Consider the following 72,089-nt stretch of genomic DNA (forward strand, 5'->3'; position numbering starts at 1 on the left):
ATAAACACGCTTTAAACTCCCACGACTCTGAACCAACAGATATAAACACGCTTTAAACTCCCACGACTCTGAACCAACAGATATAACACGCTTTAAACTCCCACGACTCAGAACCAACAGATATAAACACGCAGAACGTAATGTAATCTGATATCACCTCCACCTGTACATTCAAGTCCGGACATTTAAAACCCTCCCATGAGGTACAGTCAAAGCACCCCTGGAGTGCCATAATGCTGTCTTCATTCCAGATCTCAACAGTCCTTTTCTGGGGCTTTTCCCTCTCCAGAACCTGTTGGTATACAGGCCGGAGATGTACCACATTGTGGTCGGATGCCCCCAGAGGGGGCAAGGAAGAAGCAGAGTAGGCACCTTTAATGCTGCCATAACACAAGTCCAAAGTCTTATTTTTCCTAGTGTTGCAGCTTACATATTGATGTGATTAACAGTGATGAGCCACCTGCAAGGGGGCGAAATTTGATAAAAGTCCTCCTGCCCTCAGCTGATTGCGGTTTGCAGCGAGCGCCATGAGAAGCAGCAGAACGTCTCTCGACTTTTTCTTTCCCCCTGGAGTTCGGTGCTATAAAGGGTTCACAAGGAGTAGCCTCTGTAACGGGCTGCTCTGCCAACAGTTATTTTCAGCTTACTGAACAATGAGGAAGCTTCACACAGTCCGGTAATCAAGCACTTTGCAACATGGTGTCAGGATGACTCTCTTGAACTCAATGCCTCCAACACTAAGGACATGTGTATTGACTTTAGGCGTAATGTCATTAACCAGGTAAAAACTAGTATAAATGGTCAGGAAATAGAGGTTGTCAAAGAGTACAAATATTTAGGATCCATTATTGACGACAAGTTGTGTTTTGAGTCAAATACCAGCATGCTTTGCAAGAAAGGCCAGCAGCGCCTGTATTGCCTTAGGAAGCTGGTCAAGATCAATGTGGACAAGACCCTGATGACCCTTTTATATAGGTGCTTTGTTGAGTCAGTTGTCATCTTCTCTATAATCTGCTGGTATGGGTCCATCACCGTAAAACAAAATAAACTCCCTTTCCAAGTTAATTAAGGTGAGCAGCCGTATCACAGGTTCTAAGCAGAAAGGCCTGGAGCAACTTTATCAGAAGCAGATGCTAAAAGGGTTGAATCTATCCTGTCAAATAGTTCTCATCCCCTACAGGTTGAATTTCAGTTGTTGCCATCCGGATCACGCTTTAAACTCCCACGACTCAGAACCAACAGATATAACACTCTTTAAACTCCCACGACTCTGAACCAACAGATATAAACACGCTTTAAACTCCCACGACTCTGAACCAACAGATATAAACACGCTTTAAACTCCCACGACTCAGAACCAACAGATATAAACACGCTTTAAACTCCCACGACTCTGAACCAACAGATATAAACACGCTTTAAACTCCCACGACTCAGAACCAACAGATATAAACACGCTTTAAACTCCCACGACTCTGAACCAACAGATATAAACACGCTTTAAACTCCCACGACTCTGAACCAACAGATATAAACACGCTTTAAACTCCCACGACTCAGAACCAACAGATATAAACACGCTTTAAACTCCCACGACTCTGAACCAACAGATATAAACACGCTTTAAACTCCCACGACTCAGAACCAACAGATATAAACAAGCTTTAAACTCCCACGACTCAGAACCAACAGATATAAACACGCTTTAAACTCCCACGACTCTGAACCAACAGATATAAACACGCTTTAAACTCCCACGACTCTGAACCAACAGATATAAACACTCTTTAAACTCCCACGACTCAGAACCAACAGATATAAACACTCTTTAAACTCCCACGACTCAGAACCAACAGATATAAACACGCTTTAAACTCCCACGACTCTGAACCAACAGATATAAACACGCTTTAAACTCCCACGACCTCTGAACCAACAGATATAAACACTCTTTAAACTCCCACGACTCAGAACCAACAGATATAAACACTCTTTAAACTCCCACGACTCAGAACCAACAGATATAAACACTCTTTAAACTCCCACGACTCAGAACCAACAGATATAAACACTCTTTAAACTCCCACGACTCAGAACCAACAGATATAAACACTCTTTAAACTCCCACGACTCTGAACCAACAGATATAAACACTCTTTAAACTCCCACGACTCAGAACCAACAGATATAAACACGCTTTAAACTCCCACGACTCAGAACCAACAGATATAAACACTCTTTAAACTCCCACGACTCAGAACCAACAGATATAAACACGCTTTAAACTCCCACGACTCTGAACCAACAGATATAAACACTCTTTAAACTCCCACGACTCAGAACCAACAGATATAAACACTCTTTAAACTCCCACGACTCAGAACCAACAGATATAAACACTCTTTAAACTCCCACGACTCAGAACCAACAGATATAAACACGCTTTAAACTCCCACGACTCAGAACCAACAGATATAAACACTCTTTAAACTCCCACGACTCAGAACCAACAGATATAAACACTCTTTAAACTCCCACGACTCAGAACCAACAGATATAAACACGCTTTAAACTCCCACGACTCAGAACCAACAGATATAAACACTCTTTAAACTCCCACGACTCAGAACCAACAGATATAAACACTCTTTAAACTCCCACGACTCAGAACCAACAGATATAAACACTCTTTAAACTCCCACGACTCAGAACCAACAGATATAAACACGCTTTAAACTCCCACGACTCAGAACCAACAGATATAAACACTCTTTAAACTCCCACGACTCAGAACCAACAGATATAAACACTCTTTAAACTCCCACGACTCTGAACCAACAGATATAAACACTCTTTAAACTCCCACGACTCAGAACCAACAGATATAAACACGCTTTAAACTCCCACGACTCAGAACCAACAGATATAAACACTCTTTAAACTCCCACGACTCAGAACCAACAGATATAAACACTCTTTTGTTCCCCAGCCACTCTACTCCTAAACTCTATAAAGAGCCGTAGCGCCTTGCCCCCGCCCCCCCAACTCACTTTGGGATATGCTGAGCCTCTGCCTTTCTATAAATATATATTTATATATACAGTGTATGTGCATTACCATAATATCTATACATACATTGACTACTATTTATTGATTACATTGTTTTTTATACTGTGTGTGACTTGGATTTGTATAATATCTACTGCACAACAAATTGCGGGACAATTTTGGGACAATAAAGTACGTTGAACTTTGAATATTCTCATTAAAGCCCGGAATACGACTTTGCATACTGTTTATGCCAGCAGTCAAATGAGGCAAGGCATTTGAACGAAACAGAAATCCCTACTGCTGATCCTGCTTGTGCCAGCCCTAAGAACGGACGCTCAAACAGGACCCAGTGTTCCCAGGAGAGTTGGAACTCACAGAAGAATAGAGAATTATTCTGTGAGCATTGGAGATGCTGTCCTCCTTGATGATCACCCTCCTCATCTTCGGACACTCACACTCACACTCACACTCACTCCTTCCCCAAAGAACACCAACACTGGAGTGGGGTTTAACTTTTTTTATGACATTGATTGCCGGACATCGAATTTGACATCCACGGCCATAATGTGTTAGTAGGTGGACATAATAAGTGACTCATCTTTGGACGGAATATTTTTTTGGTTGGATCAGTCTTTTGTTTAAGACAGTGAAATACGAGATATGTATCCCAGTCAGCAACATTTCCAAACACCTGACCTTAACTGTAGAATCCTAAATTGAGGGCAGGCTATATCTTTTTTTAAATGTTTACAGATACTGAATGAACAGGAAGAACAGATATGAATCAAATATGCAAATATGCTCAACAGTCCTTTTCTGGGGCTTTTCCCTCTCCAGAAGCTGGTGGTATACAGGCCGGAGATGTACCACATTGTGGTCGGATGCCCCCAGAGGGGGCAAGGAAGAAGCAGAGTAGGCACCTTTAATGCTGCCATAACACAAGTCCAAAGTCTTATTTTTCCTAGTGTTGCAGCTTACATATTGATGTGAATAACAGTGATGAGCCACCTGCAAGGGGGCGAAATTTGATAAAAGTCCTCCTGCCCTCAGCTGATTGCGGTTGCAGCGAGCGCCATGAGAAGCAGCAGAACGTCTCTCGACTTTTTCTTTCCCCCCTGAAGTTCGGTGCTATAAAGGCTTCACAAGGAGTAGCCTCTGTAACGGGCTGCTCTGCCAACAATTATTGTCAGCTTACTGAACAATGAGGAAGCTTCACACAGTCCGGTAATCAACCACTTTGCAACATGATGTCAGGATGACTCTCTTGAACTCAATGCCTCCAACACTAAGGACATGTGTATTGACTTTAGGCGTAATGTCATTAACCAGGTAAAAACTAGTATAAATGGTCAGGAAATAGAGGTTGTCAAAGAGTATAAACACTTTAAACTCCCACGACTCAGAACCAACAGATATAAACACTCTTTAAACTCCCACGACTCAGAACCAACAGATATAAACACGCTTTAAACTCCCACGACTCTGAACCAACAGATATAAACACGCTTTAAACTCCCACGACTCTGAACCAACAGATATAAACACGCTTTAAACTCCCAAGACTCAGAACCAACAGATATAAACACTCTTTAAACTCCCACGACTCTGAACCAACAGATATAAACACTCTTTAAACTCCCACGACTCAGAACCAACAGATATAAACACTCTTTAAACTCCCACGACTCAGAACCAACAGATATAAACACTCTTTAAACTCCCACGACTCAGAACCAACAGATATAAACACTCTTTAAACTCCCACGACTCAGAACCAACAGATATAAACACTCTTTAAACTCCCACGACTCTGAACCAACAGATATAAACACTCTTTAAACTCCCACGACTCAGAACCAACAGATATAAACACTCTTTAAACTCCCACGACTCTGAACCAACAGATATAAACACTCTTTAAACTCCCACGACTCAGAACCAACAGATATAAACACTCCTTTGTTCCCCAGCCACTCTACTCCTAAACTCTATAAAGAGCCGTAGCGCCTTGCCCCCGCCCCCCCAACTCACTTTGGGATATGCTGAGCCTCTGCCTTTCTATAAATATATATTATATATATTTATATATACAGTGTATGTGTATTACTATAATATCTATACATACATTGACTACTATTTATTGATTAAATTGTTTTTTATACTGTGTGTGACTTGGATTTGTATAATATCTACTGCACAACAAATTGCGGGACAATTTTGGGACAATAAAGTACGTTGAACTTTGAATATTCTCATTCCCAGGAGAGTTGGAACTCACAGAAGAATAGAGAATTATTCTGTGAGCATTGGAGATGCTGTCCTCCTTGATGATCACCCTCCTCATCTTCGGACACTCACACTCACACTCACACTCACTCCTTCCCCAAAGAACACCAACACTGGAGTGGGGTTTAACTTTTTTTATGACATTGATTGCCGGACATCGAATTTGACATCCACGGCCATAATGTGTTAATAGGTGGACATAATAAGTGACTCATCTTTGGACGGAATATTTTTTTGGTTGGATCAGTCTTTTGTTTAAGACAGTGAAATACGAGACATGTATCCCAGTCAGCAACATTTCCAAACACCTGACCTTAACTGTAGAATCCTAAATTGAGGGCAGGCTATATCTTTTTTTAAATGTTTACAGATACTGAATGAACAGGAAGAACAGATATGAATCAAATATGCAAATATTAAACTATTTGGTTTGGTGGGGGTAAGGCAGTGTGTTTGTTCGAGTGATAACCGAAAAGTATGAACAGGATTTATTTAAATAACGACATGGGAATATTATGCATGGTAAATCTTTGGCATGAGCCCCGTCACTGATCCAGGATGACGTGCGGACTCGGCGTATCCTGCCAGGACTAGCAGGGGCGGAGCCTTCCCCAAAAGAGAGGACGTAGGCCTACGCCGGAAGTAGGTGATAACTCGGCATGTCCTGCCGGGACTGGCAGGGGTGGAGCCGACCCCAAAAATAGAATAGCGATAGGGGGTAGTGATGAGACCATACATACCCGCCGTAGAAGAAGTAGGATCTATACTGCTTCTGGAAGATAAAAGGCATACCCAATATACAACATATTAAGAGTCAATCATAAATCCCGTAAAACGATAAGCTTAAAAACCGTCAGCGAGATCGATGAATCACGTAAAAGCAGTTGAGCTTAAAAATACCATCAGCGAGATCAATTGAAATTTAGAGCACTCTGCAGCTGTTACGCAGCGAGCCACGAGTGCTTTCGTGCTGTACCAACTGCCGTGGTCGATTCACTCTCCGGGGTCGCTGCGTGACCTGAGAGCTTTCGCGTTGAACCACCGATGTGGTCAATGAACTCACGAGTGCCCTTGATGTGCCACCGACGTGGTCACGCACTCACCGGTGTTGCTGCAGCAAATATTGTGTACTTCCGTGTTGAACACCGACGTGGTCAACGAAATCACGAGTGCCCTTGCTGTGCCACCGACGTGGTCACGCACTCACCGGTGTTGCTGCAGCAAATATTGTGTACTTCCGTGTTAAACACAGACGTGGTCAATGAACTCCGAGTGCCCTGCACTTGAGCGTTTGATATTATGCCACCGGCGTGGTTATTAAATTTGCATGTGCCTGAGTTGTGCCCAGCGACGTGGTCAACGCACTACCAGGGTTGCTGCAGCGAACGTGGAGTTCTGTGTTGTACCACACCGACGTGCGCAACGAACTCACGAGTGCTTGAGTTGTTCCCACCGGCGTGGGCAACGTACTCACCGGGGTTACTGCAGTCAAACCATGAGTATTAGATAACGTGCCACCGATGTGGTCATACTCACGAGGGCCCGAGTTGTTACCACCGACGTGGTCAACGCACTCACCGGGGTTGCCGCTGCAACCTTGAGTTTTATTTTTCCTATGTTACGCCACTGACGTGACAGCGAACTCAAGAGTGTTTTCTAGATGATCCACCGACGTGGTCACACTCGCCGGGGTTGCTGCAGGTTAACCTGAGTTATGAAACCGAATTTTGCTTCATGAGTTTAGTACCTGATAACCACCACCGCCAGTAGTTGCATATAGTGTTGCTTCTGGCAACGAAAATTATGACTAAGTGTCGTCGTCAACAAACCTTTATCGCGTGAGAAAAAACGAGACTGGACGCAACGTGGATGCTGGGCGTGTGACAATAACTGTGATTAAATACATAGTGCAATATAGTTAGCGAATAAAACAAGACAAAAAAGTGTTTTACGAAAATAAGACTGCTAAAATGTCACTTCATTTTCGTTGACCTGAACTAGGCGATAAGGACTTACAACGTTATTTTGTTCAACTGGAACTTCAACTGTTCCAGACATAACATCAATTTTCAACCGTTTACCTTATTTAACAAAACTACACACTTGTAACTTCAATAATATCTAAATGGAATTACGATAACACTGGAAAGAGTATGAATGTGACTAAAACTAAAATGACAGCTTTACACAAGACTAGACTAACACTAGAAAGGAAACAGGCCGCCAAAAACAGCTATGGTTGCAAACGTGTAAAACCTGTCTTAACCAACGTTAGAGAGCATCGTGTGCGCTTGAGAAAGAACCTTGAATTCGACCGGAAGTAGGACGTTGAGTTCTGTGTTGTACCGCATCTATGTGCGCAACGAACTCACGAGTGCCTGAGTTGTGCCCCAGTGGTGCGTTGACGTGGTCAACGCACTCACCGGGGTTACTGCAGTCAACCATGAGTATTAGATAACGTGCCACGACGGTCATAGTCACGAGTGCCCGAGTTGTTTTTTTTATTTTGCTTTATGAGTTTAGTACCTGATAACCACCACCACCAGTAGTTGCAAATAGTGTTGCTTTTGACACCGAAAATTATGACTAAACTGTTTGAGACATAACTACATCAATTTTCGACCGTTTACCTTATTTAACAAATCTACGCACTTGTATCTTCGATAATATCTAAACGGAATTTCGATATCAATGGAAAGAGTATGAACGTGACTAAAACTAATAAAAACAAAAATGACACCTTGACACTAACTGTCCGTCCACACCAGAAGCGAATTGAGCGACCAAATCGCCGGAAGTCATTCACTTTCTATGGGCAAGAGCGACCAAAGCGACCAAAGCGACCAACGCTACCAGCGGCCAAAGTTGAGCGACCAGAGCGTCAAAAAGAAGTTGAAAACTTTTTAACTTTATGCAAATGACTATTATTCGCTTCAGCGGCCAAACACTGACAGCCAATCGGAATGTAGACGCTCTTCGCTTGCGTGGATCCCAGGGAACATCGGCAGGCACTTTGGTTCCTACCTACCTTTATTCACTCACTGAACAAAATGTCGGCTGAAGTATTAATCGCGGCTGTAACTGGGCACCCGGTGTTGTACGAACCCACCCCTTTTCAGTTCAGAGATCGAAACGCCGTAGTGGTTTGGATATCAAGTGATGATAAGCGGGAGTATTTATAGGCTACATCTAGAACGTTCGTATTTAAGCGGGAATCATTTTAATTTGCTCTCCATGCCACCAATCTAACCAACCAATCGCGTGTAGCATGCTTTAAACAAAACCAAAAAAGTTTTTGAAATCGTCACATAAACAAACTAATCGACAAGACGAGGGATAAATGACAAGGGATATATCAAGTCTAGATAGATGGAAAGCCTAGTCAAGTCTTTATTAATACCAAACGACACAAATCGTCGGGAATCCATTTAGGTGGTTCGGCCCACACAGGACAGTAGCATACAAGACCACACAGAACAAGTCTGACTGGACATACACACAATACATCACATTAAAACTAGACACGCGTTGATAGATAGATAGACAGAAAAGCCTAGATAGATCGATATGTTCCATTATTTGCCTTGCGGAGCCAACCAGTCCTGTGCGCGTATGCAAATTAGCCATGTGCGCGAATGTCTATTTGTTTTGAATGCGACGAATGAGTGCAGATCATGATTTGCAGATCCAGATCAGTGAAACATATTTTAACTACTACAGCACGCAGGATTTTTTGTTCTCGGTTGTAATTAGCCTACATTTTAGGATTTTTTTTGTATTGGGGGGAATCACTGTCCTACTTGTTGTCGAAGCACTTTATCGAACAAGCAAAACCGTCTCGGCAATATGGCCAAGGTGTATGGGAGAGTTCACTATTTGATATGGCTGTCTGTAGGGCCTACTAAACGCATACGGCTCCTTTAAATGCGTCTGCATAATTGAATTGTACGTCATGAGCGACTTGAGCGACCAAAGCGAACAGAAAAATTCGCAGCGAAACTTTGTGAGCGACCAAAGCGTCTTTGACGCTTTGGTCGCTCCTGGTGTGGACGTACAGTAAGACTAAAAATAGAATGGAAACAGGCCGCCAAAAACAGCTGTAGTAGCAAACGTGTTAAACCTGCCTTAACCGACGTTAGAGAGCATCGTGGGCGCTTGAAGGAAGAACCATGAATTCGACCGGATGTAGGATTCGTAAGCTGTGGAAGACCGCCTTCCCAGCCGTTTGATAGACGCGACCGGTGTCTGAGATTAATCGAGATTTAAAACACTTAGACTAATTTAAGAGAGAGAGAGTAAAAGAAATCGAGGGGTCCGGAGCAAGAATTGAAAAAGACTTTATCGTGAAGAAAAACAACAACGACAACAGCCTGAGTGGGTCTGCAGAGTCACTGTCGTTCATAAACTGCGGCGTCTTTTTATACACACAAACAGAGCAGCTTCTCCTTGAGGTGTCTGCCTCCATTCAGTCATGAATCCACTTTAACCTGAATGGTCAGAAAATGGACAACAAATGGTCAGCAAAGATAGCCCAAGACACTAGGCTGAGGTCAGCATGCCTTAACCCCATTCCTGCTCCTTTTATGGGGGCTCCATCTGTTCTAAACCCAGACCCCCAGGCACCGTGTGTTTTCCACTATTAGACATAAAGACCTCATAATAATCACAGTTTACCATAGAATATAATCAGTAATTTCTACCACACCGGCAACCCTTGTTCAGCGCCTATCGCTTTTAGACCGTTTTAAGAAGATGGAAAAATGCCTTGCAAGAGAAGGTGACATCAGCGAAAGCCAGGCCCCGTGTAGGGGAAAAGGTCTGAGTAGGAGACGTGTACGCATGGGCGCAAGAACGCATGAACCCAAGAACGCATGAACCCAAGAACGCATGAACCCAAGAACGCATGGATGCATGAACGCATGAACCCGTAGAACGCTGTGAGAAACACTGACTCGAGTAATATGTTAAAAATAAGGATGGAATCTCCCAGCTCTGAGAGCGCACTTATCTATTTGAAATATCGAGAGTGAGTTGGAGTGGCCTACACGCATAAATAATTGTAATACACCAACATGTTAACTGTCATACATAGCTAAAAAAGCAAATGAAAAATTAAATACCCTGTGTAGGGGAAAAAGTCTGAGTAGGAGACGTGTACGCATGGACGCATGAACCCAAGAACGCATGAACGCATTAACCCGTAGAACGCTGTGAGAAACACTGTCTCGAGTAATATGTTAAAATAAGGAAGGAATCTCCCAGCTCTGAGAGAGCACACTGATCTATTCAAACTATCGAGTGTGAGTTGGAGTGGCCAACACAGATAAATAATTGTAATACACCAAAATTGTTAACTGTCATACATAGCTAAACAAGCAAATGAAAAATTAAATACCCCGTGTAGGGGAAAAAGTCTAAGTAGGAGACGTGTACGCATGAACGCAAGAACGCATGAACCCGAGAACGCATGAACGCATGAACCCGTAGAACGCTGTGAGAAAACACCGTCTCGAGTAATATGTTAAAATAAGGAAGGAATCTCCCAGCTCATAGAGAGCACACTAATCTATTCAAAATATCGAGAGTGAGTTGGAGTGGCCTACACGCATAAGTAATTGTAATACACCAACATTGTTAACTGTCATACATAGCTAAACGAGCAAATGAAAAATTAAATACCAATTTTATCTATTTATCTATTAACAATAATAGACTATAAATGAAATGATAAAATGATACCGTAATGTACCTGTTCTTTGTCTTTGGATCTTTTGAATAAATGGATCGATATGTGAAACGCATCGCGAGCAGAGGAACGTGAGAGTTAGTGATTAGCATCTAAAAGTCCCTTCGTCAATAAAAACCTTTTAGTGATAATCAGTTACCACAGTGCCTAAAACCCATCAACTTCATTCATGTTAAAGTGAAAGGAAAAACCATGGACACGAGAAGTTAACCGAACAGTGCACTAGGCCCTCTCGAATGCCAGGCCGAAACAACATGTCTCGCTACGACTCCTTTCAGCTTCCCACCCCTCCTTCTCCCGCAAAAAGTAATAACAGAAAACGGCTAATAAAACGCTTGAGGTGGCGTTTTGAAGAGAAAACTTACAAATTTTTTAGTACACGGTATAAAGATAATTATGAACCTTTGATTGAACCTTTGATTGCGAACGTAGAGTTCTGTGTTGTACCACACCGACGTGTGCAACAAACTCACCGAATTCGACCGGATGTAAAATCCGTATGCTGTGGAAGACCACCTTCCCAGTCGTTTTGACGCTGCTTTGTTATCGCAAAACATGGTTATTCGTTTACGCCGCCATGCTTGGCCCCAAAGAACGCTACCTGCTACAATAGGGTAAAGCTCGAACAGCGCAGACGACTCTGACCCGAGGGCGAACGTGCCAGCTTCGACTGGCCATCTCTCAGCAAACCATTGCCCTTGGAAGAAACCCCCGAACCCGACCGAGGGAGCCGCATCCTGAAGCTGGACTGGTAGAGCTGTGAGAGAGAATACGCTGGGGGGGCTAACGCGGGGACTGCAGTAGCCATGGTAGCAGGGCACGTGCCAGGTGCGTAGCCTGTGAAGGCGGAGGAAGCCGAGCCGGATGGTTGCTGGAAGTAGAAAGGCGCCGTGGCGACTGACGACTGCGGGTTGGGGGCCTGGACCCGTCCGGGAGTTCCGCATGGTGTTTCGACGGCGGCCATCCTGGCGCCAATGCTTTGCACCAACTCGGCGAGGGTTTGTAGAACCAGGCGGATGTCCGTGTTAGGGACTTGTTGGTGGTGTTGTTGAGGATACCGGGGACCAAAATGAACGGCTTTCTGCGCTCGCTTGCCCGGACCAGAAGTAGTAGGCCGACCAGCACAAATCCGAAGTTATGACCTCTTGGTGTGTATTAACCGACATAGCGGCGAGATAATCGGAAGCACAGTAAAGGCTCGATTCCACCGGACGCGTTACGGCAACGTTACGGCAGCGGCACGTCTTGGCCGCGGTCACCGCAGCAGATAGGTTCCACTCTAATCAATGAGACCATTTCCACAGGGCGTGGCTGCGGAACGTCTCAGCAGCGTCCCAGGAGCGGCTCGCCGTGCCGCAGCGCTATCATTCCGTAGCATTTCTATATTTGCCGCAAGCCGTTGCTGAACCGCGTCAATTTCAACAGAGCAGATCGATCAGGGCAGGAAGTGAAAAAGTAAAAGCCATAGAGCATTCCGGTCAATTTTCAAAATAAAACACAATAAATAAAACACCAACATTATTACGTCATGACCGGTGGCACCAGGTCAGCAGTCAATCAATCAAAGGGTCTCAAATCATCCTTTTTATAAGAACAATGTCAGAAAGACGAAAGGCGTGGCACGAACAGCCCATCCGGGCTGATGGGGCACTCCAGTAACTGCCGCCTCATCGGCTCAGGGATGCCCGGGGTCTGCTGCAGCCACAGGTTCCTCTGTATGAGGTGCTGCCATGCCGCCGTCCGGGCCGCTGCCACCGCGCCGGTGGAGCAGAGGCAGAGGATGACGCCGGCGGTTTTCGTCACGTCGACTGCCCGTTCGGCCAGACGATGAGGGTCAACCGCCATGGTGGAGATGTTATGCACCAGCAGGGCGATGTTATTCATAACAGCCTCTTGCTGCATCATGCACTGATGCGCCCTGTCCGTGAGCTTGGCTGTCAGCTGGTCTTTGGGAGTGGGGCAGCGGTCGCTGAGCCCCGGCTTCACTCCAAAGACAGCACACAGACCGGGATCCAGCGGCGGTATCGCCCTGTAACCCCGGTCTGTCAGGCCGGGGCTCCGAGCTTCCCGGGCTCCGCCGCAGCCCCACTGAAGTATGGTCTGAAGGCGGGAAACATCGACCAGATCGGGTCGAGACGGGCGGGGCGTGTCGCGGCCTCGAGCCCCCAGATGCCACGGAGCTGGTCTGGGCGTTGGGGGTCCTGAGGCATGGGCACCGCAAGGCCAAGGTTTGCGGCTGCCCTGGCGATAATGCCCGGTAGCTCTGCCACCAAAGCTCCAACCACTGGAAGTGAGGCGGCGGCAGAGACGGGCAATGCTGCTGCCCCGGGCTCCGACCCCTCCACTCGGAGAGGGGAAGCCGGGGGAGACGCCCCCTCCTCGTCGCGGTTGGAGTCGTCCGACTCCGAGTTCGCGAGGAGGTAGAGGGCATCGTTGAGCGGGACGGTGAAGTCGTCGGCACCTTCAGCGATGGCGTCGGCAGTGTCGGCTCTGCGCTGTCGGCATTTCACCGACAGCGTCGTACAATGCTGACACAGGCAGAGTGGCTAGAGCGCCAAGAGGGCATGTTCATGCCCCATGTTCATGCCCCAGGCAGCCCTCGCAAACTTCATGGCCGTCGTGAGGCAAGATGTAACCTGTGTTACATGACTTGCAGATGCAGACCGTCCTGGAACTTCTCCCACACCCGCTGCTTAGCCTCCGACACGGCAGCAGCTGCAGCCCTTCGAGCCTGTCGGTACCCTGCAACCGAGTCAGGAGTCCTCCAGGATATCATATCCTGGAAGGCCTCCTTCTTCAATCAGACGGCTTCCCTGACCACCGGTGTCCACCACGGTGTCCGAGGGTTTACAGCGCCTTGAGGAGCCCAAGACCCTGAGGCCACAGCTAGCCGTCGCAGCTTCAGCAATGGAGGCTTTGAACACCGCCCGCTCCGGCTCAATGCCCCCAACCTCCACATGAATGCCAGAAAAACTCAGCCGGAGGTGTGAGTCGAAGATACCTAGGACGGGGGTCGCCTCCAGACGTTCCCTATTCACCCGCACTACTCGTTTGGGCTTACCAGGTCTATCCGGAAATTTCCCCCATTCCCTGATCCAACTCACCACCAGATGGTGGTCGGTTGACAGTTCCGCCCCTCTCTTAACCCGAGTGTCCAAAACATGCGGCCTCAGATCAGATGACACGATTACGAAATCGATCATCGATCTTCGGCCTAGGGTACTCTGGTACCAGGTACACTTATGAGCACCCTTATGTTCGAACATGGTGTTCGTTATGGATAATCCATGACTAGCACAGAAGTCCAATAACAAACGACCGCTCGGTTTTAGATCAGGGAGGCCTTTCCTCCCCACCACGCCTCTCCAGGTGTCTCCATCGTTGACACGATGAAGTCTCCCAGCAGAACTACGGAGTCCCCTACTGGAGCCCCATACAGGACTCCATTCAGGGTCTCCAGGAAGGCCGAGTACTCTGAACTGCTGTTTGGTGCATACGCACAAACAACAGTCAGAGTTTTCCCCCCTACAACCCTTAGGCGCAGGGAGGCGACCCCCTCGTCTACCGGGGTAAACTCCAACACCGCGGCGCTCAGCCGGGGATTTATGAGTATCCCCACACCCGCCCGGCGCCTCACGCCCTCGGCAACTCCGGAGAAGAATAGAGTCCAATCCTTATCCAGGAGTACGGTACCAGAGCTGAGACTGTGCGTAGAGGTAAGCTCCACCAGATCTAACTGATAGCGCTCCACCTCCCTCACAAGCTGCGGTTCCTTTCCCCACAGCGAGGTGACGTTCCACGTCCCCAGAGCCAGCTTCTGCCGCCCGGGTCTGGTCCATCGAGACCCCTGACCTTCGCTGCCACCCATGTGGCTGCGCACCCGACCCCAACGGGTCTTCGCACAGGTGGTGGGCCCATGGGATGAAGAGAGGGGGGGTGCCACGTAGTTTGTTCGGGCTGTGCCCGACCGGGCTCCGTGGAAAACCCGGCCACCAGGCGCTCGCCATCGAGCCCTCCGTCTGGGCCTGGCTCCAGACGAGGGCCCCGGTCTTCCTCCGGGCCGGGTCACATCTCCTCTTCTTTTGTTATTCATTGGAGTTTTTGAACCGTTCTTTGTCCGGCCCCTCACCTGAGACCACTCTGCCATGAGAGACCCTACCAGGAGCACAAGGCTCCAGACAACACAGCCCTCAGGTTCACAGGGACACGCAAACCTCTCCACCACGATAAGGTGACGGTTCCAGGAGAGAGATTCTCATGCGTGTATGTGCACATGTATACATACATGTGCACATACACGTATATGAGAATGCATATCTATTTAGACCTGTAATTCATCACTTTTTCAAACAGCTATAGATAATATATATTTTTTCAATTCTCTATTTATGGTTTCATAATGACTGAGTCACCATTAAAACAAATTGGTTTCAGCTCTAATGCTGTTACTGTCTGTAATGTGTTTCTATTTAGATTATTTGTCAGGATATTTTGTTATTATTATCCGAGTCTGGTTTTAACTAATGCTGAGCTTACACCAAAAGATTTTCACTGTCACAGACTAAAAACTGCAAGAGAGAATTTAGCGTTGGATCAATTGTGATATTTAACAAGGCTTTTGTAGATATGTAGATATGGGGGCGGAGATGCAGCGACCACACGAGGTCTGTTAACTTCCTGTTCGGGTTTCACATCTGTCTTGTCAGCAGCACCAGAGACACAAAAAAAAGCAACAACTGATATTTACAGTGCTGTACTATTATTCGGATGTATGTACTTGATTAAATTGTTTTAATAAAGTACATACAGGGTTCTTCCCGTTCGTCTCGTCCCACCCCTAGTGCTGATAATGTAGTGGGCTGGTCTGGACAGACAATGCCAGGGATGAATTTCTGTACCAGTCCACCCCTGATTATCTGCAACCTTAAATGTTGTTGGACATCAACTCAACAATGCCCTCATGTGGAAACTCATTAAAGCCCGGAAGACGACTTTGCCCTCCTTATGCCAACAGTCAAATGAGGCACGGCAATCAAATTAAATCATCACTGATGATTCCGCCTGAGCTAGCCTTAAGAACGGACGCTCAAACAGGAACCAGTGTTCACAGGAGAGTTGGAACTCACAGAAGAATAGAGAAGAAAGAACGTAAGCATTGGAGATGCTGTCCTCCTTGAAGATGCTGTTCTCCTTGATGATCACTCTCCTCATCTTTGGAATCTTGTTTACTACCCTCATCTCGTAAGTAACAATCCCAGGTCAGACACACACACACACACACACACACACACACACACACACACACACACACACACACACACACACACACACACACACACACACACACACACACACTCTCTTTCCTCCAAGAACACCAACACTGGAGTGGGGTTTAACTTCTGTATGACATTGATTGCTGGAATCCACTTGGGCATCCACGGCCATAATGTGTTAACAATAGGTGGACATTATCAGGGATTCATCTTTGGACAGAATTAAATTTTTTTGGTTTGATCAGATAGGCCTACACCCATGAGAGATCTGTTCCCAGACATCCTGGGTTCATTGAGTCTATTTTGTTTAAGACAGTGAAATACGAGATATGTATTCCTGTCTGCAACGTTTCCAAACACCTCTGAATTTAACTGTGGAACCCTAAATGAAGGCTCTTTTTTATAGGGCTGAGCAATGATTCATTTTTTTAATCGTGATTCAGTTTAGTTTAGTCTATTTGTTTATAGTTTTGTGGACAGTCCCCTTTGAGAAGGAGCAGCTTTAGCCTATTTTGCTAATTTCAAGCTGTAGTCCCCAGCCAGTTGTCACTAGGCAACCTACAATACATAACAGTAAAACAAATTAAAGAAATACATTACATTTATAATTACAGCAGGCCTGAGCAAAAAGGGGAAACACACAGTTGGAGCAAGAACAAACAGGCACGCACAGATGATGGTAAAGATATCAAGGCAGTTCATGCAACAACAACACAAACATACAGGAGACAAGGTAAAATAGGCCACAAAGATCACATTGAAAGCACATAGGGCAGAGCATGCAGGCAGGTAGCGGTGGGTAGAGTACTAAAAATTTATACTCAAGTAAAAGTAAAATTACCTCCTTCAAAATCTACTTTAGTAAAAGTAAATATTCCAATTTGAAAACCTACTTGAGTAAGAGTAAAAAAGTACTTTGTTTTAAAGTTACTCAAATTACAAGTTACTTTACATTTTTGTATTGGAGTGCTTGGATCACTGAAAAAGACATAACGTGTTAGAATCAGTAGCGTGCGGTGCCCCTTCATTTCGGTGTGGCAGAAACTACTGGCGTATTACCACACCCACAATTTATATATATTTTTTACATATATATTTTGAGCGACATTAAAACATGTTAACTAAACTAATTGTGAGTAAGAATTAAAAATAAACTAATAGCCTAATGTTACTACACGCTTTTGAAGTGCCATCCGCAACACTGGTCATATGATGTCCCTTATAGGGAAGTTATTTCTTCCCTATTTTATATTTTAACAGACTTAGCGAGTGCATTGCAAATACATGAAAAGTAGAAATACAAGTCATCAATCAAGCAGACCTTCGATTTGGAACTTGGCCCGACGATTTGTGCAAATCTCTTAATAACAACACTTTTGAAATCAGATATTTCTCGAACGACTCCTTTTTTTCTTTTTCCTGCTTCATATCAAATTTCAAATGAGATGTAAAATTATACAAGTATGATTGCAAGATATGAATAAAAACGCATCGTATCGTATCATATCGTAATGCAGAGAGTTATTAAAACAAGAGATCTGTGAAATAAGATATTTTTTGCAAAATAATGTAAAGGAATTGTAAGTAGGACAAATATATTATTAAGTAAGCTTACAGTTTTAAAAATCAATGGGTGCAGGCAGACTAATGATTATTTTGGTTTTGTTAAGAAAAGCCTTCATCCAATGTCATGCGGTTCCTTTTCCTCTGGTTGCCCCCAGGGTTCATCATCCATTCCCTTTTTCACATCCATTATCCCGGGAGAATGTGGCCCGCTGTGATGAGAAACACAGATTTAACTGAAAAACGTAGTCGTAGTTGATTTCAAACAACTGAAAACTTGTAGCCTACACTATCACCAAATACATTATTTTGTGGTTGTGTTATTCTTGTTTGAGTAAATGTTTACATTACATTTCGCGCACACAAACAATAGATCCCATATCACATCTTTAAATATTCAAGGACTATTAATCTTGTTCTCTTTTCCTTACTCCCATAAATATGCAACTTACCATGATCATTGCACCCAACAATATAAACTGTAGACATTACAGAAGAATGGACATTTGTGTTAGCCTACAGTGGGGACGCATGGCTCTTGTTTCTTTTAATGTGCATTGCAGCACTTTGAGGTCATTAAGTTGAAGTAAAGTGCGTTATGAATAAATCGTATTTACTTTATTTATATTTATTTATTTGTAGCAATATTCGCAAACATAGTTGTCATCACAGAAACCCATCCTGTTTTCTATATAGTGATAGTGATTGTCACGTAGGTACAGCCATATTGTTTTTGGGTGTTGTTTAGGATACGTCTGAAACAATTCCAACTTATTGAAAGTAAAGATGAGACCCAAAGAATAGATATACATATAGATATACTAGAATATAGATAGGCCTATAAGGTTTTAATAGCTTACCACGGCTGGTCCCCCCCCCCCCCCCCCCCCCCCCCCCCTTTTGTTCAGATCACCAAGAGCTGGTTTTTTACTTATTCCTTGGAGACAACGTAGGCTATCCAACAGACCAATGATTCATTTTATCCCCATTGTCTACACAAAACTAATAATAATAATTATAATAGTGTGATAGCGATATATACATAATATTAATAATATTAGAGTGATAAAGTAACTGTTGTGAAATAAAGCATACATGGTGGATCACATCGATTCGCTCGATTCCACCGGACGCGTTACGGCAACGTTACGGCAGCGGCACGTCTTGGCCGCGGTCACCGCAGCAGATAGGTTCCACTTTAATCAATGAGACCATTTCCACAGGGCGCGGCTGCGGAACGTCTCAGCAGCGTCCCAGGAGCGGCTCGCCGCGGCGCAGCGCTATCATTCCGTAGCATTTCTATTTTTGCCGCAAGCCGTTGCTGAACCGCGTCAATTTCAACAGAGCAGATCGAGCCGGGCAGGAAGTGAAAAAGTAAAAGCCATAGAGTATCGGGTCAATTTTCAAAATAAAACACAATACTCAGCTCATGTAGCCTATCACAACGTCATTTATGTACCAAATCATCATTTTCATAAGGCCAATGGCCGGAAGGTCAAAGCGTGGCATTTAATTGCAGTAGTTTTGGGGGTGGAAGTTGAGTACATTAGGTTTAGGATTATCGCGTGATCTCGTGATCTCGCGTGAATACGGCTGGCTCGCAACGCACGTTGCGCTGCCGTAACGCGCCCGGTGGAAATGCAAGCAGGGCAGAGTCGCAGACGTTCCGTGCCGCAGCCGTAACGCTGCCGTAACGCGTCCGGTGGAATCCCCGGGTCAGCGCCTCTTGCATTCCCTAATAAGGCTGTGTTCACATCTAGCGTTTTTTTAAATCTGCCAGCACTTGTTTTACATTATATTCCTATGGAGCAGAGCGTTTCTGGAAAAAGTCACGGCCGTTTTTTTTAAACGCCTCTCCCTGCGTTTTTATCTGCCGGAGCGTTGAAAAAAGTTCAACTTTCAGGAAGAAAGCGGCCAATCACAAGCGGAACATTGACACTTCGTCACGAAGGCAACTCTCAACTGTCAAAACAAGAAACAATGGCAGACAAATCACTCGGGAAAGTGCAGGTGGAGCGAATAATAGTTTTAATTACAGAACATGTCGAGATCTACGACATGTCTAATGGGCTCTACCCTGGATACGTAGTATGCGAGTAACATCTGGTCTAGAATGGGTTCGTTGCTAGGTGATAGAAAAAAACGCTCTGCGATTTTATTTTTTTGGAAAAAAGGGTCGGCTCAACTTTTCCCTATTACAAGAAACGCTAGATGTCAACACGGCCTAACAGACATCTCATCTATCAGATATAAACCAGTTAGCCTACGCATTGTCATAGTCCTGATTTATCAGAAATATAACAGAGTTCTAGGAAATACTTACAGCAGATCAGCACCTTTGTCTTTGGTCAACACAGTCTCACTCCGAGAACGTCAAATACCGACTGTTGGCAAGGGCACTTCAGTGACGGGAAAGGTACCCTTCGGCGTCGGTCGCTGACGGAATAGGTACTCTTCAGCATCGTCTGCAGACGGAGAGGGGGTTCAATTCACAACAATGTAATGCCATCCCGTCGATGTTTGACGTTCAGAGCGGGTGTTCCAGCAGCTCATTCACTCCTGTAAACCCAGTCGCCAAGAAAAAACGTTGACGGTGTACGTTTCCATGAACACTGGATACGTAGCATTTCAACGTAAAAAATAGCATGTTATACCTACAGTATCCACGCGTGCCGCTGTGGAGGCGGGTTTTGGGGTTTGGGTTTCACGGCTTTCGCGGCAAATTGTGGACACGATTGTTTAGGGGGGGGGGGGGGGGGGGGGGCGACACGTTTGTTGAGGGGGGGGGGGGGGGAGACACGTTTGTAGGGGGGGGGCACGCTCGACAACGAGAGTTGGTTTTTATTGAACGCTCGACAACGAGAGTTGGTTTTTATTGAACGAGACTTTAACACGGAACAGCTGCACGAAACGATGGTCACGTCACTCTCGGTGACGGTGTCGACAACAATGAACACACGAACAATGTTAATAGAACAACACACAACCAGATAACATCCCGAACCAATTAAGCCCACTTAATCCTAACAACAAAACAAGTTAACAAAAGCCCCTTTTGTCAACTGACAACCCCAATTCCCAGAATCCACCGCGGCTCCGGAACACGGCGTAGCCGATATTAATCTTTATTATCTGAATGGGAAATGCAATATTTTAGGAGAGATACACCATTAAACGCGTTTCTAATGACATTTCTATCGAGAAATGTACATTTTCCTTACATAATCTTCAGTCAGTGAATGTGTATGATCTTTATTAATCTTTATTATCTGAATGGGAAATGCAATATTTTAGGACCGATTCACCGTTAAACGTGTTTCTAATAACATTTCTAGCGAGAAATATACTTTTTACTTGCATAATCTTCAGTCAGTGATTGTGTCTGATCTTTAGTTTTATAGTTATTAGGATTTGATCGGCTCGCTCGCATGTTTCAACGACGTCAGGTTGTTAGGAATAGGGACACTGCTTTCGCTAAACTAGCAGCTCACGTGCTTCCTGCGTTTGTGTTATTAAACTGTTACTTTATGTAACTTTTAATGATATCATCTTGTTAGAAACACGTATATCTGAGAGACAACCCAGTCGCCAAAAGCATACGTTGACAGTGTACGTTTCGTGAACACTGGATTACGTCGCATTTCAACATAAAATAGCGTGTTATACACACACACGCACGCACACGCACGCACGCACAGACACACACACACACACACACACACACGCACACGGTGCATTTCGCTGCTAAAACAACAACAAAAAAATATTCCCTCAAATATTATTACTAAAGAACCGTTTTCCAAAGAACGAAATGTAAACCAATGCATTCTGAATGGGAGTGTTTCTCCGATTTTTCCATGCTACACAGAACGAAATGTAAACCCATGCAAATAAAGACTTCATGGTCATAATAATTTAAATATCATTAATCTCCTGAGTGGTATTCTATTTTTTTCAACGGGGCTGGTGCCGTCTCCTTTTGACCTTTTGACCCCAGACTTCTGGGGGAATAGCTGAATCAATTCATTAGTCAATCAGAAGCATGTAAATATCTTCCCGGTGGCGTAAAAGGACGAACAAGGTGTCCTTCAACATCTACGCTTCCAGGCGATTGCAACGGTGCCACACATGAGCATATTCGAACATGTTTAATGGTAGTAATTAGCTGTCGAAATTGGAGGCCTTAATCAATAATGAGCAGCTATTGATTTGCTTCCCGATAAAAATTTGTGACAAATGACATGTTATTTAGCATCTACACATTGAGCTGAGTCCAATGACACCAAGCATGACACTTTAGCTAATGGTAACATGTATTTTACATGGTACACCTAGGTCTAGGACATGATCTCGGTGTAGCAAGAGGGCGAGCTTGATCTCATTGGACTCAGCTTAACGTGTAGATGCTAATTAACATGTAATTTGTCAAAAATCTCCATCGGGAAGCAAATCTATAGCTGGTCATTATTGATAAAGGCCTTCAAAAACGACAGCTAATTACTACCCCGAAACATATTCAAATATGATCATGTGTGGCACTGTTGCAATCGTCTCGAAACGTAGATGTCAAAGGACACCTTGTTTGCCCTGTTGCACGACCGGGAAGATATTTTCATACTTCTAATGGATTGATTCATATTTTAAGGCTCTCGGAGTGAGACTTTAAGCGGCTGCAGCAGAAGTGTTGAGACGAAAGATGATATCAAGACATTAATAGAATATTCCCATTCACATTATGATTCTTCGTCATAACATCCGACCAAACATCCTTCACCGAGCGAAGATTATGAAAGTCCAGGCCCCCCCTTCCTGCACTCGGGGTCCGACCGGGCCAAGTTTCGGTGCGGGGGTCCCAGTTAGGCCCTAGAATATGGTATTCAAATTTCAGGGCGGTAGGACCTTCTCAAAAACTGTTTTTCCACCACATTCTGAACCATTAGGTCTCGCAGGCAACACTTCTGAAGGGGCTTTGTCCAAATGACAGTCCATTTGGGAAAACTTTTTTTCTCTATGGGCTAGAACTACAAATCTTGGATATGTCGTTCTCGGGGCCCCGGGAAATGTGTGTAAACATTTTAGCATCCCTGGCTATCTCGAAAAGGCCGGAAAAGGGGCGTGACCTCCAACAGTACAGTCACTGTACATAAGACAGAGGTTAGTTTCTAGGCCCCATTTTTTGCGGGATGGAGGTGTACATTTGTGGCTTAATGTGTGTAGACACAGCTGGCCTGTGGCCACGTCTTTGAAGTCTGGGGTCAAAAGGTCAAAAGGAGCCGGCACCACGCCGCTTATGAGATAACAAAAAATGAATCTGTATTTCTCTCATAACATTTTGTCATTATTGAAGAGAGGCCTGATTCTCAGATATGCATGTTGGACTGTTAGGGTATAGGTCTGGGAAGAACTTCAGGCCAAAATCTTGCAAGCGAGCCGCTGGGTGCAGGTGCAACGAGATGGAGCACTTGCTGAGTCATTTCCTGTAGGGCTGGAGCCACAGGTTGAAGCGTATATGCGTCCTTTGAAACCCCCTTTGATATATAAGAGACCCCAAGGTACAGTTTACTTAAATGTTCTCGCCTCAGTCACCTATTGCATCACTTCCTTTAGGGCTTCGGCCTCCTAATTGATCATTGTAGTATAATTGAATGCCCTCTTTCATATTATATGATACTTCCACCACTGGGACGTGGCAACAACTCTCCAAATCCATATGGGGAGGGGGGGGGGGGGGGGGGGATGCTTTTGGACAGTAGGGGTGTACACTAGACATAAATAGGAAGCAAACTCAGGAGAAGGAATGACCTCTCACAAATATTTATTGAATAAATTGTTTCAAATAACCCTGCCTCGTTAAATCAATGAACTTGGTGTTTTTCTTTCAAAAATAGGTTATAGAAGAAGTCTAAACTGCAGAAAATAAAAACATCCAAGCTGCCTTTTAAGGATACCTCGGAATATCTGTCTATTTTTTAACCGTCGGACCCCAGTTTACGACAAAAACAACACAATTTACGGCAGCTCCTTTGCCGCGTGGTTTTTAGAGCCGGATTAGAGGGGGCGGTCGATAGCAACCACCATAGCAACCATGACGGTCAAGTGACTGGATGCAGCCCCGTTGAAAAAAATAGAATACCACCCAACACACTCAGGAGATTAATGATATTTAAATTATTATGACCATGAAGTCTTTATTTGCATGGGTTTACATTTCGTTCTGTGTAGCATGGAAAAATCGGAGAAACACTCCCATTCAGAATGCATTGGTTTACATTTCGTTCTTTGGAAAACGGTTCTTTAGTAATAATATTTTAGGGAATTTTGTTGTTGTTTTAGCAGCGAAATGCACCGTGTGTGTGTGTGTGTGTGTGTGTGTGTGTGTGTGTGTGTGTGTGTGTGTGTGTGTGTGTGTGTGTGTGTGTGTGTCTGTGCGTGCGTGTGTGCGTGCTTGTGTGTGTGTGCGTGCGTGTGTGTGTGTATAACACGCTATTTTATGTTGAAATGCGACGTAATCCAGTGTTCACGAAACGTACACTGTCAACGTATGCTTTTGGCGACTGGGTTGGCTCTCAGATATACGTGTTTCTAACAAGATGATATCATTAAAAGTTACATAAAGCAACAGTTTAATAACACAAACGCAGGAAGCACGTGAGCTGCTAGTTTAGCGAAAGCAGCGTCCCTATTCCTAACAACCTGACGTCGTTGAAACATGCGAGCGAGCCGATCAAATCCTAATAACTATAAAACTAAAGATCAGACACAATCACTGACTGAAGATTATGCAAGTAAAAAGTATATTTCTCGCTAGAAATGTTATTAGAAACACGTTTAACGGTGAATCGATCCTAAAATATTGCATTTCCCATTCAGATAATAAAGATTAATAAAGATCATACACATTCACTGACTGAAGATTATGTAAGGAAAATGTACATTTCTCGCTAGAAATGTCATTAGAAACGCGTTTAATGGTGTATCTGTCCTAAAATATTGCATTTCCCATTCAGATAATAAAGATTAATATCGGCTACGCCGTGTTCCGGAGCCGCGGGGGATTCTGGGAATTGGGGTTGTCAGTTGACAAATGGGGCTTTTTTTAACTTGTTTTGTTGTTAGGATTAAGTGGGGTTAATGGGTTCGGGATGTTATGTGGTTGTGTGTTGTTCTATTAACATTGTTCGTGTGTTCATTGTTGTCGACACCGTCACCGAGAGTGACGTGACCATCGTTTCGTGCAGCTGTTCCGTGTTGAAGTCTCGTTCAATAAAAAACAACTCTCGTTGTCGAGCGTTCAATAAAAACCAACTCTCGTTGTCGAGCGTGCCCCCCCCTACAAACGTGTCCCCCCCCCCCCCCCCCCCCCCCCCCCCTCAACAAACGTGTCGTCGTCGTCCCCCTCATCAAACGTGTCTCCCCCCCCCCCTCCCCGGTCAACAACAGTCTACCTCCACCCCCCCCCTAAACAATCGTGTCCACAATTTGCCGCGAAAGCCGTGAAACCCAAACCCCGAAACCCGCCTCCACAGCGGCACGCGTGGATACTGTAGGTATAACACGCTATTTTTTACGTTGAAATGCTACGTATCCAGTGTTCATGGAAACGTACACCGTCAACGTTTTTTCTTGGCGACTGGGTTGCCTGTATTAACCCGACTACGGCTCTAATAGACGCTGTGAGCATGTTTTTACTTTTGAGGATATTTCTCTGTGAAAATGGCGGACATGCTTTTTATTCTGGTTGGAAAATATGGTATTTTAGTATGCCACTAAATGTGTTTACATGAAAAAATTTGTGAGAAATTTGCATTTCATAATCATCGCTCGGTGAATTCGAAGGATGTTTGGTTTGACAGTTATGAGGAAGAATATTTCAGGTCTCGACAGAAATATAATAACATGGTTGCTATGATGGTGGGTATGGACGCTGAAATCAGCAGCTCGCATGCAGTTGCTGATTATGTTATTTTGTGTTACTGTGTAATGATGTTATTTTATTTAAGAACTTAAAAAAAAAAAAAGCCCTGAACGAAAAAATAATTCACCGCCAGAAGTCGGGAAGGCCGATGCAAGTGAACGGAGCGTTCCACACCATTGAGAAGAGCTGTGTAATAAATAAATATATATATTTATTTATTTATAATAGACGGAGACCACCAGACTTATTCGAAGCAACGAGAATGGTCGATTAAATTCAAGATGGGAGTATAGGGATATAGTGCCATACGACAATAAGAATTTCATAGTTTCCGAGAGGATGGTCAATGGACATTGTAGGGAGTTGAACCCCCTCTCTGCTGATGATGGGGTTTGGTGGGGGTTAGACAATGTGTGTGTTTATGTGTGTGTGTGTGTGTGTGTGTGTGTGTGTGTGTGTGTGTGTGTGTGTGTGTGTGTGTGTGTGTGTGTGTGTGTGTGTGTGTGTGTGTTTGCCATCCAACAATGTAGCTCTGAAAATGAAAGCTTTTCCTCATTATAACTTTTTCACTCAATGCCGAGCCCCCCCCCCCCTAAAGGATGTAAAGGATGCAGGTGAGAGCCTACATATCATAACAGCCTCATTCAGAGCCATCAGGGCCAGAAAATGTAAAGCTCTACTCCCTCCGTCCGTATGTCTACGTTATTTAGAGTCTGTTATATGCCCTAAATTTGAATGCGATGTATATCCACCATGAAGAAACTGTATTTCACAGACCTGTGAAAGGCAAGATTTATACCCAAACCAATCAGGGAAGAGATTCTTCAATTTGTCAGTAAATGAGCTTACTGCGGTCTAAAATCCAAATACATACAGAGGCTGGGGCAGTCAACCCAAAACTAATATTATCACAGCACATTTACTCACAAGCTACAGCACATTCATGAATGGGAATTCAATTCAATGGGAACCACTGATAGTCACATTGGATTTGATACAATTATTCATTTGTTAAATGTGCCAAATATAAGTCAATATAATCTTGGTGTCACTGACTCTTGGAAGGATGCAGCATGGAAAACATTTCTTATTTAATGTTGTTCATGCCTAATTCTCCTTTAGCTGAAGTCTTTATTAAATGTTGTTTTTATTTTGGTTGATTTTGTTTAAGACAGTGAAATACGAGATATATATTCCAGTCAGCAACGTTTCCATACACCTCTGACCTCAACTGTAGAACCCTAAATTAAGTCTATTAACATGTTAACAGATACTAACTATACCGGTAGAACGGTTATGAATAAAAAATGCAAATATGAAAAATTGTGGTTTGGTGATGGTTAGTTAATGTGTGTGTTTATTTATTTATGTGTGTGTGTGTGTGTGTGTCTGTGTGTGTGTGCGTGTTTGTGTGTTTGTTTGTCATCCAACCATGTTACTATATAAAGCACTGAAAATGAAAGCTTTTCCTGATTATTACTGTTTCACTCCATAGCGATGTGAGACCTTCACCTCCACCTGTTCCTTTACCTCCCGCTCTGAAAGTCCCGAGCCCCCCTAAAGGATGTAAAGGATGCAGGTGAGAGCCCACATATCATAACAGCCTCATTGAGAGCTATCAGGGCCAGAAATTGTAAAGCTCTACTCCCTCCGTATGTCCAAGCACCATTTAGAGGCTGCAATCCACAGACCTGTGATTGAAAGGCAAGATCAATACCCAAACCAAGCAGGGAAGAGATTCTCTAATTTGTCAGTAAATGAGCTTGCTGCAGTCTAAAATCCAAATACATACAGAGGCTGGGGCAGTCATCCCAAAACTAATATTCTCACAGCACATTTACTCACAGGCTACAGCACATTCATGGATGGGAATTCAATTTAATGGGAACCACTGATAGTCACATTTGATTTGTGGATCAAATGTGCCAAATTTGGATCAGCATGGAATACACTTCTTATTTAATGGTGTTCATGCCTAATTCTCCTTTAGCTGAAGTCTTTATTCAATGTTGTTTTTATTATAGTTTATTTTGATATTTGCTGTGTTTTGTTAACAGGGGATCTCTTATCGAGAAAGTGATGGCACGACATTCTCAGACATGGAAAAAGCAGCAAGAAAACTCTTCAAATTTCAGGTACTAAAAACTATTGTGTTTACGTTTGTGTAATGAAAGAAACATTGTAAAACAGCCATAAATGTGTCCTTTATGTTTGCGTAAAACACATGCAAAATACATTCACCGCAAACTTTTTCAGGTAGTGTTCTAGTAGTATTAAAAGGTACAACCTTCTTGGCATTATGTAACTTCTCTGATGTCCATAACGTGTGAACAATAGGTGGACATATTCAGTGGCTTGACTTCGGCAGGATCATTTTCAATATGATTGTCCTTCGTCCGTGACAGACCGACTCCCATGCGTCCTGTGTCAGTCTTGAGGACGTACCCTCAACAGGACCCTCTTCTCACGGGCAGAAAGAGGGCGTTTATCAGCATTATATCTTCCATCTGATGCCCATAATGTGTAAAAATTAAAAAAAAAATAGGTAGACATAATCAGTGACTCATTTTTGGATGGAACAAGCGGCAACTTTTCCAAAATAAAGATAAAAATGCATGTCCTTAAAAAGGGGGGAAACTAAGTAAATAACAGTCAATGCCCTATGCATAATCCAGAGTCCAAATAAAAATGTAAAAATAAAAATTGTAAAATATGACAAATAGAGACACAAAAACTGTCAAGGGAGGCATAATCCAAAAAGGAAATATTAAGCAACAACAAACTTGACTTTAGTGAACGTGGCGGTTTCTAGATGGTCAAGAACAGAACAAAACACACCTGCCTCCCTTCGTCCATTTCCTCTTGTTTGAATTTCCCTCCATGGCGATCCCCTGACTGTAGCTCTGCTCACAACCACTTTACCCCCAGCCTGCGCTCCGGTGCCTCTACAGGTTATGTGTTGTATGACAGGAATACTGAAATGTGCCTGTATCAGGAAATGGACTTAACCATGCATGGATTATTGTTTAAACCTTGTTGACATTTGTGTGCCACTTTTTGGAGTGTCCCAACTTGGCAGGATACAGCATGAAAAAACGAATAGTATTTAATGTGTTCATGCTTCCATCTCCTTTGGCAGAACTCAGATGTGGAAAAAGCAGCAAGAAAGTGTTTGTGTTTGTGCAATGAAAAGTACATTCACAATCAACCTTTCCACGAACGGTTTCTGTGTTCTAAATTCAAAGAAGAACCCCTGTAGACAGTGGGGTCCAGGTCCAGACGCAGTGGACCTGGACCCCACTGTAGACAGCGGGGTCCAGGTCCAGACGCAGTGGACCTGGACCCCACTGTAGACAGCGGGGTCCAGGTCCAAACACTGTGGACCTTTTCAACCCCTCTCAGTTTAAAACAGTAACTGAGTGCTGTTGCCCTTAGTGAGGGAACCACCCGGACAGAGCTCCCCTCCGCACACGTACAATCCTTGAAGAGAACATGAGGATATCTGCAGTTGGTTCCATTGCTTTCTATTGTCAGGGTCTGAAAGCTAAATAAAAAATGGATGTTTGTCATCAATTGATTTAATTGAGTGAAATGGGAATAACAAATATGTACGATTCCATCTGTCCAGCTTGGCAGCAGTTGACGCCCTTGTTTGTGTGTACATTTGAATGGATGCTCTACTGTATACGGTGAAGCTCAATTATGTTGTTTTTTTCTACTCCTCAGAGATCTGCTGAGAAGCACATGTCATGGTTTTACCAAGGCCGTCGTTTCACAAGATAATACCCCGGTGGGAGCCCAGATTGTGTACGATGGCGAGAAGAGAAAACCATTGTCAGTGACATCAGCCATTTTCCAAACATTTGCAAAGGTATGTACTAGGTATTTTGTTTATTTATACCTATTGTCTCTATAAACCTGAATACTTTAAGTGTACTTTTTATAGCATGTCATGTATTCATGTCAGTAAAGGACGTGGCATTCGTCATGACCTATTTTCCCACTTTGTGCCAGTATAAGTGCCACTTGGGTATAAGGATGAACGAAATCCTTCAATGCATTAGGCTTTATAGAAGAGATACCATTTCTAAACAAACCCATTGAATCCCCATGAAACGGTTGTGTCCATTAGGTAGGCATATTTACCCCTTGGATTTTTAATCCTTTGTTAATGGGAACTTCCCAGGTGCTTTGTTCATTGCGTTATGGGTTGAAAGAGTTACCTTTTTAGAGGAAACCTAATGAATCCCCATGAAACGGGTGTGTTCATAAGGTAGGTATTCTTTCCCCTTGAATGATTCACCATAGCCCATAGCATCTATAAGAAGGAGAGCATTTCTAATTACCTTAAGATAAGATAAAATAAGATAATCCTTTATTAGTCCCACAGTGGGGAAATTTGTATGGTTACAGCAGCAAAGAGGTTAAACATGCTGCAAAACAGTGGTGCAAAATACAATAAGAAAACACAAATACAAATACAAATATAGGACTTAGGTGGAGGGCTCGGAATCAAGGGCTTCCTGATTCCTGAAGCAGTCCTGTCTCCGGGCACAGCGGTTGCAGCCCTAGGGGCGGTACTTTCCCTCAGCCTTGAGCCTGGGCTGGGGGAACGCCTTCCTCACTTTCTGAGCTTAACCTGTCAGGACTTCATACACCCCTTTGGTAACAGGAGAGCCTGTGTTCGTTTCCTGGTTTGTCCACTAGAACAATCAGGGTAGTGTCCCCGCCTAGTTTAGGCATTGTTTCCAAGGCGAGACCAAACAGTAGTGAGCTCTCTCTAAGACTGTTCTGTGCTCGTTGAAATCTCCAACAGAGAGTTATAACATTTCTACGTTGGTCACCAGCTGGTTGGCCTGTTAGGTAATATCAATAAATAGCTTTTCGGCTAGTTGGGTGACTAGAGGATTCATATCGTCCATTTCTAAACTTTCAAGTTAGATCGATAATTCAACCCAAGAGGATAATTTCTAGGACATTGTTTTTTCAGGGGCAACCAGAATTCAACATGGGAACTCTTTTTCTGCAGTCAAATGCTCTGCCACTGAGCTACAAACCCTTTGCAAATCAGTGACTTTAACATGTGCTCTTAATATAAAGAAATCATTGTTATTGGTTAGACTTTTTAGTCAGATACATTAAATCGATTCAAATCTTTGGGGCACCGATACACAGCTTTATCTGCAGTAAATGCTCTGCAACTGAGATATGCCCCCTTTACACTTCAACCACTTTACTCTAGACCTGTATTCCTGTCTTTATATGATAAACCACACTGCCTGTTCTTTGCCGCAAAGAAAACAAATTTCATTGGGCAGATTTTCAAGTTGGATAGATAGTTTATAATGCAACCCTAGATGTTACTTTCCAGGACATTCTTTTTAGGGACTACCCAGAGTGGAAGTGGGGAATTCTTGAGCTGCCGTGAAATGCTGTTCTACTGAGCTACTCCTAGCCAAAAGATTGACTAATTCTTTCAGAATCTGAACCTTTGAGTAACACTTCTAGGATGTCACTTTCTCTGCCGCTGAGCTATATTTTCTGCCCTCATTTCTCAATATTTAAATTTCACTTTGCAACTTTTATTTAATTACTTCATCAAAATAGCTTTGAACAGGAACAAACACTTTTTCAATGATGTGATATTATGCCAAAATGGAGTTCATACATTAAATCCATGACGTATATTTAAAAGTAGTTATTTTTGTAATGTCTGTTTGTGAGTAGAGGAATCCATTCTCAAACAAAACCTGGGATACCTGCTCTGTGGTTGGCAATGGAGGGATTTTGTCCAACAGCACCTGTGGAGAGATGATAGATTCAGCCCAGTTCGTCATCAGGTACCAGCTACCAGACTAACTCCTTCCACATTGTGAAGTTGTTATTGTGCTGAATCCCTCAGAATGCACAATGTTCCTTATGCCTTATGAGAGTGTGGAGTTTCTCCCGATGCAGGTGTAACCTACCTCCTGTGGAGAACAGCTTCCTCAAGGATGTAGGCAAGAAGACAAACCTTGTGACGGCTAATCCAAGCATCTTGCATGAGAAGTAATGGCTACTGCATTGTGTACCAACAACAATATGACTTTGACCCAGTGAGGGCTGATATATTTCATTTATTTCTCTAACAACCAACCCTCTCCTCACCCTCAGATTTAGGGATCTACAGGAGCGCAGACGTCCCTTCATGGAGAGCATGCGTCGCTACAATGACTCTCTGATGCTCCTGCCGGCGTTCTCATATTCCGTGAACACTGCAGTGTCCCTGCGTGCGCTCTACACCATCGAGGACTTTGAGAGCCCAATCAGGCCGGTGTTCCTCAACCCAGAGTACCTTCTGAACCTGCACAGCTTCTGGCGTTCCAAGGGCCTGAATAAGCGTCTGAGCTCTGGCTTGATGGTGGCCAGCCTGGCGCTGGAACTTTGCACCAATGTACACCTGTATGGGTTCTGGCCCTTTGACCAACACCCGCTATTACAGCAGCCCCTCAACAACCACTACTATGACAACGTACCGAGTAAGAAGAATGTTCATGCAATGCCTGCCGAGTTTGACCATTTGTTGAGGTTACATGAGCAGGGTGTACTGAAAATACACCTGGGGGAGTGTCGGCCATCCAGCCGGTAGGCAGCCCTGCAACTTCTCAAAGATGTCAATATGTGTTTTGACAACAGTGAGGCATGATGTTTGTTTTTATTTATTTGTTCTTTATCTCCACAAATTACAGTTAAATAATAAGCTCAACTGAGAATGCACTGTACTGAACATGCACTGTTTGAACTGAGGATGTCATGCAAAATGAGCTTTCTGTCTTTTAGTATTATGCATAATAATATATTTTTTTAAACTACAACTGCATTCATATTTTTTCTTGAATTGAGATTGTTTAGATTTAGATTTGGTAAATGGGCCTCATCTACACAATGTCGTTTTCTTAACTGAATTTTTTATGAGTATCTCAACAAAGCCAATTGGTCAATCACCTAGAAAAATAGAAAATGTAATAAATGTATATGTTCAAAACACAAATGTTTCATGCATTTTTTATGTCAAACATTCCGTTTTATGTCTTGAATGAAAGGTAACATTTTGGTTAACTATTATTATTAGAAATTATGAAAAAAATATTATGGGAAAAATCTTATTTTCTGAAGTTCATCTTGACGGGTCATCAATTTCCACAGTTACACCGCCGACTAGACATACCCAAACTGTTTAACCCGTCTCAATGTCTCCGCCTCAAAGGATCTACGACGCCAAAGGCTGCTACAATATTTAGCATTTTGCAAGAACATTTTGCAACTGCCAGTATCTATATTCAGTGAAATAACAATGTCACAATGTGGAAGGAAGTAGTCTGGGAGTTCCTTCTTGATGACAAACTGGGCTGAATCTATCCTCTCTCCACAGGTGCTGTTGGACAAAATCCCTCCTATGCCAACAACACAGCAGGTATCCCAGGTTTTGTTTGAGAATGGATTATTCTACTCACAAACAGACATTACAAAAATAACTACTTTTAAATATACATAAACAGCAGATGGCATAAAGATAATGCGATGGTCATAATTTAGCCTAGGATTTTCTTTATTTTCCATTTTCTTGCAATGTATTGCGGGAGCAAGTGGCGTTGCAAGGGTGCCCATCGGAAATCTTAACTTCAAGGGGATGTTAGCCCTCCCCTCACCCCTTACCCTAACTTCAAATGGCTTTTGGGACATGAATTCACTGTGCGTGAAACGCGAAACAGCGAGGCGTAGGGTTGAGATTTTGGTTTGAGCAAAGAATTGAGACTGACCCTAGCTCTGTTAAAGCACATTCCTTGATCAGTTCATTTGTCTAGTATACAGGGGTCATCACAAGAAGGGTTATCATCTAAAGCAGTCGGTACATGGTGGTGGTAATTAGATGGACCAGATATTTATAGTTCCAGGCAAGGCAACTTTATTTATAGAGCACCTTTCATACACAAGGCAGACTCAAAGTGCTTCACATATAAACAATGTCATACAATAAAATAAAAGATAAGTAAAAGAAAACATATGCAAAGAAATGGGTAAAATAGAAAGTTAAAGCATTTTAGTATTAAAATATAAAATATAGGCAAAATTAAAAAACGTTTTAGAAAGTGCAATGTATTTAAGATTTAGCAGAAAGCTAAAGCAAACAAAAGTCTTCAGTCTTGTTTTAAAGGTGCTCAGAGTTGGGGCAAGTCTTAAATCCTCTGGGAGTTTATTCCAGCTATTTGTTGCATAGTAACTAAATCCTGCTTTCCCATGTTTCGTGTTTACTCTGGGGATAATTAACAGATTGGTCTCAGAGGATCGTAGTGGTCTAGAAGGCTTATATAGTGGAAGCATATCAGTTAAATGTTTTGGGCCAAAACCATGTAGGGATTTATAGGTTAGCAACATGATTTTAAAATCAACTCTCTGACCTACAGGAAGCCAATGTAACGATTTGAGAATTGGTGTAATATGTTCAAGTTTTTTGGTCTTTGTTAGAACTCTAGCAGCAGCATTCTGAACAAGCTGAAGCTTCCTCAGAGTTTCTTTGGGAGACCTGTAAGGAGACCATTGCAGTAATCAAGCTTCAATTCTTGCTACATTTTTAAGGTGATAATATGCCGATTTCGTAACTGATTTGGTGTGACTGTCGAAATGTAAATCTGAATCCATGATAACCCCTAGATTTCTGGCTTTGATTGAGGTTTTCAGGGACAGAGATTGAAGGTGTTGGGTTACTTTAAGCCTTTCCGTTTTAGAACCAAATACAATTATCTCTGTTTTGTCCTCATTTAGTTGAAGGAAATTTCGGCACATCCATTCTTTCACTTGCTCAATGCACTGTTACAGCTGATCTATGGGGCGATAGTAATTTGGTGATGGCGATACTGTTTCAGCTGATCTATGGGCCGATAGTCATTTGCTGATAGCGATACTGTTACAGCTGATCTATGGGGCGATAGTCATTTGGTGATAGCGATACTGTTACAGCTGATCTATGGGCCGATAGTCATTTGGTGATAGCGATACTGTTACAGTTGATCTATGGGCCGATAGTCATTTGGTGATAGCGATACTGTTACAGCTGATCTATGGGCCGATAGTCATTTGGTGTTAGCGATACTGTTACAGCTGATCTATGGGCCGATAGTCATTTGGTGATAGCGATACTGTTACGGTTGCGGACTGACGCCCCGCCCTCATGGGTAAAAACCTCAGTTTGTCGACCGCTATGCTAATGACCATGTGTTTTTCCCCGCGTGTGATTTGTTTACCATTATGTTAATTTTGATGTGCCTTTCCCCGGACGTTATTGGTTGCTGCATCGGAAGTCCGAGGATCCAGGAGAATAAAAGACGGGCGAGCTCAACATTCACGGCAGCTTGTCTTGGATTTGCAGCTTGCCATATTGGGTCTTCGAAGGGTTATTTGTTGTTTGATTGAGGCTCTTGTTGACTACCTGGGAACTGGGCAAGGGTTTGTTAGGGGTTATCGAACACCGACACGCAGCTATACCTCTGTTAAAAACATTAGTCGCAGGGGTGCTGTTCCACTCATGTATTTTGGGAGCTTCTCATTTGGTTATATTAATTTCTTTGATTTGGACAGCACCCAATGGTCCTTATCCTTTTTGTAGTTTTGCCTCCTCTGTTTGTGTTACATTGATTACCCCAAGCTCCGGGCTAAATAAACTACTTCCACTTAACCAAAGACATCTGGTTTTGATGTTGCCACCCCTTCCCCTAGCGGGGGACGTAACAGATACATAGATTTGCGTGTCATCAGCATAGCAATGATGGTCAATATTGTTATTTTGCATGATTTGCCCTAGTGGGAGCATGTAGATGTTGAATAAAGAGGGTCCTAAGATCGAACCTTGTGGGACTCCACATGTCACGTTGGTTGATTCTGATACAAAGTCGCCAATGGAAACAAAGTAGTTCCTATTTTGTAGGTAGGACCTGAACCAATTTAAGACTGTGCCTGAAAGCCCCACCCAGTTTTCTAACCTGTCCAGAAGTAATGTATGGTCTACAGTGTCGAATGCAGCACTGAGGTCAAGTAGCATTAGTATTGAGGTTTTGCCAGAGTCTGTGTTAAGACTGATGTCGTTTACAACTTTAATAAGGTCTCAGTGCTGTGCAGGGGTCGAAATCCTGATTGGAAGGTGTCATAGCAACCAGTTGATGCCAGGAAGTGAATAAGTTGCTGGAGGACAACTTTCTCAAAGATTTTACTCATGAAGGGGAGATTTGATATTGGTCTGTAGTTGTTAATAATAGAGGCATCTAGGCTCCGCTTTTTTAAAAGGGGTTTAATAACTGCAGTTTTCAAAGCTTTTGGGAAATTGCCTGACTGGAGGGAGTTGTTAACTATCGGCAATATGTCTACTGCTAGGCAGTCGAAAACATTCTTAAAGAGGTTGGAAGGTAAAGTATCAAGGCAACAGGTGGATGTCACAGTTTTCACAAGATTTTGAGAGTCTATAATATTAAAGCATGCCATCCTTGCCAGGTTACTGTTGCCTGAACAGGGTGGTAGTCCAACATTTTTGTTTGAAGTGGAGATATTGATAGCGCATCTGATGCCTTCAATTTTATCAGTATAAAAAGCTGCAAACTCATTGCGTTTCTGCTTGGAATGGAGATCAGGTGGAATTTGTGTTGGGGGGTTGGTCAGTCTGTCAACAGCTTTAAACAGGGTTTTTGCATTATTAGTGTTGGTTTTTAATGATATTGGAGAAAAATGTTTCTCTAGCATTTTTTAAGTCTAAATTGTAGGCACTCTCTTTATAGATATCATGGTGATTATGAAGTTTTGTTTTACGCCAGATGCGTTCAACCTTCCTGCATTCTTTTTTCTGTGCTGTTACAGAAGCAGCTTTTCTCCAGAGTGCCTTTTGCTTTCCAGAAATCGTTTTAACCTTATATGGTGCAATGACATCTATGACTTTTAAAATTTAAAATTAAAAATATATTAAAGTTTTCTACAAGATCATCAGCAGAACATGGGTTGAGAGGTGGTAGCAAGGAGATAGCCTTTTTAAAAAGTACATTAGAATCTTCATTGATATACCGTTTTTGGACAGTATTTGAATTTGTCTGTATGTCGGGAATAAAAGATATGTTGAAGAAAACACAAAAGTGGTCAGACAAGGAAGGATCAGTCACAGAGAGATCAGAAACATTGAGGCCCTTTGTGATAACCAGGTCTAGAGTGTGCCCCTTACAATTAGTAGCCTCTTTCACATGTTGAGACAGTTCAAATGTGTCAAACGGTTAAAAGTTTTTTTTTTTTCATTTAAATCATCAGTATGAAAATTGAGGTCACCAGTTATAACTAGACAGTCAAATTCTGTGGAGATGCTAGACAATAATTCTGTGAAGTCATAGAAAAAAATTGCAGAATGTGTGGATGGCCTGTAAATAATTAATAGGAGAACTCTGGGGGAGCATTTCAATACAGCACTAAGGTATTCGAATGATGGAAAATCACCAAATAACATCTGTTTCCCCTGAAATACATTTTTAAATACAGCAGCAACCCCTCCACCTCTTTTTCCAGATCTACATGCATCAAAAAAGTTATAGTTGGGAGGAGCTGTCTCTATCAGAACGGTTGCAATGTTATTTTGTTCCAGCCATGTTTCAGTTAAAAACATAAAATGCAGTTTAGAAGTGGTAATAAAATCATTAACTAAAAATTATTTGTTATTAAGAGACCTCACATTAAGTAGAGCCATCCTGATGGTGTTGTTGATAGGCTTTAAGGTTGTTTTTGGTTTGGAGGCAATAGATATGAGATTTGTGAGGTTAGCAGTGTGTCTGAGTTTCCCTTTGTTTACTCTCTTAGTGGTTACAGCGTGAATGCAAAAGTTGCCCTGTTTTGACGTAGGCAATCTTGGGTTCACGGGATTATGTGAAACTTCCTTTATACTGTGTCTACGGCTGAACCCTTTTTTGTCTCAGTAATACTCAGGACTACTATCAGTACAGGGGGGGGGCTGGGGCGCCATCCTCTTGGGTGTTATCAGCCTGTGGCCATGATGTGGCGATGCTATCATTGACACAGATGCAAGTTTGATGCCAACATATTCCAGTTTCTTAAATTCAGCTGGAAAATCGCAAAGGGAGGAGACATTGGGGCTGGAGTTGTTGTTGTGGCTATGGGAGAGATGAGGCTGGACGTCATCGTCGATGGGGGAATGCAGAGGAGGGGGGTGGCCGTTCCTCGCCAAGCCAGCATCAGCGATTGGGGAAGGCACAGTGTTGATGGCGTCGGGCGGGCTGTTGTCTCTCTTCAAGGTCTGTGGGCTGTCTGCTATCTGTGTGTCAGATAGTGGCAGAGTAGATGTGTGGGGGAGGCTGTAGTCTCGCTTCTTCTCAACCTGTGCTCTGACTGTGGCCTGTGCGTCAGACCATGGAGATTTGTGGGAAAGCGAGAAGAGAAGATTGTCCCTTAACAGTTTTGAGCCTAACCTGTTTGGGTGTAGGCCATCTGCTCTGAAAAGATATTTGCACCCCCAGAATAAGTTGAAATTGTCAATAAAGCCCCTTCCTCTTTCATTGCAGACTCTGGAAAGCCATGTATTCAGTGCAAGTAGATGACTGAATCGGTTTATTCCCCTGTCAACTGCTGGTATGGGTCCACTGATGAATGACTTGATGTGTATTTTGTCCAGTGTATCCAATAGATCAGTGTAATCCCTCTTCAGAAGTTCTGACTGTTCTCTTTGAATATCATTAAATCCTGCATGCACAATAATCTGTGAGATTTTGGGGTTTTCCAATATGATTGTGGCTTGTTTCTGGTTGATATCACTAACTATTCCATATGGGAAGTTGCATGTTTTGATCTTCTTACCGGTTATATCCTTGATGGTTGAGTCTCCTAGAATCAAAGTGTCCGGTTCATCTGCTTTCTGTGAGATGGGCCCTTGTTGGCTTGAGGTGACGGTGGCAGACGCATACGCAGCCCGCCTCCGTGGCGACTGGTTCTTGTTCCGTCTCTGTCCGCAATGTCCGTCCGGACGCATCTCGGGGCTCAAGGGTGCATGGGTGGCAGGCAAGTTCGTGGACTCTTGAAGTGGCAGGAACCGGTTCTTCAGTGGCAGGGTTAATTTCAGTGACGGGCTAATCCGGCTGATACATGCAACTTTAGCTTTGGGTAGCTTAGCATTTGGTGTTGAGTGAACTTGTTGATTCACTTTGGTATGTTGTTTTGGCTTAGCGCCGACTCTGTGCTAGTCAGACGCAGCTGGAACTGTCTCTCTCTTGTCCAGCTTCGGGAAGGATACAGTGTAGCTCTGATCATCTTGTTGTGTATTTGTCTGAGTTAGCTCAGCAAACTCACCCATCGGCACTGTATCCTGGAGGAGTCCTTTGCTGCTAGTCTCGTTTCAAATAAAGCCACTGTCTGTTGCAGTTTGGTGCAGTCTATGCATTTCCTAGTCTCCGTGCCTGAGATATACAGAGGCATGTTGGCGATAGGAAAGTCCAAGGCTTTTTCTGCGGTCTGATCCGGGAGTCAGAAAAAGTGCCAAAATGTATTGTTGAATCGAGCGATGGAGGACGACGGAAACAAACTATATATTGTTAAGTATTATGATCATGAAATAGAATAAAATAAAGTAGATCTGAACGATGAATTAAGTAGTTTTTTCCAATTTCTAGCGGAGCTTCGGGAAACATGACCTCTCTCTCTGCTGCCTCTTATCTCCAGCTCTGTAGCGGCAGAGCTGGTAGGCCTACGCTATGGCAGCTAAGTACCACGGAGCGCTCCCTCCGCGCTCCCAACATTCCAGCAGTACGTTGACATTCCAACCAGAGGAACCAACATATTGGTTCCAGAACAACCAATGTATTGTTGTTCTGTCTTGTCCCTTTGTTCTGTTCTATGTTCTATTTGTTATGCTCCAGCCTGCATGGAGAATACCATTCAAAATTCCTAGTACCTGTGTACATGGCGAAATAAAGAAATTGAATTGAATTGAATTGAATTGGAATTATGCTACGGAAACATCACCGACGCCTTCAGGACAAATTCATATCCACCGCCCGGACTCGCAGACCACAACGTCATCTGTTTATTTCCGCTGTACAAACAAGTACTGAAACGTCTCTAACCACAGTCCTACAGCGCCCCACAATGGTCAGAGGACTCCATCGCACAACTCCAAGGTTCCCTGGCATGCACTTACTGGAACGTACGTTCAACAGAGATTTGAACACCAAAGTGACAGCCATATCCGACTACATCCACTTCTGCATACATACCACCATACCTGTGAAAGCAATAAAAAAATACCCAAACTCCAAATTACCTCTGAATTAAAAAAAAGCCTGAGAGAAGCACACAGCCTTCAGGGTTAGCCTCAAGGACACAGCTGGTCTCAGATCTGCAAACCGCAACATAAAAAATAAAATCTGCATGGCCAAAATTCAGTTCAAACACAAACTTGAGCACAAGTTTAGCAACATGAACACTAAAGACGCCTTTCAGATTGTAAAAACACTCGCTGGATACAAACCCTCTCACAGCACACACCACAGATGCTCTCCCCACTGATCTAAACACATTTTTCAACCGGTTTGACTCACAGGATTACACAGACGAATGCATTAAGGCACAGCAGGCTCTCCCCCCAATAGATCCCAATGAGCCTGTCCCCTTCACAGTGGAGGAAGTCTGCCACCAGCTCAGCCGATGTAACCCATCCAAGGCCCCAGGACCCGACGGCATCCCAGCAAGGGTGCTGAAGACCTGTGCCACTGAGCTGGCTCCAATTGCCCACTCCCTCTTCTGTGAATCCTACCTGCCTGCCACAATACCCCTCCTCTGGAAGAGCACAACTATAATCCCGGTACCCAAGAAACCACGACCCACCGAACTAAATCATTACCGCCCCATTGCCCTCACACCCATAATCATCATAATTTTGAATTTCCCTGAAGGAGCATTCCCAAGGGATCAATAAAGTGTCTATCTATCTATCTATCTATCTATCTATCTATCTATCTATCTATCTATCTATCTATCTATCTATCTATCTATCTATCTATCATGAAATGCCTGGAAAAACTGCTGCTCAAAACCATCCTTCCATTTGTCAAACCTCATCTGGACCCCCTTCAATTTGCATACAGGGAAAAAAGGGGCACAGAGGACGCTGTCGCCTGCCTGCTGCATCTTGTCCTCCAGCACCTAGACTCCCCAGGCAATTTCGCCAGGATCCTATTTGTCCTGGCGACAAATAGGATCAAAATTGTCCTCCGCCTTCAACACCATCCAAAGAGACCTGCTCATCCAGAAGCTTCATCACCTCAACACTCCACCCATCCTGATCCACCTCCTGCACAAATTCCTCAGTGACAGACAGCAACCTGTTCGGGTAGGCACAACCACATCCCCTTCACTCACCACCAACACCGGAGCCTCTCAGGGCTCTGTGCTTAGCCCATTCTCTTACAATGACTGCACCAGCCCCTCCCACACCACCACCTGCCTCAAATACTCAGACGACACTGCCATCCTAGCTCTTCTGTCAGACACTAACTCCGTATTGGATTACCACAACACTGTCACACACTTCTCTAAATGGTGCACACATAACCACCTGCATCTCAATATATCCAAAACAAAAGAATAACAATAGGTACTCCATCATCCCAGCCTCCCATTCTCATCATCAACGACACAGTAGAAACAGTTGACAGCTTTAAATACCTCGGACTCACAATAGACAATAAACTCTCTTTCAACCAGCACACAACGGACATTAAAAAAAGGAGCCATCAAAGACTGTATGCCAACCGTAAACTTAAAGGACTCTATGTTCCACCCCATCTCCTCCTACTGTTGTACCAATGCATTGTCCAGCCCATCCTGCTCTACTGTTCCACCTGCTTCTTCAACATGCTCACTGTCAAAAACAGGGTCATACTCACATGTGTCATGTCCGCCGAGACCAAGGCTTTGCACACACATTCAATCACAAGATATCTCCCTTCAATAACATTTTTCCTCACCCCTTCCTGCCGTCTGCCACAATGTCTCTCAGGGAGAGATCTCCTTTATGGCAACATGGAGCACCATTGTCATGTATCATTATCTGCTAACTTAAATGTCGTGGAACATCATCTCAACAATGCCCTCATATGGATATTCTCATTAAATCCCTGAAGACAACTTTACATATTCTTTAAGGCAGCGGTCAAATGAGGCAAGGCATTCAAATGAAACAGAAATCATCACTGATGATCCTGCCTGGGCCAGCCCTAAGAACGAATGCTCAAACAGGACCCAGTGTTCACAGGAGAGTTGGAACTCACAGAAGAATAGAGAAGAAGGAGAACGCAAGCATTGGAGATGCTGTCCTCCTTGAAGAAGCTGTTCTCCTTGATGATCACCCTCCTCATCTTCGGAATCTTGCTTACTACCCTCATCTCGTAAGTAACAATGCCAGGACACACACACACACACACACACACACACACACACACACACACACACACACACACACACACACACACACACACACACACACACACACACACACACACACACACACACACACACACACACTCTCTTTCCTCCAAGAACACCAACACTGGAGTGGGGTTTAACTTTTTATGACATTAATTGCCGGAATCCATGTTGACATCCACGACCATAATGTGTTAACAATAGGTGGACATAATCAGGGACTCATCTTTGGACAGAATTTTTCCTTTTTGGTTTGATAGATTAGGCCTACGCCCGTGACAGATTCTATTTTAAATCCACTCCAATTGAAGTTAAATGAGATTAAGAAATGGAATGACATTATCATTCATACCAAATGTACTTAATAAGCAAAAACTAAGCCAAGTGATCTTGACAGAGTCTTATTGACTCACTCAGTGTGGGTTGAATATGACCTTCGCACACCGCCGCCGCCGCATAGCGGCGCGCATTTCACGCGCGTCAAAAGCCGCCCCTAGCACCAACTCGAAGCGGCGCGACGGTCGCGCTGCAGTATAAAATCAGGAAGTCACCTGTCAATCAACCGCAACAAAGAGACGAAACGCCATGGGTGAGTAGCCTATGGTATTCTAGTTTATTCATTTTCCATCTTTTTGGCTGAATAATTTGAAAAATGTATAATCTGCGCAGTGAAAGTATGTTTTCAAGCAGCAGATCTACCAACTTTGTTTGTAGGGCACTTTATCGTCTTATTTACTCTCATTTCTTATTTATTCTATATCGTGCAATTATTCATCTACTGCATCAACCATCTCCATAAATGTAGGTCCTTCTATTAAGCCTTTTAGTATATAGTGCAGTCACCTTTTAAGGCCAATTGTTATTGTGTGTAATTATTGTATTGAGCTACTGGATGGCTTTATTGGTCCCATTCATTGGGACCCATAAAGTATCTATCCAACTATCCATCTATATAGCCTTAACATAGCCACACATTTACATGTATGCAGCCAGTAGTTATCCATTTTAATTGAACACAAGCTCTTTTACATTTTATTGAGTTTTTTTATTTCAACAGAACAATTGTTGCCAGACAGAGGGTGGCTGCCCTTCTTCTGCTGCGCCGTAGGCGGCCAAGGAGAAGACGAAGGGTTTGGGTGCACCTCATCAATGAACGGAGACAAGAACAGGGGGTATACCACAATCTGGTCCAGGAGCTCCGTCCAGATCCTGAGAGGCACCGCCAATATTTCAATTCGCCACTAGGAAGTGTGCAATGGCAGAACCGTATGTTGTAGCCTTGTAGTCATGATGACCTAAAATGTAGTTATTATCCCTCTCTGGTATAAATACTCTCTTGCACATATATATATATATATATACACACTAACCCTAACCCGGTGAGTTTAGGCCCTTATGCTACCATACACCAACAGTGCAAACAGGCCAATGGCAACCAAGCGCGCAGTCCTTCCTCCCTCACTTTAAAAGCCACCAGCCTCCACTGACACATACTGACTGAACCGGAAAAACATGTATATATGAAATTATGACTTGAAAGTGACTTGACTGTCATTCTCCAAGTATTGGCCGGCTAGACAGCAGTAACTGTTCACAGGAGAGTTGGAACTCACAGAAGAAAGAGAACGTAAGCATTGGAGATGCTGTCCTCCTTGAAGAAGCTGTTCTCCTTGATGATCACCCTCCTCATCTGCGGAACTGTGTTTACTACCCTCATCTCGTACGTCTACAACGCCAGGTCAGACACTTTGAAACACAGAGACACACACAAAAAAAAGAAGTAGTATTTATATATATATATATATATAGATAATTTTTATTTTTTTATTTCCCCCCCCCCCGTTTTTGGCGCCCCCCGCGGGTGACAGCGCCCCTAGCATTTGCCAGGGGCCGGCACTGGCTTCCAAACACCTCTGAATTTAACTGTAGAACCCTAAATTAAGGCTACCTTTTGTGTAAGCATATGCAATTATAGGGTTATGGTTAGGGTTAGTCAAATACTGCAAGTGTAATTATAGTGTCTTAATTGCGTTAAAATAAGAATGAGTTAGCATGTAATTGACGCGCTAATGTATCAAATATGCAATGATGGAAAAAAATCGTTTTTGTGGGGGTGAGGCAATGTGTGTGTGTGTGTGTATTTATGTGTGTGTGTGTGTGTGTGTGTATTTATGTGTGTGTGTGTGTGTGTTTGCCATCCAACCATGTTACTATATAAAGCTCTGAAAATTAAAGCTTTTCCTCATTATTACTGTTTCACTCCATAGCGATGTTAGACCTCCACCTCCACCTGTTCCTTTACCTCCCGCTCTGAAAATCACGAGCCCCCCTAAAGGATGTAAAGGATGCAGGTGAGAGCCCACATATCATAACAGCCTCATGCAGATATTAATCATGTAAAGAAAAGAATGCGTCAACGTGTAATTAACGCGTTAACTTACCCAGTCCTACCTTTTAAGATGTTCAAACAGATACGGGTAAAAGAGACACCATCAAATATGCCGAAAATCTGGTTTGGTCGAGGATAGGCAATGTGCAATGTGTTTGCTTATTTATGTGTGTGTGTGTGCGTGTGCGTGTGCGTGTGTTTTTCATCCCACAATGTAGCTCTGAAAATGAAAGCTTTTCCTCATTATTACTGTTTCACTCCATAGCGATGTGAGACCTTCACCTCCACCTGTTCCTTTACCTCCTGCTCTGAAAGTCCCGAGCCCCCCTAAAGGATGTAAAGGATGCAGGTGAGAGCCCACATATCATAACAGCCTCATCAGAGCCATCAGGGCCAGAAAGTGTAAAGCTCTACTCCCTCCCTCCCTATGTCCAAGCAACATTTAGAGGCTGCAATCCACAGACCTGTGATTGAAAGGCAAGATCAATACCCAAACCAAGCAGGGAAGAGATTCTTTAATTTGTCAGTAAATGAGCTTGCTGCAGTCTAAAATCCAAATGCATACAGAGGCTGGGGCAGTCAACCCAAAACTAATATTATCACAGCACCTTTACTCACAAGCTACAGCACATTCAGGAATGGGAATTCAATTAAATGGTAACCACTGATAGTTGGATACATTGGATTTGATACAATTATTAATTTGTTAAAGATCCCATGCCATGCTATTTATGGATGCTTTAATATAGGTATTAGTTGGCTACAAACACAGTATTCAAAGACGTCCCCGAAATTCAGCCGTGGTGCAGAGTTACAGCCACTCCAAACCAGTCGCACATTGAGCTTCCCCCAAACGCGCTGTTTCGGTGGGCGTGTCAAGGCAGGTCAAGGAGGGGGGTGGGGGTGTGGCCCTGAGCAGCTTGTAGCCACAGTACAATGCGCTCTGGTTACGGTGGGCGTGTCAAGGCAGGTCAAGGAGGGGGGTGGGGGTGTGGCCCTGAGCAGCTTGTAGCCACAGTACCATGCGCTCGCCGCTCTGTTGACGGCGGATGTATCGCAATGGCTCGTAGAAACCCATATTATACATAGATATCTATATAATATAATATAATATATGATGTATATTATCACCTGGCCCTGCATGCGCTCTGTTTACGGTGGATGTATCGCAATGGCTCTTATAAACCCATATTATACATATCTATATCATATAATATATATTATCACCTGGCCCTGAGCAACTTGTAGCCACGGTACCATGCGCTCTGTTTACGGTGGATGTATCGCAATGGCTCTTAGAAACCCATTTTATACATAGATATCTATATCATAATATATATTATCACGGCCAAAAGCTGTGTGACGATCAAACGACCGCGTCTTCTTCAGATTGATGTGGAAGTGGAAGAACCAGAGACGTCGGAGAACCCGACGAAGTCCTTTGCGATTCATTATCGTCTGCACACAGGTTTTGGCCGTGATAATATGTATTATTTGATATAGATATCTATGTATTATATGATATTATTTAGATGTAGAGCCCCAGGACTGTAACGCTGCTGGAGTTGTTATTAGGATCTAAACAACACGTCGGACTCTCGTCTCTGGTATTTCTACAACGAGACTCGTAGTGGGGGTTATCTCAGCCATGGTTGAGAATGAATTGGGGGAAAGGAACTTTGGCTTTGACTCCCTGAAGTACACGAACCACGACATGGAGGAGAAGGGGATTGTTGGCCGCGAATGTATCCCGCTTGAGCCCTGCTTCCCGCCGCCTCGGCAGCGGTCAGCGCTAATCACCGCCTCCTGAAGCGGTGGTCCATCGGCAGCGAGGCTCCGGCGGGAGACGACCGCGGTCAACAATCCCTTTCTCCTCCATGTTGTGGTTCATGCCTACTTCAGGGAGTCAAAGCCATTGTTCCTTTCCCCCAATTCATTCTCAACCATGGCTGAGATAACCCCCACTACGAGTCTCGTTGTAGAAATACCAGAGACGAGAGTCCGACGTGTTATGCGCCATCACACCAACAGCAGAACGGTTATCCAAATAACAAGGAAGTGTACAACACTTGCGTTACAGTCCTGGAGCTCTATATCTAAATAATATCATATAATACATAGATATCTATATCAAATAATACATATTATCACGGCCAAAAGCTGTGTGCACGTCCAGACGATATAATGAATCACAAAGGACTTCGTCGGGTTCTCCGACGTCTCTGGTTCTTCCACTTCCACATCAATCTGTAGTAGACAGAACCGCGCGCTGCCTGCTGCCTGCTGCCGGCGCAAGGCACCACCGCCCGGCTGCCCGCTGCCGGGCGGTGGTGCTTCGCGGCGGTGGTGCCTCGCGCCGCGGCAACCGGTGGCAGGCAGCATGTCGCAGTTCATGTACTTCGATGTTGTTCTGCCATTGCATTCAAAATTCTGTAACTAGCCTGTTGCTACGAACTAAGCAACTACCATACACGTATTAGCATTTAGCACTAGCTCAATCACGACTCCTTCAGAATTCTTGTGGGTGGTTACGAACCAACCAAGTGGGCAGGGCCATGAATAATAGTTTGACAACGCTACGTCACAGTGTCACCTTATCCAGATTGGCTCATTTCTTCTGCCTTTTTCCTTTCATTGCCTATTGCATTCAGCAGACACACTGCATAGATTTCAAACTTACCACAGCTCACAAACTTATTCAGACCTATGTTATTTAACAAACAACAGGAAAAATGTGATTTTAATGGCATGGGCTCTTTAAAGATCCCATGCCATGCTATTTATGGATGCTTTAATATAGGTATTAGTTGGCTACAAACACAGTATTCAAAGACGTCCCCGAAATTCAGCCGTGGTGCAGAGTTACAGCCACTCCAAACCAGTCGCACATTGAGCTTCCCCCAAACGCGCTGTTTCGGTGGGTGTGTCAAGGCAGGTCAAGGAGGGAGGTGGGGGTGTGGCCCTGAGCAGCTTGTAGCCACAGTACAATGCGCTCTGGTTACGGTGGGCGTGTCAAGGCAGGTCAAGGAGGGGGGTGGGGGTGTGGCCCTGAGCAGCTTGTAGCCACAGTACCATGCGCTCGCCGCTCTGTTGACGGTGGATGTATCGCAATGGCTCGTAGAAACCCATATTATACATAGATATCTATATAATATAATATAATATATGATGTATATTATCACCTGGCCCTGCATGCGCTCTGTTTACGGTGGATGTATCCCAATGGCTCTTATAAACCCATATTATACATATCTATATCATATAATATATATTATCACCTGGCCCTGAGCAGCTTGTAGCCACGGTACCATGCGCTCTGTTTACGGTGGATGTATCGCAATGGCTCTTAGAAACCCATTTTAGACATAGATATCTACATCATAATATATATTATCACGGCCAAAAGCTGTGTGAGCCTCCAGACGATCAAACGACCGCGTCTTCTTCAGATTGATGTGGAAGTGGAAGAACCAGAGACGTCGGAGAACCCGACGAAGTCCTTTGCGATTCATTATCGTCTGCACAAAGGTTTTGGCCGTGATAATATGTATTATTTGATATAGATATCTATGTATTATATGATATTATTTAGATGTAGAGCCCCAGGACTGTAACACTGCTGGAGTTGTTATTAGGATCTAAACAACACGTCGGACTCTTGTCTCTGGTATTTCTACAACGAGACTCGTAGTGGGGGTTATCTCAGCCATGGTTGAGAATGAATTGGGGGAAAGGAACTTTGGCTTTGACTCCCTGAAGTACATGAACCACGACATGGAGGAGAAGGGGATTGTTGGCCGCGAATGTATCCCGCTTGAGCCCTGCTTCCCGCCGCCTCGGCAGCGGTCAGCGCTAATCACCGCCTCCTGAAGCGGTGGTCCATCGGCAGCGAGGCTCCGGCGGGAGACGACCGCGGTCAACAATCCCTTTCTCCTCCATGTTGTGGTTCATGCCTACTTCAGGGAGTCAAAGCCATTGTTCCTTTCCCCCAATTCATTCTCAACCATGGCTGAGATAACCCCCACTACGAGTCTCGTTGTAGAAATACCAGAGACGAGAGTCCGACGTGTTATGCGCCATCACACCAACAGCAGAACGGTTATCCAAATAACAAGGAAGTGTACAACACTTGCGTTACAGTCCTGGAGCTCTATATCTAAATAATATCATATAATACATAGATATCTATATCAAATAATACATATTATCACGGCCAAAAGCTGTGTGCACGTCCAGACGATATAATGAATCACAAAGGACTTCGTCGGGTTCTCCGACGTCTCTGGTTCTTCCACTTCCACATCAATCTGTAGTAGACAGAACCGCGCGCTGCCTGCTGCCTGCTGCCGGCGCAAGGCACCACCGCCCGGCTGCCCGCTGCCGGGCGGTGGTGCTTCGCGGCTGTGGTGCCGCCTCGCGCCGCGGCAACCGGCGGCAGGCAGCATGTCGCAGTTCATGTACTTCGATGTTGTTCTGCCATTGCATTCAAAATTCTGTAACTAGCCTGTTACTACGAACTAAGCAACTACCATACACGTATTAGCATTTAGCACTAGCTCAATCACGACTCCTTCAGAATTCTTGTGGGTGGTTACGAACCAACCAAGTGGGCAGGGCCATGAATAATAGTTTGACAACGCTACGTCACAGTGTCACCTTATCCAGATTGGCTCATTTCTTCTGCCTTTTTCCTTTCATTGCCTATTGCATTCAGCAGACACACTGCATAGATTTCAAACTTACCACAGCTCACAAACTTATTCAGACCTATGTTATTTAACAAACAACAGGAAAAATGTGATTTTAATGGCATGGGCTCTTTAAATGTGCCAAATATGAGTCAATATAAACTTGGTGTCAGTGACTCTTGGAAGGATACAGCATCGAAAACAGTTCTTATTTAATGTTTTTCATGCCTAATTCTCCTTTAGCTGAAGTCTTTATTAAATGTTGTTTTTATTTTAGTTGATTTTGTTTAAGACAGTGAAATACGAGATATATATTCCAGTCAGCAACGTTTCCTTACACCTCTGACCTCAACTGTAGAACCCTAAATTAAGGCAGACCTTTAAACATGTTAACAGATACTGACTATTCGGGTAGAACAGATATAAATAAAAAATGCAAATATGAAAAAAATGGTTTTGGTGATGGTTATGCAATGTGTGTGTTTATTTATATGCGTGTGTGTGTGTGTGTGTGTGTGTGTGTGTGTGTGTGTGTGTGTGTGTGTGTGTGTGTGTGTGTGTGTGTCTGTGTTTGTCATCCAACCATGTTACAATATAAAGCTCTGAAAATGAAAGCTTTTCCTCATTATTACTGTTTCACTCCATAGCGATGTTAGACCTTCACCTCCACCTGTTCCTTTACCTCCCTCTCTGAAAATCCCGAGCCCCCCTAAAGGATGTAAAGGATGCAGGTGAGAGCCCACATATCATAACAGCCTCATTCAGAGCCATCAGGGCCAGAAAGTGTAAAGCTCTACTCCCTCCGTATGTCCAAGCACCATTTAGAGGCTGCAATCCACAGACCTGTGATTGAAAGGCAAGATCAATACCCAAACCAAGCAGGGAAGAGATTCTTTAATTTGTCAGTAAATGAGCTTGCTGCAGTCTAAAATCCAAAAACATACAGAGGCTGGGGCAGTCAACCCAAAACTAATATTATCACAGCACATTTACTCACAAGCTACAGCACATTCATGAATGGGAATTTACTGTAAGATACTTAGGACTTGTGGATTTGATCAAATGTGCCAAATATGAGTCAATATAATCAGTGACTCTAAGTGACTCTTGGAAGGATACAGCATAGGAAACACTTCTTGTTTAATAGTCTTCATGCCTAATTCTCCTTTAGCTGAAGTCACATGTTACTTTTATTGCAGTTTATTTTGATATTTGGTGTCAGTAGCGTGCTTAGACCCTACATTTCAGTGAGGCAGGAACTACATGTCAACAGACCAAAAGTTGGAAAGCCTACAGAAACTATAGATAGTTAATGTGACAATCACATGTCAACGACAGCTGCAGGTTTTGTTCGTCGAATTTAATTTATCAGGGAAAAATTGCACATTGTAAATCAACTACCGACCTACAACAACAACTCAAACTGGCGCACGACTTTATCGTCATTGTTCTCAGACACGCCCTCTGTTCGCTGAATAAGGGGCCACAAAGAAAACCAAATTACATACAGCAGGTCCAGGCCTAGTACTGAAGGGAAATTCAAATTGAGCGGAAGTACTTAGGCGGGCGAAGCCAGGCTACCAATGTACTGCTTGATCTGCAGTAAATGCTTTGCAACTGAGGTATGCCCCCTATACAATACAACCAATTCACTCTACACCTGTAATCTTGTTTTTATGTGAAAATCCGCATAGCCTGTCGTTGCCGCAAAGGATACAAATTCCATTGGGTTGAACTTCAAGTTGGATAGATATAGTTTATAATGCAAACCTAGATTTTACTTTCCAGGACATTTTTTTGAATGAGCACCAAGAGTTGAACTGGGGAACTCTTTAGCTGCCGTGAAATGCTGTACTACGGAGCTGCTCCTAGCCAAAACAGCTAGTAATTCTTTCAGAATCTGAACCCTTGGGTATCATTTCTAGGATGTCACTTTCTCTGCCGCTGAGCTATATCCACGTATTTTCTGCCCATTGTCGTTACTTTCGATAGCTCTTATTTTATTTAATTACTTCATTAAAATATCTTTGAAGAAGAACAAACACTTTTTTTAATGATGGGATTGTTAAGGGACAGGACGGAGGGACCCAAACGCTTGACACAGGGAGGCGGAGACGGAGTGAAAGGAAGTGGGGTTTGTTGGGGCAGGGGTAAATGACAAGCCGGGGCTAAGCAAGCGATGGTCGGACAGGCAAGGGTTTGTTAACCGGCAGACAGGCAGACAAGGGTTCAGCGACAGGCGGTCAGTCAGGCAGGCAAGGGTTCAGCAACAGGTGGGTAGTCAGGCAGGCAAGGGTTCAGCGACAGGCGGTCAGTCAGGCAGGCGAGGGCTCGGCAACAACAGGTAAGCAGGGTGACGGACGGAGAACTAAAGGAGAGGGAGGAGGGTTACCAGCGAACAGGGAGAACGAGCAGATCTTTGTATAACGCTGGTTGGACCGATATAACTGGGAAGTAGTAAATGACCAACTGGCGCCGGCTGAATGGAGATCCAAGGCTGAAGTAGGGAGTGGAGATTGCGGATTGATAGCAGGTGCGTAGGGAGAATAAGGGGCCAGTGGCGTCAAGCGACCACTAGATGGAGGTATTGGACCGTGTAGCAGGAGGCGGCGTGACAGTGATATAATGCCAAAATGGAGTCCATACATTAAATCCATGACGTATATTTAAGCTCTGTTATTTTTGTAATGTCTGTTTGTGAGTAGAGGAATCCATTCTCAACCAAAACCTGGGATACCTGCTCTGTGGTTGGCAATGGAGGGATTTTGTCCAACAGCACCTGTGGAGAGATGATAGATTCAGCCCAGTTCGTCATCAGGTAGATACTACCAGACTACCTCCTTCCACATTGTGAAGTTGTTATTGTGCTGAATCCCTCAGAATGCACAATGTTCCTTATGCATTATGAGAGTGTGGACTTTCTCCCGATGCAAGTGTAACCTACCTCCTGTGGAGAACAGCTTCCTCAAGGATGTAGGCAACAAGACGAACCTTGTGACGGCTAATCCAAGCATCTTTCATCAGAAGTAATGGCTACTGCATTGTGTACCAACAACAATATGACTTTGACCCAGTGAGGGCTGATATGTTTCATTTATTTCTCTAACAACCAACCCTCTCCTCACCCTCAGATTTAGGGGTCTACAGGAGCGCAGACGTCCCTTCATGGAGAGCATGCGTCGCTACAATGACTCTCTGATGCTCCTGCCGGCGTTCTCATATTCCATGAACACTGCAGTGTCCCTGCGTGCGCTCTACACCATCGAGGACTTTGAGAGCCCAATCAGGCCGGTGTTCCTCAACCCAGAGTACCTTCTGAACCTGCACAGCTTCTGGAGCTCCAAGGGCCTGAATAAGCGTCTGAGCTCTGGCTTGATGGTGGCCAGCCTGGCGCTGGAACTTTGCACCAATGTACACCTATATGGGTTCTGGCCCTTTGACCAACACCCGCTATTACAGCAGCCCCTCAACAACCACTACTATGACAACGTACCGAGTAAGAATGTTCATGCAATGCCTGCCGAGTTTGACCATTTGTTGAGGTTACATGAGCAGGGTGTACTGAAAATACACCTGGGGGAGTGTCGGCCGTCCAGCCGGTAGGCAGCCCTGCATCTTCTCAAAGATGTCAATATGTGTTTTGACAACAGTCAAACATAATAAGCTCAACTGAGAATGCACTGTACTGAACATGCACTGTTTGCACTGATATCATACAAAAATAGCATTCTGTCTTTTAATATTATGCATAATAATGTTTTTTAACTACAACTAAATTGATATTTTTTCTTAGATTTAGATTTGGTAAATGGGCCACATGTACAAAATGTCGTTTTCTTAACTGAACTTTTTATGAGGATCTCAACAACGCCAATTGGTCAATCACCAGTAGAAAAATAGAAAATGTAATAAATGTATATTTTCAAAACACAAATGTTTCATGCATTTTTTTATGTAAAACATTCAGTTTTATCTCCTGTATGAAAGGAAACATTTTGGTTAACTATTATTATTAGAAATTAGGAAAAAGAAATGATGAGAAAAATCTCATAAATTTTCTGAAATCTATCTTGAGCTGAAGCAATTGCCAAAAAACATAGCGGCCAAGGAAATACAATCAGCAAGGACCCAAATTGACTGGTCATCAATTTCCACAATTACACCGCCACCTAGACATACCCAAACTGTTTAACCCGTCTCAATGTCTCCGCCTCAAAGGATCTAGGACTCCAAAGGCTGCTACAATATTTAGCATTTTGTAACAACTGCCAGTATCTATATTCAGTACAATAACAATGTCACCATGTGGAAGGAAGTAGTCTGGGAGTTTCTACTTGATGACAAACTGGGCTGAATCTATCCTCTCTCTACAGGTGCTGTTGGACAAAATCCCTCCATTGCCAACAACAGAGCAGGTATCCCAGGTTTTGTTAGAGAATGGATTCTTCTACTCAAAAACAGACATTACATAAACAGCAGATGGCATAATGATAATGCGATGGTCATAATTTAGCCTCAGATTTTCTTTATTTTCCATTTTTTCGCAAGGTATTGCGGGAGCAAGTCACAACTGTAGCGTTGCAAGGGTGCCCATCGGAAATCTTAACTTCAAGGAGATGTTAGCCCTCCCCTCACCCCTTACCCTAACTTCAAATGGCTTTTGGGACATGAATTCGCTGAAACAGTGAGGCGTAGGGTTGAGATTTTGGTTTGAGCAGAGAATTGAGACTGACCCTAGCTCTGTTAAAGCACATTCCTTGATCAGTTCATTTGTCTAGCATACAGGGGTCATCACAAGAAGGGTTATCATCTAAAGCAGTCGGTACATGGTGGTGGTAATTAGATGGACCAGATATTTACAGTTCCAGGCAAGGCAAGGCAACTTTATTTATATAGCACTTTTTATACACAAGGCAGACTCAAAGTGCTTCACATATAAACAATGTCATACAATAAAATAAAAGATAAGTAAAAGAAAACATATGCAAAGAAATGGGTAAAATAGAAAGTTAAAAAGGCTTTTTAGTATTAAAATAGAGGCAAAGTTAAAAAAGCTTTTTAGAAAGTGCAATGTATTTAAGATTTAGCAGAAAGCTAAAGCAAACATAAAAGTCTTCACTCTTGTTTTAAAGGTGCTCAGAGTTGGGGCAAGTCTTAAATCCTCTGGGAGGTATTCCAGCTATTTGTTGCATCTAAATCCTGCTTTCCCGTGTTTCGTGTTTACTCTGGGGATAATTAACAGATTGGTCTCAGAGGATCTTAGTGGTCTAGAAGGCTTATATAGTGGAAGCATATCAGTTAAATATTTTGGGCCTAAACCATGTAGGGATTTATAGGTTAGCAACATGATTTTAAAATCAATTCTACAGGAAGCCAATGTAACGATTTCAGAATTTGTGTAATATGTTCAAATTCTTTGGTCTTTGTTAGAACTCTAGCAGCAGCATTCTGAACAAGCTGAAGCTTCCTCAGAGTTTCTTCGGAAGACCTGTAAGGAGACCATTGCAGTAATCAAGCTTCAATTCTTGCTACATTTTTAAGGTGATAATATGCCAGTTTTGTAACTGATTTGATGTGACTGTCGAAATGTAAATCTGAATCCATGATAACCCCTAGATTTCTGGCTTTGATAGAGGTTTTCAGGGACAAAACCGTTTCCGTTTTAGAACCAAATACAATTATCTCTTTTTTGTCCTCATTTAGTTTAAGGAAATTTCGGCACATCCATTCTTTCACTTGCTCAATGCACTGGCACAGCTGATCTATGGGCCGATAGTCATTTGGTGATAGCGATACATAGATTTGCGTGTCATCAGGCTCTCTTTATAGATATCATGGTGAATATGAAGTTTTGTTTTACGCCAGATGCGTTCAACCGTCCTGCATTCTTTTCTCCAGGGTGCCTTTTGCTTTCCAGAAATCGTTTTAACCTTATAAGGTGCAATGACATCTATGACTTTTAAAAGGTTCAAATTAAAGTTTTCTACAAGATCATCAACAGAACATGGGTTGAGAGGAGATAGCCTTTTTAAAAAGTACATTAGAATCTTCATTGATATACTGTTTTTTGACAGTATTTGATTTTGTCTGTATGTCGGGAATAAAAGATATGTTAAAGAAAACACAAAAGTGGTCAGACAAGGAAGGATCAGTCACAGAGAGATCAGAAACATCAGAAACATTGAGGCCCTTTGTGATAACCAGGTCTAGAGTGTGCCCCTTACAATGAGTAGCCTCTTTCATATGTTGAGACAGTTCAAATGTGTCCAAAATGGTAAAAAGGTTTTTTGCACACTTGTCATTCAAATCATCAGTATGAAAATTGAAGTTACCAGTTATAAATAGACAGTCAAATTCTGTGGAGATGCTAGAAACTAATTCTGTTAAGTCATCGAAAATATTTGCAGAATTTGTGGGTGGCCTGTAAATAATTAATAGGACAACTCTGGGGGAGCATTTCAATACAGCACAAAGGTATTCGAATGATGGAAAATCACCAAATAACATCTCCTTCCCCTGAAATACATTTTTAAATACAGCAGCAACCACTCCACCTCCACAGGGAGGAGACATTGGGGCTGGAGTTGTTGTTGTGGCTATGGGAGAGATGAGGCTGGACGTCATCGTCGATGGGGGAATGCAGAGGAGGGGGGTGGCCGTTCCTCGCCAAGCCAGCGTCAGCGATTGGGGAAGGCACAGTGTTGATGGCGTCCGGCGGGCTGTTGTCTCTCTTCAAGGTCTGTGGGCTGTCTGCTATCTGTGTGTCAGATAGTGGCAGAGTAGATGTGTGGGGGAGGCTGTAGTCTCGCTTCTTCTCAACCAAGAGAAGATTGTCCCTCAACAGTTTTGAGCCTAACCTGTTTGGGTGTAGGCCATCTGCTCTGAAAAGATATTTGCGCCCCCAGAACAAGTTGAAATTGTCACTAAAGCCCCTTCCTCTTTCATTGCAGACTCTGGAAAGCCATGTATTCAGTGCAAGTTGACGACTGAATCTGTTTATTCCCCGGTCAACTGCTGGTATGGGTCCACTGATGAATGACTTAATGTGAATTTTGTTCAGTGTATCCAATAGATAGTTCAGTGTAATCCCTCTTGAGAAGTTCTGACTGCTTTGAATATCATTAAATCCTGCATGCACAATAATCTGAGATTTTGGGAGTTTCCAATATGATTGTGGCTAGTTTCTGGTTGATAGCACTAAGCATTCCATATGGGAAGTTGCATGTTTTGATCTTCTTACCGGTTATATACTTGATGGTTGAGCCTCCTATAATCAGAGTGTCTGGTTCATCTGCTTTCTGTGAGATGGGCCCTTGTTGGCTTGAGGTGACTGTGGCAGACGCATGCGCAGCCTGCCTCCGTGGTGACTGGTTCTTGTTCCGTCTCTGTCCGCACTGTCTGTCCGGACGCATCTCGGGGCTCAAGGGTGCATGGGTGGCAGGCGCGTTCGTGGACTCTTGAAGTGGCAGGAACCGGTTCTTCAGTGGCAGGGTTAATTTCAGTGACGGGCTAATCCGGCTGATACATGTAACTTTAGCTTTGGGTAGCTTAGCATTTGGCGTTGAGTGAACTTGTTGATTCACTTTGGTATGTTGTTTTGGCTTAGCGCCGACTCTGTGCCAGTGAGACGCAGCTGGAACTGTCTCTCTCTTGTCCAGCCTCGGGAAGGATACAGTGTATCCCTAGTTCTCATCCTGGATCCGGTGACATGCTGCCATTCAGACATGCTGCCAGTCCGACATGCAGCTATTTCAACATGCCCCCCATTACGACACCTTTCAGTACCGCCATTCCGAGTCTATCAATCAGTGGAGCCGACTTCAGGTCCACATTGGGGGATCATAAATATTTTGTTCAAATGGGTTCAACCACAACTGAGCCATTACAGTATTATTTATCTGTAATTTATTAGATTAATTCCAAATTTTGGTTCGGATGATGCATGAATAACCCTTTTCATCAATTGACGACTGCATTTTACAAGTGTGTTATAAGCGCGGGGCGTGCCCTTATTTAACATGCCCTGGGAATGTATAAATATTATATGAACCTTAAAACTGGACCATTTATTCCTTAGAGTTGGATTTAAACTCAATGCAGGACCACTATTGGAGTGGAGTACCGCGTCAGAACAGTCAAGGAATGGGCGCAGGTAACTTCATATCGGCCCAAAGGCAATACAATGCGCTTTACAAAGGAGAAAGGCGAGAATATAGCCCACCTCAGACCCACCCCTTTCCACGCAAATTCTCGAAGGGGATCAATAAAAATAAACCAACAGTTTTTGCCCATAGAAGTGAAATCCGTTAAACATAGACTGTTGTACAATATCCCCCGACCTTTTTGTACCTACAGGTTTCCACTATAAGGGCCAGTAAATATTCCCTCGCGGGCCGGATCTGTGTGTGTGTGTGTGTGTGTGTATAAGACGTCAACCTCGTAGAGCACCAAAAACATGACCTCAACACAGACCAACGCTCTTCAAATCAGTCTACACATATTTGTTGATTTGTTTGCTGCAGTGGAATTGCGAACAGGTATCAACAAAATTGGCCCGTGTGATAAGCAACGCCTGGGAATGGTGCGGTTCATCTCGTCAGTTCAAGTAGGCCTATTGTTCATGATGGAATAAAGATCAGTTCAACGGGAGCATTAGTGCGAGGCAGCACACGGCAAATTATACATTTATTTTTGTCTTGTAATCTCCCTGCTTCTGAAATGACCGAACATCTCCGGCCAACGCTCGTCCGCCCAGTGGACGAGCACTTTCCACTGTGCAGATTAAATCGCTCAGCATTCCACTGTGCGATTATCCCTGTTGCGTATGCCCCCTCACATTGTTGAAATCACATGCTGGATGCTTTAATCTTTCTCTGGGCCTTATCTTGCATCCGTCGAATTGACCTTCTCACTGGCGCATGCGTCGTTAGTAGTTTGCAACTGGCGCAGAGCGTTCTTTTCCCTCCTGCGCCACGCGTCGGTAAATTAGGGAATGATCTTGCGCCCCAACGGGCGGTTCGGCGAAAGGAGGAGGCGTGTTTTGGCGCAAACGTTCCCTGGTGCTATCGTGCAGCTTCAGAAATCACTTGCGCCACAAACCAGGAAATACCAGGTTTAAAGTCAGTGGCGCGTTGTTCAGATGCTATTTTAAGGGCGCATGCATAATGTTGCTAGTGCACCTCGCGCATACACTTTGCTTCTCTCATCTACATAGCCACACATTCTTCGTAAATTTTTTGAGAAAGAACAGCGGATACAGCGGTAATAAGTTGTACTTTTGAATCAATGCATCTGCGAACACCGCAGGCCTTATTCCATGTGTGGATTAGGCATATTATTTGGCCATAAACTGAGCCATTTGAAGTTTGTAATTCAAGTGCATCTGTCTCATCAGAGACTGCAGACGCGCTGTCAAAATATCAACTTGTCAGATTCAAATGCGCTCATGGCTCTTAAAGGGGATGGGAGCTGCTACTCTCATTGTTTTATTGCACGTACCCAGTGGCGCAAAAAGTGTGTATGCACTATATGCAGCGCATAGGGGCGCCGCACCAGAGGGGGCGCCAAAGCGATGGAAGTAAAAAAAATTGATTCTGCATTTTCTGTTTTTAACAGTTTGTGTACATGATATGATCATCAATAACAGAGGAACGTCACTGATAAGGCGCCCCCCCGCTCCTTCGCCTCCCTCCCCCCCTCCTCCCCACACGGCGCTCCAGTGGGCGCCCCCTCGACCACGCCCTGGAGGCGAGCGCCAGAGTGTCTTCATTTGAACAGTATTGTCATCTGATGACACGTATCTCAATATTTAGAGGCAGAGAAGAAAGCCCTCGGGGTCACAACATAGAAAAAGAAAGATTGGGAAGGAGAAAGGGTGCGCAGGGATGAAAGAAAGCTTTTCAAAGTGGTTGAAAGACAGTCGTTTTTATCAGTGTATCAAGAGGAGGCTTGTAAATATTCAGGTTAGCTAAATCTACTAGTAAAACAACAGGTTACTGTTGTCTTGCAACTGTGTACTGATCAGAATGGAGCCTACAATATAACGGATCATAACAAGAAAAATAAAGGAACTTGTTTGTGGTTATTTAGTTTTACTTCAATCTCTATGCAAGGGGGGGGGGGGGGCTGCTATGTGTCTGCATACCCCCCAGAAAGTAGGCAGTTGCGCCCCTGCGCGTACCCCTGCACAAGGGGAACATTTCAGACACTGAACCATTCACAAGGACCCTGGCAGCCGGAGATTTGTATAACACTTTGACCCACTCAACAAAGCCTGCACCCAAAACAAACCTGTTAAGAACATCGAATAGATACTCCCACTCCACCCGGTCGAACGCTTTTTCAGCATCCAGTGATACTGCAAGAACCTTGTTTTTTGTATTTTGTTTGAATTGAATAACATTTAGGAGCCGTCGGACTTTGGAGTGAGTATCTACCCTTGATAAATCCCGTCTGGTCCCGCTTCCCCAGGATGGGCAACACCTCTTCCAACCTCCTAGTCAGAAGCTTGGATAAAGTTTTACAGTCAACCCAGAGCAAGCCTAGTGGTCTATAAGATCCACACAGATCAGGGGGTTATCTTACTTTAAAATCAGAGAACCATGGGCAAGATTTAAAGTTGGTGGAAGTGAGCCCCCGTCAAATGACTCCATAAACATGTTAGCTAAAGGACCCACCACACATTTTGCAATCTTTTTATAAAATTCGGGCCCAAAACCATCAGGACCTGGAGCCTTCCCACTTTGTAAGGATGTTTTTCGAAGATAAGGTAGGGAGTTTAATATTATCAAAAAACGTTCCCTTAGAACTGACGTATTTTGACGCTCAGATGAGCATACATTTTTGTAGAACTCTTTCATTATTTTACTGATAATTTTGGTTTCAAAATGTGGTTCACCTGTAGCACCTGTATCTTGTCTGTTTTAAGCATGGAAAGTAATTTTCATCTCTTAACAGCATGGTTGATTCCTTTGATATTCAACGTTATGATTTTTGTGTTACTCATTAACTAGATGATTGATCATAAAAATAATGATCCAGATCTAACTGAAAATGACCCCTTACAATGATCATAGTACAATACAGAGTAATTTTGCACATTGTGACAGCTCCTGGCACCTCCTGATTGGCAGGCTGCCAGGAGCTGATTGCTGATCGTCGACACCCATGCTGGCTGCCCTCCTGCAGCTATAAAAGCTGCAGGAGTCAGCCACTTGGGGTCTCTCTTGACGAATGGTTTGTTTTGGTTTTGGTTTTGGTATTGGTTTGGGTTAGTTAGGTTGAGTTAATGCTGCTTTACACACACCATACACTCATTCACTCACACAGACACCGCACCCATTACTGACTACTGACATTCACGCATCATTTATTAGTTTCATTTTGAATTGGTTTAAATAAATTATAATTTGGTAAAACTACCGGTCTTGTGTGGTCTCCTCCTTTGTCCTTCCCCCCACAGGATGTGACAACATGAATTGATTGAGTTGTGCTGGTATGAATACAAACAAGAATAACCTCCTTCATACTCAGAAAATAATGTAAACATGAAGAAGATACCTGGGGCCTGTACTACGAACCTCGATTAGAGGGTTAGCGAGGTATGTTGAGCTCAAAGCCTGGGTTAGCTGGACCACGAAAGTCGATCCCTTTTAGCGTCGCTGTATCACCATGGTGACTTACGCTCGCAACCAAACCTCGTCGGGAGCAGCTTTTCAGCGAGTCTACCCGGAGATCGGCTACTTAAATCGGCGTGCGCAGCTTCCTAGCCCCTCCTCCGACAATGGTGTCACCATTTGTGGGTGTTCCCGTGGACCCGGCGCACTTATCGTACTGGCGTCTCTCCGGAGACAGAGGGTTTTTCGGGACAGAACCGATCCCTTGGCATTGTCTGACGATATTCTTTATGAGCGATACAGATCTCATCAGAGAGTATTCGTTATTTGATCGTCCTTGTTGGACCGTATGTAGGCAATGCTACACAAAGAAGCCGTGCACTTACTGTTGCACAGTGTGTCTGTGTATCAAGTTCAAAGGTGGCCCCACATTCAACGTAGGCCTACATAAACCTTGGATAGTCAAGTGCCATGTTGTCCATTATCCCTTACATAACCGCTATGTCAGTGACACAATTAGGCCTAGGCATTTTTTATTCTACAAATTCATATTATAGCTGTGAGAATTGTTAAGGAAAATCACCTCCATAGTCGCCCTGGAGTCACAGGGCGACAGAGTCTCCTGCAAGAATCAGGGAAACCTATCAAAGGACATTCTGTCCAGAAATTAACATTTAGAAGAATATGTGACACTTTGCTTTGATAGTTATATACCTCTGATTGGAGATTGATTGTCGGCGGCTCCTCCAAAATAATGTTTGTACCTTCAACTAAAAATGACACAATTAATTTACACTCAATCATTTCACATTTGATTAGCAAGACAATTATTGATGTCCATTGCCAATACATGAACACATACTCATGAGAAACGCCTTGGATGTCGAGGCAGTGGGGTCAGAGGACATCCCCCCTTCCACCATCATCGGCCGACCTTCGTTATTGGCGAGAGCCAGCTCCTGTGAAGTGGTGAAGGGCGGTGAAGCGGTCCCCCTCCCAGTCGTATTAATTTGGGTTTCCTTTTTATTTGCTACAGGTAATCAATATGAGATTAAAGGGTGGAGCCATTGCAAATCATAGGCTAGATTCACCTGAAATTATTCAAATGGATGCTTACAACTTACCACATTGGATAATATTTTTATATTTATTTTTGACTTGGCCCCATGTTCGTAGGAGCGTGCTGGCACCACATCTATAGGGGTAAAAGGCATGATGATACATGATTTTTTTAGACAATTTGCAGAATCTTTTCACCTACGAATTAACACGGTCGGCTATTTTTTGCCAGCACGCCACCCTAGCCTTTTTATGGGCAACCGTGTTCTGCTTGTCTGTGATTTGGACTTTGAATTCCTTGTAGGAATTCATAATAATACACTGCTCGTCTTGGGTTGAATACACCGTTCTCGCTAAATTCAATTTTACATAAGGGTGAGTGAAATGACGCGATAAACATCCCTTTTATGTGATCGCGCATTGAACCTAAAGCGGCAAAAAATGATAATTGAATCTAAAGTGAGCGTCGTGGTTCCATTTAACTCTGATGGCGAGTTGCGTCTCTGTCGAGCCAGGTTTTCCCAAGAAAGCCTGGGTATGTTCAGAAATATGAACACACAAAACAAAACAAAAACAAAAAGCGAGCACATGCTGCTAAAATCAGTTTCCACTTCTGGAGGAAGCTCCATATCCCACCCCCACCCCCACAACAAAAAGTGTGTTACCTGCCTATAGTTATTCCGGCCACATATTAATACAAGGTGTCCACTGATGTTAATAATTAACAGAGAGCCCCCCCTTAAATGTTAACATACATAATGAGATCACTTAATTATCATCACACCTTGACAGCAGCGGCTCTTGGCTCTCTGATTAAGTGTATTATGCTCGTGTTGTTTGTGTTTTTAGTGTCTTAGGACGTGGTGTCAAGCTGAACATATTTACAGCCACACACAACTCCTGAACATCGGGTTACGTTGTCAGGTTGCAGTTACGAGCGACTTCCAGTGGAACCACAACATCCCGACATAGCGAGGTCACCAGAGTCCCCTTGGACTGTTGTCGGCCCCGGCAAGCGGCGTAGGCGGCGCAGGGAGCGCAAGCAGAAGCGGGGATGCCGAGCGGGTCTTCTTGCCCGGCTACGGAAACAGCCACACGAACCCCCGTTACCCAGCATCTTCCTGACTAACGCAAGATCCATCGTTCATTTTGTTCGCGATTGCTGTGTTATGATCATCACGGAGACCTGGCTACATCAGCTGATCCCGGATGCGTCAGCTCTACTAGCAGGACCCACTATCCACCGCTCCGACAGGAACAAGGACTCCGGTAAGAGCAGAGGAGGGGGACTGTGTGTTTATGTGCACAATGATTGGTGCGCAAGCAGTAAGAGCCACTCGCTGCTCCCCGGACATGGAAGCAATGACAGTGGTTTGTATTTAGTTTGTTTATAGTCCACCAGATGTAAATATTAGCATAGCTCTTACCTACCTACATGATAGTGTCAATAAAAAGCAGCAAGCTCATCCTGATGCGGTACACATCATTGCTGGGGATTTTAATCAAGCATGCCTAAAGACAGTCCTTCCCAGATTTGTACAGTGTGTACGGTGCTCCACCAGAGGAAACAACGCACTGGACCGTGTCTATTCTAATATAAAGCATGCTTATAGAGCAGTCCCCCACATCTGGGCCTCTCTGACCATCTCTGGCCGCTCCTCATCCCAGCAAACACTCCCCTTAGGAGGAACACAAAGCCGGTCACCAAGACTGTAAAAACCTGGCCAGAGGGTGCACTCTCGTGTGCAGGACTGCTTCGCTCACACAGATTGGAGTATCCTTGAACAAAAGGATCTACAGGGCTTCACTGAGACCGTATTTTCATACATCAAATACTGCACTGACAATGTGACGGTTGATAAGAACATCAAAGTCTAATCAAACCGAATGCCCTGGATGACAAGTGAAGTCCAGTAAAACCCTGAGAGCCCGAAACGCCGCATTCAAAACAAAGGACAATGCCCTGAAGATCAAATGAGTCGTGTATTCAGGTCAGTGAACACAAGAAAAGCCACTGGATCTGATGGAGTGCCTTGCGAAGTAATCGAAGCTTGTGTTGATCAGCTGGCAGAGGTCTTCACTAAGATCTTCAGCCTGTCCCTGACACATGCCATCATCCCACCATGTCTCAAGTCGGCTACCATAATCCCTGTTCCCAGAAATCCACCTATCCATAACCTCAGTGACCACAGACCCATTGCACTAACACCAGTGGTTGCAAAATGTTTTGAGAGGCTTATGACTCATCACATCAAAGAATGCCTCCCTTCAACCTTTGACCCATTCCAATTTGCATACAAAGCAAACTGATGATGCCATCTCCACAGCCCTCCACACTGCACTCAGCCACCTGGAACACCCGGGGACCTCCGTAAGGATGCTCTTCGTCGACTACAGCTCAGCCTTTAATACCATCATCCCTGACCTCCTCGTGAGCCAGCTGGCTGCCCTGGACTTCCCCCCCGCCACTGGTGCCTGAATAAAAGACTTTCTCACAAATCGACCAGTCTGTTAAAATTGGCACCCACAGCTCCTCCACCCTCATGCTCAGTACAGGTTCTCAACAAGGCTGCGTGCTGAGCCCACTCCTGTATGCCATCTACACACATGACTGTACTCCAACCCACCCCACCAACACAATAGTCAAATTCGCAGATGGTACGACTGTGGTGGGGCTCATAACCGGAGGAGACGAGTCGGCCTATAGGGATGAGGTACAGCGGCTGGTGGAGTGGTGTGCTGCAAACAACCTGACCCTTAACACAAGAAAAACAAAGGAGGTTATAATGGATTTCAGTTGTCACAGAGCTGACCCCGCCCCTCTTCACATAAATGTTAACTGTGTGGAGAGAGTCTCCACCTTCAAGTTCCTGGGAACTCACATCTCTGAGGACATATCCTGGTCAGCTAACACATCAGCGGTGGTGAAGAAGGCCCAACAACGACTCCAGTTCCTGAGGGTACTCAAGAGAAACCAACTGGAGGAGAAGCTGCTGGTGACCTTTTACCGCTCCACCATCGAGAGTGTGCTGGCCTTCTCCATCACTGTGTGGTATGCTGAATCAGCTTCACGTTCCGCCTTGTACACGCCCCTTATTACCCATAAATGGTCAAGAAGTGAGTGGCAACATGTTGCTGCAGCAGTGAACTCTTTCAGTGGCACGGATCGCACAGTCCCAAAATTAAAAAAGAAGTGATCTGACATAAAGGTACATATTTTTATGTACCAATCAATCGTTATGGTCCCTGAAGACCCTCTCCCTCCGAATCCTGCCATTTGCATGGTCCTCCAGCAGTGCCATGGTACAGCATTACGCACGGGGCTCACCGCTGTATTTATAGGGTTACGGTAATAAGACTGACCGAGAACACCTTGGATAATCAGTTTGTAATCACCCACGTAAAATGTTCTTGAACATAACCCCTTTTTAATGCCTGATTTGTCATGAAAAGCATCAAGAGAAACGGACAACAATTGTGATGAGGAGTGTGGCTTGGTTTTCCATACTTGGGATTTAATTGACATTTGATTATGTGTTTGAAGGGGCCCGTAAAAATATGATGTTATTGACACATGTTGGACAGATGCTTTATTCCATGCAGTCGCGCCGTCAGTGGACAGTATGGAGTGACTGGATTAAATATGGAGAATTTTGATTGTGAATTTTCATTTCGATTCTAAAGAGATGTTTCTGGAGTTATAAATGAGAAATAACGCAGTTGACTTAAATTATTCTGATGACATAGATTTAACGCATGAAAAGGGTTGAAATTAAACTTGTGAAGGGCGATGATAAAATAAAATCGTTCTTCTCACTCTACATTTCTTCTGTCTGACTTCAGTTCGCCACCACACCGTCTGTGTCGCCAGGTCTCCTTTTCCTCCAAACCATGCGCATGGGTCAGAGTTTGCTTAGGGCTGCGCACATTCTCCCGTCAAGTTAGTTTTTTATAGATCAAAACCTTGGCGTGGAAAGTCACGTACGCCACATTCACCCGTTTTGTGCGTACGCAGCGGTTATAAATGAGGCCCCAGGTGCGTTGCATTATTCACTAACTTTCTCTGCCCCCATCGTAGGCTCCGTTCATCACAACACTCGCCGCGGCCGACCCCATCTTAACCATTAAATACATACAGCGTTAGTATGAGCAAAATACTCCTGTTTAAAACATTAACGTTTTGCTACAAGTTAACATTATGTTATATATTAACAATATGCTACCAGCCCTCCTATCCCCCAACCCCCCTCCCAGACGAACTTCATCAGACCCCCAGCTCCTCCTCTTCCAGCTCCTCCTCCTCCTCCTCCTCCTCCTCCTCATCCAGCTCCTCCTCCTCCTCATCCAGCTCCTCCTCCTCCACCTCCTCCTCCTCCTCCTCCTCCTCCTCCTCCTCATCCAGCTCCTCCTCCTCCACCTCCTCCTCCTCCTCCTCTCCCTCTTCCTCCTCCTCCTCCTCCTCCTCCTCCTCATCCAGCTCCTTCCCCTCCACCTCCTCATCCAGCTCCTCCTCCTGCTCTCCTCCTCCTCATCCTCCACCTCCTCCTCATCCAGCTCCACCTCCTCCACCTCCTCCTCATCCAGCTCCTCCTCCTCCACCTCCTCCTCCTCCACCTACTCCTGCTCTCTCCCTGCATTAAAAAGTACCAAAAATAAAATCGGGTTTGTTTTCACTACTAATGTAGTATGAAGAAATACACTCCTCGATGTCAAACTTCTTATTTAATGACAACGATGAAGAAGCCCTGCAGCAATACACCAAATAACAACATAAGCTACAACCAGTAATTCATACATGCACTTGTCTAACATAAATATCTTCAGGAACTGAACCAACCTAGATAACAACAATTATAGTAATCAAGAATGATAATGGACTTACATGAATTATGTTAACAGCTTAATATCCTCTGTAACAGGATCGTATGTAATGCTGGCAAACACAATAAGTTCGACTCCTAACTGAGCCGGTCAGCGGCCTGTAATCCAATACTATGCCCTAGTGGCCGGTGGTAAACTGCATAATAACCTGCCAGTGCTTCTCCTCTGCCCCCACCAGAGGGCACCAATGGACCGTGTATCCTGACCTGGCCCTTCGGTTACCTACTGAACAATGCTGTCCCATTGTTGTTATCATTCTCCTAATTATTCCCCACCTTCACTTTAATATATATCAGCCACAGATCATTATCATAACTCATAACACATAACATCATACATATACATTCCAAATGAAACATGAGGGGTGACACTGTTGTTTTTTATTGGTCATGAAAAAAAACATAAAGGGTAACACTGTTGTCTTTGTCAAATAAAATATAAGGGGTAACACTGTCGTTTTTTATCAGTCATCATGAAAAAACATAAGGGGTAACACTGTCGTTTTTTATTGGTTGTCATGAAAAAAACATAAGGGGTAACACTGTCGTTTTTCTTTGGTCGTCATGAAAAAAACCACAAGGGGTAACACTGTCGTTTTAATCAAATGAAACACAAGGGGTAACACTGTCGTTTTTATCAAATGAAACATAAGGGGTAACACTGTCGTTTTAATCAAATGAAACATAAGGGGTAACACTCGTTTTTTATCGGTCGTCATGAAAAAAACATTAGGGGTAACACTGTCGTTTTTATGAAATGAAACATGAGGGGTGAGACTGTCGTTTTTCATTGGTCGTAGCTAAGTAATCGCTAGTTTTGCTCGTTTACATGCAGTGCTTTCTCTCTCGCGAACGGGTAGCCACCTTGAACTCTCGAGAAAATGAAAAGACGGAGCCTGAGCGTCGTGACGTCAATGACGTCAGACGTTGCGTCCCCCTGTACACTCAAAAGTTATGAACTAGAGATAATCCTTCACTCATAAACTTTGATGAATACAAAATTAAAACAACCTCAGTAGTAAAGAGAACTTAATGGTTTTATTTTCACCTGACTTAGTGGCTGGTTTTGATTTCTGTACCCTAAATGTTATGAGTTAGTAGTACTGTTCGGGTTTACAATGTACATTGGTGGTAACACTGTCGTTTTTATGAAATGAAACATGAGGGGTGAGACTGTCGTTTTTTATTGGTCGTCATGAAAGAAAACATAAGGGGTAACACTGTTGTTTTTTATTGGTCGTCATGAATAAAAACATAAGGGGTAAAACTGTTGTTTTTTATTGGTCGTCATGAAAAAGGACATAAGGGGTAACACTGTTGTCTTTGTCAAATGAAACATGAGGGGTGACACTGTCGTTTTTTATTGGTCTTCATGAATAAAAACATAAGGGGTAACACTGTTGTTTTTTATTGGTCGTCATGAAAGAAAACATAAGGGGTAAAACTGTTGTTTTTTTAATGGTCGTCATGAATAAAAACATAAGGGGTAAAACTGTTGTTTTTTATTGGTCGTCATGAAAAAGAACATAAGGGGTAACACTGTTGTCTTTGTCAAATAAAACATAAGGGTTAACACTGTTGTTTTTTTATTGGTCGTCATGAATAAAAACATAAGGGGTAACACTGTTGTTTTTATCAAATGAAACATGAGGGGTAACACTGTCGAAATGTATCGAATAAAACATAGGGGGTAACACTGTCGTTTTTATCAAATGAAACATGAGGGGTGACACTGTTGTTTTTTATTGGTCTAAATGAAAAAAAACCTAAGGGGTAACACTATCGTTTTTTATTGGTCGTAATGAAACAAAACATAAGGGGTAACACTGTCGCTTTTTTATTGGTCGCCATGAAAAAAAAGTATAAGGGGTAAATCTGTTGTTTTTCATAAGTCATCATGGGAAAATAACATAAGGGGTAACACTGTCGTTTTCATCAAGTGAAACGTAAAATGTAACACTGTCGTTTTTTATCTGTCGTCATGAAAAACCCATAAGGGGTAACACTGTCGAAATGTATCGAATAAAACATAGGGGGTAACACTGTCGTTTTTACCAAATGAAACATGAGGAGTGACAGTGTCGTTTTTCTTTGGTCGTCATGAAAAAAAACATAAACGGTAACACTGTTGTCTTTGTCCAATAAAATATAATGGGTAATAGTGTCGTTTTTTATTGGTCGTCATGAAAAAAAACAAAAGGGAAATAATAGAAATACACACATACATTTTAATGTCATGTATATCCTCTTTATTGATGATTGATTATTGTGTATTGTCATCGCCTCAGTGGTGCAGTGGAGTGCACTCTGCCGAACCCACTGGAGACCGCGGCTCAAATTCTGAGGAAAACACAATATCTTTAATTTTAAACGTAATGCTATCATGTCTATTGTACTGCCATATATAATCTCAGACATAAAAAAATTAAAAATCACATTGGGAAGTAGAGAGAGCTGTGAGTTAACCCCCTGGAGACCAGGGTTCAAGTCCGGGTGATGTCCTCTGTTTGAAGTCTCTTATTTCTATTTCATGCGAATTATAAAGTCAAGTATAACCATTGTGATGACTTTATTCGGTGTCTTGATGGTGCATTGATAAGTTCGGAGGTTAACACGCTAAACAGCTCAGGTTCGGATCCCTGCAAATACGTTGACAGGGGTACCACTGTAGTTTTTTATTGGCCAACATGGAAAAAACATAAGGGGCAACTCTGTCGTTTTTATCACATGAAACATAAGGGGTAACACTGTTGTTTTTTATTGGTCGTCATGAAAAAAAACATAAGGGGTAACACTGTCGTTTTTTATTGGTCGTCATGAAAAAAATCATAAGGGGTCACACTGTCGTTTTCTATTGGCCGTCATGAAAAAACTGTTGTTTTTTATTGGTCGTCCTGAAAAAAAACATAAGGGGTAACACTGTTGTTTTTTATTGGCCTTCATGAAAAAAAACATAAGGGGTAACACTGTCGTTTTTTATTGGCCGTCAAGAAAAAACATAAGGGGTAACACTGTCGTTTTTTATTGGTCGTCATGAAAAAAAACATAAGGTGTAACACTATCGTTTTTTATTGGTCGTCATGAAAAAAAACATAAGGTGTAACACTGTCGTTTTTTATTGGTCGTCATGAAAAAAAATATAAGGGGTAACACTCGTTTTTTATCGGTCGTCATGAAAAAAAACATAAGGGGTAACACTGTCGTTTTTTATTGGCCGTCATGAAAAAAAACATTACCGGTAACACTGTCATTTTTTACTGGTCGTCATGAAAAAAAACATAAGGGGTAACACTGTCTTTTTTTATTGGCCGTCATGAAAAAAAAACATAAGGGGTAACACTGTCGTTTTTTATTGGTCGTCATGAAAAAAAACATAAGGGGTAACACTGTTGTTTTCTATTGGTCGTCATGAAAAAAAACATAAGGGAAATAATAGAAATACAAACATACATTTTGATGTCATGTATATCCTTTTTATTGATGATTGATTATTGTGTATTGTCATCGCATCAGTGGTGCAGTGGAGTGCACCCTGCCTAACCCACTGGAGACCGCGGCTCAATTGCTGAGAAAAACACAATATCTTTAATTTTAAACGTAATGCTATCATGTCTATTGCACTGCCATATATAATCTAAGTCATAAAAAATTAAAAAATCTCATTGGGAAGTGGAAAGAGCTGTGAGCTAACCCCCTGGAGACCGGGGTTCAAGTCCGGTTGATGTCCTCTGTTGGAAGTCTCTTATTTCTATTTCATGCGAATTATAAAGTCAAGTATAACCATTGTGATGACTTTGTTCGGTGTCTGGATGGTGCATTGATAAGTTCGGAGGTTAACACTCTAAACAGCTCAGGTTCGGATCCCAGCAAAAATGTCGACAGGGGTACATTGTCGTTTTTTATTGGTCGTCATGAAATAAAAAAACATAAGGGTTAACACTGTCGTTTTTTATTGGCCATCATGAAAAAACTATCGTTTTTTATTGGTCGTCATGAAAAAAAACATAAGGGGTAACACTGTTGTTTTTTATTGGCCGTCATGAAAAAAAACATTACCGGTAACACTGTCGTTTTTTCTTGGTCGTCATGAAAAAAAACATAAGGGGTAACACTGTCTTTTTTTATTGGTCGTCATGAAAAAGAACATAAGGGGTAACACTGTTGTCTTTGTCAAATGAAACATGAGGGGTGACACTGTCGTTTTTTATTGGTCTTCATGAATAAAAACATAAGGGGTAACACTGTTGTTTTTTATTGGTCGCCATGAAAGAAAACATAAGGGGTAAAACTGTTGTTTTTTTATTGGTCGTCATGAATAAAAACATAAGGGATAAAACTGTTTTTTTTATTGGTCGTCATGAAAAAGAACATAAGGGGTAACACTGTTGTCTTTGTCAAATAAAACATAAGGGGTAACACTGTTGTTTTTTTTATTGGTCGTCATGAATAAAAACATAGGTGGTAACACTGTTGTTTTTTATTGGTCGTCATGAAAAAAAAATGAGGGGTAACACTGTCGTTTTTATCAAATGAAACATGAGGGGTAACACTGTCGAAATGTATCGAATAAAACATAGGGGGTAACACTGTCGTTTTTATCAAATGAAACATGAGGGGTGACACTGTTGTTTTTTATTGGTCTAAATGAAAAAAAACATAAGGGGTAACACTATCGTTTTTTATTGGTCGTCGTGAAAAAAAAACATAAGGGGTAACACTGTTTCATTTTATTGGTCGTAATGAAACAAAACATAAGGGGTAACACTGTCGCTTTTTCATTGGTCGCCATGAAAAAAAAGTATAAGGGGTAAATCTGTTGTTTTTCATAAGTCGTCATGAAAAACCCATAAGGGGTAACACTGTCGAAATGTATCGAATAAAACATAGGGGGTAACACTGTCGTTTTTCATCTGTCGTCATGAAAAACCCATAAGGGGTAACACTGTCGAAATGTATCGAATAAAACATAGGGGGTAACACTGTTGTCTTTGTCCAATAAAATATAATGGGTAATAGTGTCGTTTTTTATTGGTCGTCATGAAAAAAAACAAAAGGGAAATAATAGAAATACACACATACATTTTAATGTCATGTATATCCTCTTTATTGATGATTGATTATTGTGTATTGTCA

General features: G+C 43.4%; 2 protein-coding genes across 4 annotated transcripts; both read left to right on the forward strand.

Annotated features, from left to right (window-relative positions):
- Nucleotides 1–16,131: 16,131 nt before the first annotated feature.
- LOC115538900 (alpha-2,8-sialyltransferase 8F-like) lies at nucleotides 16,132–32,853 on the forward strand. Its single transcript, XM_030350128.1, has 7 exons — nucleotides 16,132–16,324; nucleotides 27,330–27,413; nucleotides 27,892–27,969; nucleotides 29,561–29,705; nucleotides 31,562–31,674; nucleotides 31,790–31,882; nucleotides 31,988–32,853. Exons 1-7 carry the CDS (start codon nucleotides 16,245–16,247, stop codon nucleotides 32,460–32,462), a joined length of 1,068 nt encoding a protein of 355 aa, XP_030205988.1. The 5' UTR covers nucleotides 16,132–16,244; the 3' UTR covers nucleotides 32,463–32,853.
- Nucleotides 32,854–43,866: 11,013 nt separating this feature from the next.
- On the forward strand, nucleotides 43,867–53,327 carry LOC115557404 (alpha-2,8-sialyltransferase 8F). 3 transcript variants are annotated; one of them, XM_030375207.1, is made up of 7 exons: nucleotides 43,867–44,063; nucleotides 44,593–44,676; nucleotides 44,980–45,063; nucleotides 50,050–50,133; nucleotides 52,108–52,220; nucleotides 52,336–52,428; nucleotides 52,534–53,321. In XM_030375207.1, the coding sequence occupies exons 4-7, from the start codon at nucleotides 50,128–50,130 to the stop codon at nucleotides 53,003–53,005; spliced, it is 684 nt and encodes a 227-aa protein (XP_030231067.1). In that variant the 5' UTR covers nucleotides 43,867–44,063; nucleotides 44,593–44,676; nucleotides 44,980–45,063; nucleotides 50,050–50,127; the 3' UTR covers nucleotides 53,006–53,321. The 3 variants fall into 3 exon arrangements, with proteins under 3 accessions (XP_030231067.1, XP_030231057.1, XP_030231077.1); XM_030375197.1 differs by lacking the exons at nucleotides 43,867–44,063; nucleotides 44,593–44,676; nucleotides 44,980–45,063; nucleotides 50,050–50,133 and adding an exon at nucleotides 50,891–51,024 and having other exon boundaries at nucleotides 52,534–53,322; XM_030375217.1 differs by lacking the exons at nucleotides 43,867–44,063; nucleotides 44,593–44,676; nucleotides 44,980–45,063; nucleotides 50,050–50,133; nucleotides 52,336–52,428 and adding an exon at nucleotides 50,891–51,024 and having other exon boundaries at nucleotides 52,534–53,327.
- Nucleotides 53,328–72,089: the final 18,762 nt, after the last annotated feature.

This window comes from Gadus morhua, chromosome 2 (genome assembly GCF_902167405.1).
Source record: "Gadus morhua chromosome 2, gadMor3.0, whole genome shotgun sequence".
Lineage (NCBI taxonomy): Eukaryota > Metazoa > Chordata > Actinopteri > Gadiformes > Gadidae > Gadus > Gadus morhua.

Excerpts from the sequence above, each read along its gene's own strand:
- LOC115538900 (XM_030350128.1), top strand. The coding sequence starts at position 16,245 with ATGCTGTCCTCCTTGAAGATGCTGTTCTCCTTGATGATCACTCTCCTC. Across the intron at positions 29,706-31,561 it reads TTTTCCAAACATTTGCAAAG|AGGAATCCATTCTCAAACAA; the intron begins GTATGTACTAGG and ends GTTTGTGAGTAG. Across the intron at positions 31,883-31,987 it reads CCAAGCATCTTGCATGAGAA|ATTTAGGGATCTACAGGAGC; the intron begins GTAATGGCTACT and ends CCTCACCCTCAG.
- LOC115557404 (XM_030375197.1), top strand. The coding sequence starts at position 50,986 with ATGTACTGCTTGATCTGCAGTAAATGCTTTGCAACTGAG. Across the intron at positions 51,025-52,107 it reads GTAAATGCTTTGCAACTGAG|AGGAATCCATTCTCAACCAA; the intron begins GTATGCCCCCTA and ends GTTTGTGAGTAG. Across the intron at positions 52,429-52,533 it reads CCAAGCATCTTTCATCAGAA|ATTTAGGGGTCTACAGGAGC; the intron begins GTAATGGCTACT and ends CCTCACCCTCAG.